Below are 72,089 nucleotides of genomic sequence, written 5' to 3'. Positions count from 1 at the left end.
AATTAGAGCATGACAAATGAACATGATTCTGGAAAACCTGAGTTTGATGATATTCATATTTAATTTTTAATAAATAAAAACTAAATCGACACTCAAATGTATTTCTTTTTCAACATGGCGTCTATCAACTTCCAGTTTTACAGACAGCATATGCATTGTCCATGTTCGAATTATTAAGCGCAATAATCTAACCGAATTTTACTTCTTCATCTTAATAAATTGCATTTTTCATTATGCCGTCCATCGACTTTCGGTTTTAAAATATCATATAAATTGACCATGTTCTAATTAACATAAGCAATCACCAAAGGAAAGAGGACTATTAAAGTAAATTTTTCCCTTAACGTCCGGTTTTTCCTAATCATGTTGATTTCCAATGCAGTAATATCCATAATATCATAAAACCGAATTTCACTCCTCTATCTTAAGAAGTAACGTATTTCAATATGGCGTCCACCAACTTCCGGTTTTCCGTAATCACGTTGATTTGCCATGCTCTATTTCCCATAAGCTACCCTCAAGCCAAATGTCACTTTTCTATCTTAAGAAGTAACATTTTTCAATATGGCGTCCATCAACTTCCGGTTTTCCACAATCATGTTGATTTGCCATGCTCTAATTGCCATAAGCTACCCTCAAGCCGAATTTCACTTCTCTATCTTAAGAAGTAACATTTTTCAATATGGCGTCCATCAACTTCCGGTTTTCCACAATCATGTTGATTTGCCATGCTCTAATTCCCATAAGCTACCTTCAAGCCGAATTTCACTTCTCTATCTTAAGAAGTAACATTTTTCAATATGGCGTCCATCAACATCCGGTTTTCCTGAATCACGTTGATTTTCCATGCTCTAATTCCCATAAGCTACCTTCAAGCCAAATTTCACTTCTCTATCTTAAGAAGTAACATTTTTCAATATGGCGTCCACCAACTTCCGGTTTTCCACAATCACGTTGATTTGCCATGCTCTAATTCCCATAAGCTACCCTCAAGCCGAATTTCACTTCTCTATCTTAAGAAGTAACATTTTTCAATATGGTGTCCACCAACTTCCGGTTTTCCGGAATCACGTTGATTTGCCATGCTCTAATTGCCATAAGCTACCTTCAAGCCGAATTTCTCCTCTCTATCTTAAGAAGTAACATTTTTGAATATGGCGTCCATCAACTTCCGGTTTTCCACAATCATGTTTATTTGCCATGCTTTAATTAGTATAAGCTATCGTTGAACCGAGTTTCACTTCTCTATCTTAAGAAGTAACATTTTTCAATATGGCGTCCATCAACTTCCGGTTTTCCACAATCATGTTGATGTAGCCGTGCTCGTGCTCTAATTAGCATAATCTACCTTCAAACTCAATTTCACTTCTGTACCTATTTTAAAAGTAATGGGGCCTACTGCACATGCCTCCTAGTAACAGGTTGCCTGAATGACGAATATCGACCTTCTGCGCAGGTCGTTGTAATTAGTATAATATACATGAGCTTGTTGAAACTAATTGTTTCTATTGTTAATAGTTTGCCAGAGTGACGGTCTTCAAATTTTTTGCATAGCTGATACCATTATTAACAAATTAATGAAAGATAAACTAGATAGCATTTATACATATTTTTCGGATAAATAAAATCCAGAAAGATCACGAATTACTTTTTTCTAAAGTTATTATAATTAGTTTTAAACAAAGAAGTGTATATTTATCGGTATTCCATTTGCTGCTGTGGAATGTTGATTGACAGTAAACTGTTATGATACGTACTGTAAGTTCCTGTTACAAATGTTACCCGCTTCATCCATTTCTATCCACGTACCGGTATTTTAATAACAAGCGCTGGTCATTGTGCTTCAGTACCGGTTACCAACTTGTGGTTCCATTTCGTACCCGGTAGCCACCGTTCAGGTACAGTATGTACGGGTACGATCGTACCCGTTCCATCCGAGACCCGTTCCACTCAGTACCTGAAGCGAATGGGTCGTTGAGTAACGGTACGCCTAATTTACCCAGGTTGTAGGTAGGTCCAATCTGTCCGGTACTGTGTGGAACGCCAATCCCATTGTAACTCATATCGATAGTTCCGTTCGTAACTTGACAGCGGTACAAGTTGGGTTACGTTACAGGTCCCTGGTAGTAACCCAAACAGATTCTCTTGTAGAACCGGTCCTGCACTTTGTAGACAATTGAGTGATCTGCCACTGGTTGTTTTGGCTGACGCATCAAATACTGCCCGCACTTGGGTCGTGGAGCTTCCACTGTTCACAACTGGGTGATGGGGGATGATATATCGGATGTCTATCGTTGCTGGCGCCTCTCGCACTTCCTGTACTGCTTGCATGTGGTGTAATCTCTCGTACTCGTTCATAAATTCCACATATTCTTCTTTCAATTCCAGTTCTCTCTGTAGTCGGTCTTCTAACTGTAAAAATCTGGAGTGTGCATGTATCAAAGATTCCCCTAATGCTGATCTTTCTTCGTTCAAAGGTAAGAGTACTGTGTAAGTGCCATCTTCACTCCTTTATGTAGTTTGGCGAAAATGTATCTCCATTTTCTTTTCTTTAGGCGACATAATTTCTTCCGACAAATTTTCAAACGACCAGAAACGATGTAAGAGGATTTCCAACGGCTCACCCTGTATGAAGATGGAGTTTTGCCCACTACAATCCAGCCAAACTGTGTATTTTGTAACGTAGGATAATGTCCATATTGCGACATCTTCTCTGGCAGTAGGATATCGAAAAATATACATGCAGAAATTAAAATGTCAATCTTTGCAGGAATATTGAAGTTTTCATCCGCAGGTCAATATCCGTAGGTATCTCCCATGTCGAAGTATCAATTTTTTCTGCAGGCAAACGTTCAGTAATATTTTTCAAGGCAGAACATTGTGCTTCTACAGTAAATTCATTGAATCTTGATTTTAATTCCACATTCACAGCATAAGGTGAATTTACAGTGTTGGAAGTTATTCCCTGTATCAACGTATTTTGTCTCTGTCTTCGTAACCCAAGACGTTGTACCGTATCCATACTAATGAAGTTCACTTGAGGCCCCGGGTCCAATAAGATGCGGCAAGGCAAGTATTTTCCATCTCTGTCCTTTGCCAGCACACAGGCAGTAGCCAGTAAAACATTTTGGTTCTTATTCTTTACTGAATACGATGAACTGGCTCCCTCTCCGACTTGAGGGTTCGAAACACTGCTTGCTTCGTTCGCAGCTGATATTCCTGGATGGAGGGGAGGTACACGGCGCTAGCCGCTCCTCTCTTCGCGCAAACTCGTGTGATGACGCAGCTTACAGTACCTGCAACAACCTGCTTTACAATTTAACTCTGAGCGATTAGCAAAACGTAAACAATTACTGCATATGTGGTTCTCATGCAGGAATTTATATTTCTGTTTATTTGTCAATTTTAAAAATGACCGGCATCTGAATAAAGGATGAGAAGGAGAGGCATCTCCGCAATAGATGCAGCTTTTGTTCGACGCAGTAAAATACGTGTTAGATGATTGTGGCTGTCTTGACCTGACGTTACTAACAGCTGGTGACCTTGAAAACGGCTTCGTCGATATCGAAGGTTCATTTACTTCGAATTTCTGTAGAGAGTTGCACTTAGCTTCTAAAAATATAAGCAATTCTTCTATGGTACTGAACTCTGTGTTGCTAGATTGTATCTCAAAATCTCTTCTCGTACTCTTATCCAATTTGGCTGAAAGATAATGAACGAGAAAAATATCAATTAAGTCCGCGTCTCCCTGAATGTTTCTTAATGCTTCTATAGAACTTCTAATCGTAGTCGTGAACTTTCTTAATTCTGTTACACTTTACTTAGTGACAGAAGATATATTCAAAATGTCATTTACGTAAACAGCGGTTATTAACTTAGGATTATTGTACTTGCGCTGAATCAAATCTCAGGCGACCTTGTAATTAGCACATGTGAGTTGCAAATTCTCGATCGTTTGTAATGCATCACCCTTTAACGAAAGCCGGAAATACTGCAATCTTTGCATGTCTGACAAGGGGTTACAAAACTATCTTGGGCCGTGTCCGAAAGGTGCAAGACCGTACTTCAAGCGAGCATCCTCCGAGTATGGTCTTAGAGTGCGGTCTTCAAGTCGTAGACTGTAAGTGGAAGTCTTTCGAATTGTACTTCTACTGCAGCGCCAAATACGATCAGTAGATACTGAGGACACGTTGTTTCCCTCTCGTTTTAAAGACTTGATTATAACTATAGAAATCAAATAGCATTTTCAAATGTTCATACACATACATTGCCACACATTACAAGTACTTTAACCAACAACGTGCTGACCCATACCGCATATTTAACCCGTGTTGCTGGTTTTCTATCTCCGCGATTCAAAACAAATGAACAACGAGTGTGGATATCACGTGACCTAGTCACCAAGCATCTGTGCTGAGAGCTGCGTACTTGCGTGCTTCTGTTCTTGGCGCTTTCGAACTATACTGGATGACGTCACTTCCGTCAAAACCATACTTCAAGTATGTACTTTGCACCTTTCGGACAGAGCCTTGAAACGATGAAAACTGAGTGTAGTTTCCGTCAAACGTTGGTAAAGTTACATCTGGGAGCTTGATTGGAGATTTAGTTTCAGGCTTACATATGTTATTCTTTCTCGTCGAGTCTTTGTCTATTATTGAAAGCATTTTAGCTTCTAACGTGAAGTAACTTTGCTCAAGTGACGCTCTTTTCTCGTCGTGAGATTGCTCATCTGATAATTCGAATATATTGTCCATTACATCCTCAAGTTTTGACCAAACACTGCCGAGTTGATTATTCCTGGCTACAATTTCGGGTAATCCTGTACAATTGGGTTGTATTAATACGCATGCGCGAGATCCATGCATTTCACGAGACGGAAGATGTACAACGTTGCCAGATCTCTTTGCAGCGTCTTCGCTGCCATTAGGGGTGTGTAGGGGGCAGCACGCACATTAATGAGCAATTGCACATTCCAATATCTACCGGTATCGTGGGTATTTCTTGTTGGCCGAGTCTGCTGCCACGCACGTGTCAGCATCAAATTTGCTGCTGCCACGTAATTCGTCTGCTAAGAGGATGTTACAAATCTTAAGAACATATTAAGACGAGAGAAATGCAAGTTTATGATTAGTGGGAATGAATTTACAGGTAATTTAGAACCTTTTTCTTTAGAGAGCATTTAGCGATATTATTTTAATGCTAATAGATCTTAACCTAACTACAAGAGCATTTAGGTTTATTATTAGAAGAATGCTGAGGGAGCTAATCTTAAAATATTTTTGTGAAAGTAATCGCTACAACTTTACAGTATGTGTTACAGACGTAATTGCATACATAGCATGATGAAATCACGATAAAACAAAGAACGAGTCTACTGCCACGCGCATCTTTTTTGAGGTTCCAGCAGAAAAAGAACGTGGCAGCAGACACTGCCTTTGCAGATTTTTGCGAGGTGGAAGATCTCCATCGTTGCCAGTTCTCTTCTTTTTGGCATCTTCGCTGTCATTAGGGGTGTGAGGGGAAGATTTTTTTGGGTCGGGACAGGGAATTTTTTAAATCCCGATATTCCCTGCATTCGGGATGTGAAAAATTAGCCATTTCCGGACTAAGTCGGGAAATTTTCCGGAAAGGAAGTGATAGAAATTTCCCGAACAATTTCCGATAATTTTCACACACTTCATTTTAAAACGACCATTTGGCATTTCTCGACTGCTTATAATAACGAAAAGTCGGGAAATATTTTCCCGAATTCGGGATCGGAACGGGAAATTTTTTCCCCGATATCCGGGTCCCAACTTTTCGGGATCCCGCACACAGCATTTACATCATTTGAGGGATGTGCGGGATTCCGAAAAGTCGGGACTGGGATCGCGAAAAAAAAATTCCTGTCCCGATCCAGAATTTTCTGGATCCCGAGCAGTCGAGAAATACCGAATGGTCATTTTAAATAGTCGTTCTTTGTGTACAAGAAATGAGAAAACAATCAACTAAGGTGAAAATGATGTGTACATTTCGAGATTTTCAGATATTCGGGAAATTTCAAACATTTCCCGTCCCCATCCCGTCCCGACCCAGAAAATTTGGTCCCGCACACCCCTAATTATTATATAAAGATTTTTTTCTTTTACCTGGAATCCTAAAATTTATTGTCTTCCAATTTTCAAATTATACATCTGCATTTAAACAGCATTACATTATTATATACACATTAAACAAATGTCACCTGGAATCGTAAAATATATTGTCTTCCAGTTTTCAGTTTCACGTTGCTTAATGTTTCTACGAATGCAGAAAGAGGAGAAAATAAGCTTGCATAAATAGAATTTTTGAATAAATATGTATTTATTTTAATTACTAAAAGAGATATAACAACTTTCTTATACTCGGATTTGGAGCTATTGTTCATGTAAGGAAATGTTTATTATATTTATTTTGTGATTACACGACAACATGTTACAGGTGGACCATTAGTTCCTCTAAGTAATATACGGAATTTTCCTTGCACTTGAATAGCCTACGTTATGAAATGTAAAATTTGTTTGCATTTTCCCGAATGGAAAGAAATATTGAAACAACAGTGGCGCTTGTCCTCTTGGATGTAAATTTTGCACAAAACAAATAATATTCGAAGTAAAATATGTGTCATTTATATATCGGGAGGAGAGAAAGCTTTACTAAGTAAATCAACGTGCTCGGTTCATAAAGCTTCGACATGTTCACAGACTCACGTAGTGTGCTGAAAAAAAAGATAATCAAAACAATAAGTTCATAAATTTATGTAAATATTGTGTACATAGACGGTCATAGTTTCATGTATTATTTTTTTCTCTTCTCTCTTGTTATTTATTCACAGTGTATTATGTTCAACATAATTGGGAAATGTATCCTGTGCTGAACAAATAAATAAATAAATAATAATAATAATATATACACTACAACAAAAGTTACATGATCTGTTCCATTCTGCGGATAACATTGAATTGCAATAACACTTGGCTGGATGCAGTAAAGCGAAATGGTAATATTTTTATACTCCCTCTTCATCCCAACGCAAGTTTTACAAAGATATCAACAAGAAAATGTAAGCGGGTCTATTTTCGGTTTGTATCAACACTCGATTGTTCTCAAGTTACTTTTCTCTGATCGTACAATTAAACAATGTTACAATATGCTATTGCAGTCATTTAAGGCAAATTTAAAGAAAAAAATACATGGTATTTTAAACAGTAAATAACAATGACACACGATATATGGAAACAAAGAAGAATGGAAGAAATATTTATCATTGTTCACCTCGTTGTGCATGCTTCTTCTTTATTATTATGGAAACAGGATTTTACGTATTGATTCTCCCGTCTTGCCGCATACGTTCACTTGCAACACATTTTACAAGCAAATATTCGTTAGTAGAGCCATGTTACAACAGCTGAACTACGGTCAATGTCTGCTGATCGGAGAAAAATCGCGGATCAACTTTGATCGCAGGGACTGAATCTCAGTTCAACTTTTATACAACACAAAATCAGAGTTCAGCGTGACTGCAGATCAATTTTACTGGCTAATCGAGTATCAACTGTTTTATACAATCGGGCGTTACACTCAAGGTAACTTAATATATAAGGTAGCGCCATCCGAAAATTGCCGATCATGCACGAGCGCGTGACGTCATGTGGGAGGATCGGTTATGCTCGGTGCTCCTTCGGTTATGTTCGTTCGGGGCTTGGCCGAAGCAAACGGCCGCTATCATTTCTATGCGAGTTTCAGAGAGGGAAAGTGTTTCATTACTTTGAGGGGTAAATATTAATTATCATACTTCGGGACGGTATTGAGGTATTCCTTTAATGATTAGTAACATAATTAAAACATGCTACTTTTAAAAGAGGGAAAATTGCACATGGAAACGTATTGTAAAAATTCATGTTTCCTGATCGATATATTACAAAGAAGGTTGTCCGTGTTCTCATTAGAATTTCAGATTTCATCATTTCATAAATCGTATTATGATTTTAATAAGAAACGTTGCATGCTAAAGAAGAATTGCATAGTGAAATAGTTACAAAGAAAGAATTGATTGACAGATTTGGTTTATTTTTGCTTTTCTGTCTTGTTTTAAATGTGAAAGGAAAACCCATAAGAGGTAGTCCCCCCCCCCTTCGATCTCTTTCTTTGTTTCCACAAGCAGGCCTCCTTGGCGTAGTAGTTAGCACATCGCACTTCAACGCCAGAGGTTTGAGTTCGAATCCTGACTTGGGCATGGATGTTTGTGAGTGTTCATTCATCATTTCATCACTCATCCCTATCTTCGCAAATTAGCCAAAAGTGGCACAAGAAGCGAAGTAAAATGAAGCAAATCAATCAATCAATATTTGTTTTCACATATACTATCACATTTACTAAATTCTCAATTTTCTCATTAAGGAAAAATCAATGTCTTACCCGATTGGATTCGAATCCGGGACCCCTGGCGTCGAAGCGCGATGTGCTAACCACTACGCCAAGGATATCGACAGAAGCCTCCGAGACACTACGGGCCTCACCGAACGTCACAGGAGTACTATCGGATTATAAATTATGGATATTAGAGTTTGGATAATAAATAAATAAATTATATAATCTATAAATAAAAAAACACCCGTTCTTTATTTATAGAATCTCAAAGAGAGCGATAGTTTGCTAAACTAAAAAATAATCATATTTTGTTCTCACGATGATAAAAATAGAAGGCACAATCAAAAATAAATTGGTAACTATAGATTGACACAGAATTGAATAAGCTTAATTTTGATGTAACTCTTTTTTATGTTGTTCTACTGATTAACTTTTAATTGGAGTCCAAACTTGAATATCCATAATTTTTAATCCGATAGTACTCTGGTATAATCTATTTACAACATTTAACACAACGCAGTAAAAAGCCTAATATATAGTTTTCTGACTGAATAATTCCTTCTTATTCATTCAGAACGTTGCAATCATTTCCAGGAACATTTCAAATTTTACATAACATCAGAAAGTATTAAAATTATACTGATATACTTAAAATCCAATCTTTACCATTCTCCATAATGTAACTTTATTTTTGAAATTATCAAGTGAAAGAAGCAATATACGAGCTAGATAAAATTTTACTCTGCATTTGAAACTTACTCTAAATTCGAAAGAATTCCCAACCTTGTTCATATATTTATTTACTGTACAATAATTTACGTACGGATCAAAGTTCCACATGCAAACATTTTTTGGGAAGTTTTATGTGGAGGAAGAATGATGAAATAGTTTGTAAGATAGTAGTTCCAGACTTTGAAAACGCAATTCCAGTTTGTTATTTGCAGATATTTTTAATTTCTCTGGTTCAAATTTGGCTGCAAGTTATCGTTGTCATAGTTCTAAAAAGTATTTTTTCGTATTAAGAACTTTACATACAAACGCGTGCAGAAGACGAGCCAAAGTGTACAAGTACTAATTTAACTAACTTAACCTACTCTAAATACTTGATGAGTGCTAAAAAATAAGGAACATCAAACTTAAATGTCTTAACCTATTAAATTCAAGCCTATAGAAATAGATTTCTGCTCACACGGTAAATGAAACGCTTTGAGAATATCTATGAAAATATCTTAGTTTAATTAAACAATAAAGGAGAAAAGTTACATGAACTCACAATGATTGACCGTGCAACTGTACGAATCATTATTCGTTAAAGGACTTTGTCCGCAGATTTTCCATTTCCATTTCCATGTCTGAGTTGTATAACCGGAAAATATGCTCCAAGGCTGATATGCGACACACATTTGTACATTAACGAAGTAACTTGCATTACACTAATCTTAGATCTTGCTCTTTTTGACAGAAATGTACTACAAAGAAATAATGTAACATCCATTGGTTTATATTGAGTACAAGAGTACAAAATTATTCACAATATATTTGTGAAATACCAAAATTGAACAAAGTTGCAAAAATTTCAATGATGGGTGTAATATTCACTCATGCAATATTTACCATCGTGCATACAACGCTATGTAACTCGAATTGAAGATGTACTAAGTGAATTTCATTTCGAGAAATGCCCATTTCCGACAACGTTTTTCACAATAATGTGAACATACAAATCACAATCAACATCGGTCTGTGTTAAATGAAATTGTTAATAATTATAAATCCGACTTACATAAAATGTACATAACAAATCAATTAGGCTCACTACGTACTTCGCACTAGTTGAACACATTTTCAAGATATTGATGACTTTTCTTGTGGTACTGTCGGTTAGGTTACGTTGTAGATCTTGAACTTCTTTATTCAGTTATAGCAGGTTGATAGAGGTTGTTTGTAATATTTAATTTATTTGCTTCATTATGCAGATGTGTGTTTCTCCTTTGTAAACGATTGAATATGTTTTCCAACAACGAACCATTGCTTGCAATTTGTGCATATACCTTTGTCTATATATTTTTCTCTTTTCTGGCAGCACAGTCTTTAGCTTGTTTAGGGCACGTCTCCTTATTGCATATCTTTCGTAGCGTACATCTCTGTAAACCTTATCAACACGTCCTACAAGCGAATCATATTGTGAAGATAAGTGTTTAGGAGAACTACACCATTTCCTCGATTATTTGGTACTAAAGTGATTGGGTGTAATTTTAGCGATGGCACTGCAGTTGGCTTCAGCACGTTCTTTGGTGGAAAATACAGAAATTCTGATTTTAGATCTCGCACATAGTCTTCTTCACAATAATTGGCACTGCACACTTGCATTTTTTTTACATTTCGTCTACAAGCATGAATCCACTGTTTACTTATGCAATTATCTACTGGAAATCTATGATATTTTATGTCAGTTCCTTTAGTTTTCTGGTTATAGTTTTCATAGCTTGCTACAGCACAATTAGACATGATTGCAGTCTACAAGTACAAAAATACAATAAAAATAAATTGAACGCTACATAATCAACAACCTGCTTGTTCCGATTTTTGCGACGTGTTAGTAGCTAAATGTACCCCACACCAAACTTACTGCACATAGCAACGAGCACCGTCAAACCATTACCTTCTCTCAAGATGGTCTTGGTCAAACCCGATCCTCCCAGATGACGTAATGCATACGTACTTCACATAGCAACGAGCACCCCCTGCGTTACACTGGGTACTGATTACTAACACATATTAAAAATTCACTGAAAATGGTAGTGTGGGGGAACTGGTTTCTCCAGATGAATTCATGCAAGTATGAGGGAAACAGGGCTTCAGATGTACCAAACTGGCGTCTAATTTTCCTTTTTGCTCTCATCCACATGTTCTCAACATTTTGTGTATGGACCTGTGCATCATTGGGGTCTACAAAGTTTTCTTGGTGGACCACAACCTGATGTTCGTAGACGCCGCCTCCAATTTCGTTTATACGGTTGTAGGCTCTCCAGGCATCTGACAAAATGATAGTGCCAGGTAGTATAAACCTGAAAGAGGTATAAAATGTTTTTAACACTAGAACGGCGAAGGATTTGATAGCCCGTAGAACAGCGGAAAGGGACCATTTTGACCCCTCATAAGGAATGCATTTAAAATTATAATTATTTTACAATGGGAACATATTTTTATTTTGTATTATTTTCTGCGCTTTAGGTATTATAATCACAGTGTTTAGGTGGGTTTATGATATATTTTGATATCAAATAAAAATGATAATCGTCAACAACTGAATACTCCAGAATACGCAACATTTCACTACGGGAAACTGCTACTTGATGCCAATGTCCATGAAGACTTTCTCCTACCCCCCTTGAAGAGGTCTGTTCTTAACAGCCTCTTTTTCGCGAGAGGCTTGGATTGTAAATTTGTGACGTCATCGCGGACGCAAGCTTTCCCTCTGCCTTGAAAAACTCATTTGAAAACAACGATGAGTTGTCAATATTTTCCAATAGTTACAACTAATTTTTGACTCATTATATCGTTTACTCACTATAAGGAATTGTATTATTGTATTATTATTACTATTGTCTTTTGTATTTCTAGTTACACTTTTTTTGTATGCAACTAATTCCTATGTATTTTTTCTTCATTTTTTTGTATGTTATTTTTTTATTACGTTTAGCTTACTGCTCCATAAGTTTATATCATCTCATATGTATTATCATATTGACAAGGGTTAGGTGGCAGAGCAGCCCTTGGATGAACCTCGCCCGCTGAATAAAGAAAATGTATTATTATTATTATTATTATTATTATTATTATTATTATTATTATTACTTTATTTCTGGGGCATGGCATAGATAGAAATATGTTTCGGGAAGAGTTCTTGGACGCTGCTCAATTATATCACATGTAATAATACTCGCAAAATTGTCTTGATATTACAATATCTGCCAATAATACTATAAGACCAAAAGCGTTAAATGGTCGACTTTCGATCTCGCCACCGAAGTTCCCGTGTCTTGGCCTGGACATGCTTGTTCTTCACCAATTTCATCCAATTATCACTCATCGTTGCGATTAACCAAAAGTGGTAGAAATAATTATGGATTAGCTATGTGAACAGAGGCCGGGAGGGCGTCTGACTGCTACGAGACAGAGTTCGATCCCTTATGTGTGTGATCTAAGGTCGGAAATTTTCCGGCTTTGTCCCTGCATGAAGCGACTTTGGGGTTCATCCAGCCTCAAATAATTGGGTTCTTGGGGACAACCCTTGGGGTGGGCTAAGTCAGCGGGAGCGTGATGGGATCGAATATGTGTGGTTAAGGGCACGGTGTAATGTGGAATGGGAACTTTACCTTACCTATATGAACAGTAAAGAGATGGTGAAAGAATACGTAACAAAACACATTCATTATCTACCTTCATTATTTTTATCAGAGATATGTGTTCTACTTAGAAAATTAATGTAAATAAATAAATAATGAAATGAGAAATTTATAAATTAACAAAAAGATTGATTGATTTGTTGTTTGAAGTCCAATTTGTGCACACATAGACTAATCGGGACTGGACCTACAGTTTAAAGTGGGATCCGAACCACTATGTGCCTACATCGGGTATCGAATTCGAGACCACATGATAACAAGGCGACGACGAGATAAACGAAAAGGTTGTTAGTTCCAGGTGATAAAAATATAACGTATTATTGTTATCATCATGCACTTATTTCCACAGACAATGTCCATACAAAACTAATTCATTCAATAGCCGGAACGCCAACCACAAATGAATGGACATGTGAACTACTTTGATTTTATTTGATTTAGTTAATTTTACTTAACTTTTCTGCCACTTTTGGCTAATTACGAAGATGGGATTAGTGATGATGATATGATTAAATTGATGAATCGACTCTCACAAACACCCATTCAGGGATTCGAACCCGGGAGGGGGCCCCTGGCGTCGTAGCGCGATGTGCTAACCACCACTCCGTCACGGTGGCCGGCTCATGGGAACTAATAATAATAATAATAATAATAATAATAGTAATAATAATAATAAAATCGTATTAAAAATGTAATGTTATTTATAATATTATTATTAATATTATCATCATTAGTGATTTTTTCTATTTTTATTATTATTATTTATGTTCATCATAAAAGCTACTCTAAATATTGTGGTATGATCACAAAGGATCGTGCGGGGTGTAATTAGTGACCCTTTCTCAATACACCTAAATGTCAACCTCACCATACTGCATTATCCAGGCTAACAAGGTTTTGGCGTCCGATTCCATGTTGTGCTGCCAGTATGTACTATCAATATGTACTTGTAATTGTCCCCATCAGCACTGATCGAATTTCTTTATTTTTATTTCTTTTTTCGGGTCACACACGGACAAAAGAAAAGTTTTGTTCAAGTAATATATCTCTTTCCTCTTTACCTATTATTAACAAGGTGTAATAAAGGATGGACTTTCGTGTATTATGTCGCAGCAGGAGCTGAGTGAGTTTCGACAACGAACAGAGTTAAGGAGCGTTCCGGCTCACTGATCATACCACAGACAATTGTCTGTGATCATATTGTAATCAAGTATTTTGCTTATTTAGTAGGTACTTGGCAACTTTTCCGGGGGAGCTTGACCTCCCGAACCCTCCCTCTAAATGCGACGTTGCATTGTTGCGACAACAATTGCGTACAAATACTAATCGAAAACATTCGTGCCTCCAATGCGCTTCCATGTAAAAAGACTGGCGAAGGAAGGAAGGTGCTACCACGATGACGTCACAGAATTCTCGCCCGCGGGGGTTGTCAGAAAGCCCAGTTATGGCGGGACCTTCTCAGGCAGGGGGGAAAACAGATTCCACGGACCTTGACTTGATGAGACATGTTCAGTTCAGGACGTCCTTCCTTGTCCAAGAACTCTACCTACATGACGACTTGTGAACTGCGACAAGTGGGAACATGCTATAAACGCAACCTACGTAACGCCGATATTTCAGTATGCATAAATTAAACTTTATAGGGGTCAAATTGACCCCCTCCCGCTGTTCTAGGGGTATAACGTGAAATTTCACTGAAATAAATTGTACTTTCTAGATACAAGAGCAAAAAATTACGAAAAGTCACAAAATTTCAAGAAAATTATCAGAAAAACGAGAGAGTTATTAAAGGAGAAAAGTGACTCCTCCCGTCGTAGTGTTAAATATTTGAAAATAATGAATAAAATAAAACTCAATTATGAATTTTACCCTTTTCTGTAATCATGTACAGTGGCTCTCAAAAGTTTTAGGACAACGACATTGTATAATAGACAACCCAACTTTCACAAGGTGTTGGTGGGTTGCCTGTAGAGCTGTAGAGCTAGGCTCAATTTCAGGGTTGCCACATGCACAATAGATATTTATGAAAAAACGTGAAAGGAATAAAACCAAGTATTATTGTATAAAACTATAAAATATATCAGCATTATATCGCAAATGACAAAAGTATTTCCGAAAGAAAGATTTTCTAGTACTGCTGGAAACTGCAGTCTCTTTGCTCCTTCCACGCAATCCCGATCTTCTCACGTGTTCATTGGTGGGGCCGTCTCGCGTCAGTACTTGCGCAGTCACTTGTTTTCAATTGCCTGCTACATAGATAACCGAGACGTAGTGTAATTCGCATACATGTATCAAATAAAGAAACTTATCTTGTACTGAAAATTCCATATAGAGTTTTAAATGTTTGCTACAGGAACACTTGACTGGAAACAGGATGACACAATTCCCTTGCCAAAAATCTAGTGGTTTGAAATTCATATGAAGACATGATAATGGCGATTTAATAAATTGCAAGTTTAAACGAAGTATTTCGTAGATATTCACGTAGGCCTAACCTCGCGTAGCACCGTTATAAAATTATAAATAAAATATCCACAGGCACATTAATACTATTACAAAGAAAGAAATTCACAGTTAACTTTCAAATACAATAAAGTAATTCTAGAAGTACAGAGTTATTTGAAAATTTTGATCTCTTATGTTCTTCTCTCCTTCTTCTCACCCCTGTTTCTATCTCATATCGTCTCCCCTCCTCTTCTCGTCTTTTTTCTCCATCCCACTCTTCTCCACTCCCCTATGCTCTCATTACTTCCCTCCTCTAATTTTCCTCTTCTCCTTTCGCTTCCTGTCTCCTCTTATTTCCATTCGTGTAGACTCATCGATTCTCGTTATTTCAGAAAGTATTTTGTCACTTGCAATATAATACTGATATTTTAAATATTTTTATGCACATAATACTTGGTTTTATTCCTTTTGCGTATTTCATACATATCTTTTCTTCATGTGGCAACCCTGAAATTAAGCCTAACTCTACACGCAACCCACCAACGCCTTTGTAAGTTGGGTTGCCTATTATAAAATGTCGTTGTCCTAAAACTTTTGAGAGCCACTGTACAATAGGGCCGTAAGAATGCACATGCGCAAGATACACGCGTGTTGCGAGGCGGAAGTTAGGTTAGGTTACATTAGGTCATGAGCCCTGCAAACGTATTTAGATAATAGACTCTAAAAAAGAGAACTGTCAACGTTGTAGGTCTTCCGCCTCGCGAAACGCGTGTATCTCGCACATGCGCATTCTTACGCCCCTATTGTACAATATTACTGGAATTTTGTAATAAAAAAATTGTGTCCTAAGCAAAAATATATGCTCCAATTAGATGCACATGCATAAGGAAAACACACCATGTAGGTTATTAGAAACTTCAGACAAAGGCATTATTTCAAAAGTTGAACCCTACTCACCTTTCAATTATGTTGGATAAGGTTTCTGCTGTCCTGTCCGGAACCTCAACCATAAAACATTTTCCGGTACCTCTTTCAACACCTCCGAAGACCCAGTGCCCCTCTCGCCTTTGACCTCTATGGCACTTTCTGTGAAAGAACTTGCTTTCGTCGATCTCCACCACTTTTGACTCACCATCTTCATTCAGCCCACCAATCACTGTGGGATTGTCTGTCAAATATTGTTCGCAAATATCTCGGCAAAAAGAACACCAGTCCACAATAGTGTGTTCGGAATGAACTCCAAGCCGAGCCTCATACGCAATGTCACGCTGGAGGTAGTCTCTGGACCATCCGTACATTATTTTAATGATCTGCTTTAGTGTCAGGTTACTTCGACTAAAAAAAGAGTCATTCCTGATACTAGCAGCACTGCGACACTGCTTACACATCCAGCGATAACCATCAGCTCGCTCAGCTCGCTGAATAAATGACATCTGTATTTGGCAGTTCTGGCACAAATACGAATTGTGCAACAGACGTCTTTTTGTCAGCCAGATGATGGTTTCCAAAGATGTTCGGAAAGCCAGATCATCCCAGGTAACCATTTCGTTCCTGATCACGTCATTCCCCAATATCTCTAAATGATTTACTATGGAAGTCGGTGCAGGAACGCCTCTTCTGCCAGCCATTTTAATACACACAAACTGAACTGAATGAAACTTATAAAATTTACTTAATTTACACTAAATATCGCGCCAAACGTACACTGCTCGAAATGTTAAGTAACGAACCGAAACGGCAACAACAATCAATGACTAGCAAACTAGCAAACTAGAAAGAACCGCTTAGTCCAGAACGTGAAACAGAACGTCGACGTGCGATTTCCAGCCCTGCAAACTTAAGAGTATAGAAGGAATAGAGAGAGCCTAAGCATGTTTTCTGCTCGAGGGGAAGGGGGTGAGGTAAATTTCGTCATCTTGGGATGTGTCACAGTTACACAGCTGAAGCATTGGTGGAAGTAGGGATTTGGACGGTATTGCGAATCTTGCACGCGCAACCTGAGCCCGAAAAAATTATGTTAAGAGTCGGGGTTCGCTCCATTCCATGACTTGTCGGTTTTTCCACGTCGCAACAAAGGGTTCAGCTCGTATCAGTGGCGCAGGAACGTTTTTCATTTGGGGGGGTACAAAATTCAGCCTCCCCTACTCCCCTATATATATATATATATATATATATATATATTACTTCACAGGTTTCCATTCCTGTATAATGTTAAGGCATGGGGAATATTCCATTTTAGAACAGCACGCACGAATTTCCTGTTATTTAATGCTAAATTTGAACAAATAATTTTTATTTCTTTTTTTTTCTTAGAATTTATGATAATTTAAGATCAGATAATAATTCCGAAACATATAAAGCTCTGAACCTTGTTCTGGGCTCATTTTGAATTTAATGGAACGGAAAATCAGGAGTTCGAAATGTGAAAATAAAGATACGTCTATTCATTTTAATGCAGGTTGCGATTTAAAGGGTGTGAGGAAGATTCCCGCCCCCACCCCTATCTTGAGCCATTCCAATCAGGAATAATCATCTCCCACTTACTGGATATAGAAACCATATTATTGAATATATCATACTTATAAAGTTCCACTTCAGTTCAGATCATTTTAATGTCCCATGTCTACATATAAAAATATCATTAAAAAATTCATGGCAAAGCATTTATTTGTAATATAATTAGCTGTACCTAATGAGGCTGTTCAAGCACTGAAAGTACTATTATTACACATACAAAACCGAAATCCTTCAGGTCTCAGAGCAAGCAAGGAAAACCATTCGCTCGAAAGTTTATTTCATTTCAATCTTTGGTGGACAATATGAAGAGCCAGCCAAGGTTTCTTTTCATATGTAGTGGTATTAAATGTAGAATGTACGTACATGCGTATGTTTTAGGGTGACATGCCAATTCTTCGTCCTCCGTGGCGGAGTGGTTAGCAGTGCGCGCTACAATGACAGAGGTTCCGGGTTTGAATCCCGGCCTGGACATGGGTGTTATTTGTGAGTGTCTCATCATCAATTTCATCATAATCATCACTCATCCTCATCTTCGTAATTAGCCAAAAGTAGCAGAAATGCGAAGTAAAATAAACCAAATCAATCAATCAAATATTCCCATCTCACTCAAAGACCTTGTGAATCGAATCCAAAATCAACTGAATGTGAAAGCGGGTTCAATGCAATAAACCTAACTTAACTGTGTCACGGTATCTAGTGACATGTGAAACGCAGTTCGATATAAATTATTTTTGTTTATTGATTCATTTTATGCACAAACATGAAAGTGTGAGGTTTGATTCTATTTTTGTGAATAAACTTGTATCCGAGCCAGACGTCGGGAGTTGGGGACGAGTTTTTCTTGAGTGACAGCCGCCGCTTAGAACATGACATATTTGCACCAACGCGGAGATAAGGAAAGATTATTTTCGCCGCTACCGGGCTCGAGTCGCAGCGGGCGTTCGAACCCATGTTCACGGATGACCAGAGAGATCAGCTGGAGCTCAACTCTGCAAGGATCCAGGACGCGTCGCCGACCGCGTTTCAAGACAATGGAGAGAGGTCATTTCCATCCCCTGAGAAAGCGAAGCCAAGCCACTAGAGCGTCCTGTTCAACGGAAGAATTCGAATCTCTTATATATAGGCGGTGCTACCATCCCAAACACAGTTTTGACCCGGATTTCACAGAGAGAGCATCTCCGCGCTACACTCTCGCGTGATCATTGTTTTGTGTCCGTGGACTTTGTTTCCTTACGTCCCGCGAGCGAGTTGCGGATAGGGAGTTACCAGTGTGCGCCTTATTTTGGTGAAGATTACGCGGTGATTTGTTTTTGCCAAGCGTGGACTACATAAGGATGGAGGGCTAAAGAAGATAGAGAAGGGGGGCGTCGCTTCCCTGACGCCTGCAACGACGCCGAAGCCAGTCAGACGACGCCAAAACCAAACACTGCCCAAAGCCCGAAGGACGCTTTCAGATCGACGTCCCAACCAAAGCCCGAAGGACGCTTTCAGATCGACGTCCCAACCAAAGCCCGAAGGACGTTTCCAGATCGACGTTCCAACCGAAGCTAGTTACCAGAGAAAGAGAGGGAAGGATGATACCAGAACGACGCCCAAACGAAGCCCGGCACCAGAGAGAGATGATTGCAGATCGACGTCCAATTGATGCCCGACACTTGAGATATTCCGAACCGGCGCGTGACCACGTACACCCGACGCTAGTGACAAGAGGAACGCCCGAGGTTCTGAGGAGGTGCAAGTACACCATATCGTCGCAATTATTCTTCGTCGCGATCGACCTTGGAGGACAATTTCGCCACAAAGGAACCGTGTGCAAGTCCCGCGTCCAGGAGAGATGAATAACCACGCCATGTAGCAGAGTCTGGTACAGTATACTTCAGAGGGTCTCATGTACATGTAAACGTGCGCCGTTATTATCAACACCGTACAGTTAACGCCGACGTCTCACTTATTTGCAAAGTTACTCAGGAAAACCCAAACCTAACTTCCGCGCCTAAAAATTGTTTTGGTATTGTTATAAAAAAGGGTAATTTCATGTTCAGATGTTCTAATTTAATTGTCTGCATTCAGGGTTAGAAGCTCCATTTCATTTCTTTAATATTTAGTATAAATTGTCAAAGTGTGCTCCATTTCTTGTGTAACCGACCGCCCCGTCGCGGCATTTAATTTGTCAATAGTTGACTGATGAGTCCTTTTTAATTGTGGAAAGCGTAGTTGTTTTTATTGCAAGGTCGTGTGCGTGAAATAGTATTATTTGTTGCATAGTGGTTTTTAAGGTAATTTTTGCTCGCGCCGACGATTGATTAGTGTATTCCGGCAGCTGGAGCCAATTAAGTTTTTGCATCCCTATGTAATTGTGTAGTTGTTCTCATTGGACGAGAGAGGCTTGTGTGTAACACCCCCGTCCGAGAAACTTTTATAATGTCGTGCTCACGACTGGATGCATACGTTCATTGGAACGAAAGATTTAACCACGCCGACCCAATTGTCTTAGTTAACCGCTTTCCGAGGGCTGGCGCTTAAGTTAATTTAAAAGAGCACAGGAGCTGGCAGACGAATGCCCTAAATTCACATAAAGGTTTAAAATTAAAAGGAATGGTATGTTAATGAGATCCATGATTTGTATCCATACTTCACATGTAAAAATACCTCATGTGTGTGAAAGAGAGGTAGAGTGAATGAGTGAGCGTTTGAGGAGGCTTTGTAAACAGTTGTTGATTGCAATATTTCTTTGTTGTTACAATATATATTCACTTTTTTACCGTTCGTCAGTGTTGTTATTTGACGTTTTTCAGGTACCAGATATTATGCTATTAGTGTTTTATGATTGTTCGAATCTACATATCAAAGGTAAACAAAACAGTGTAACTTTTCAAGGTATTAATCTCCGCCTCGCAATAGTATGACAATAAACGACCGTCTCAGTACCGAACTTGATAACTGGACCGTGAGTCACGACCGGTCTCCCGTACACATAACGACGTTTGGCCCCGTGCCGGGGTATGATTGACACGTCATTTCGGGGGCCGTGAGTGCACTCGTTACAACTGATTAGAGAAATCATTTAGAAGTTCCAAATCTACTTTTCCTTTCAATAAATAGACCCCCAGTGCATTGTTTTCATGCAGAAAAATTTGCAAGAAGTTGGATCAAGTCTAAGCATCACAGTGCCTTTGACAGTCCAACTGTCAAACCATAGAACCTGCAGTGATTCAATTTCTCTCGTACATTCATCTGATTTTCTTACAGTTTGACTTTAGGGTTTAACTTAAAATGGCGTTGTGTTTGTGTTTCATTGTATATCAAATTAGATTTTAAGCAATTAGTGTCTAATTCTCAGTATACCTAATACATAGGTAAAAATAAGTCCTCCTCCATCTGATAAAATCACAAATCGCACCGTTTTAATGTGTAGGAAGCATTTCAATGTACATGGGAATGATATCGCGATGAGACGAGTCGAGAATTGTCACAGCCTCATTTCGTCTCCTGTGTGGCGAGGTCGTTCTTGTTTGTGCTTATTCTTGTCTCGGTTTCAGATCAGAAGTTATTAAAACTTTTTCTAGATCCACTTCATGCTCAGATAGGCTAATCGGGACTGGATCTACAGTTTAAAGTGGAATCCAAAGCACTGTGTGTGTGCGTGTGGGACCTCTTAATTACAAGGCGAGGTGTCTCGTCCTGTCCCACGAAATGTTTAGTATAACCAACATGTACATTGTGTCACCACTCCCACAACGTACAATATCTCATTAAAGCAAAAACTTTAGTTCATAACGTTTTTCTGCTTTACATCTTGTTTCGACACTGCGAACCATCGAAAGATGGAATTTTATCCTGAATAGATTAAAACGGGCAGCACAGGCTTACAATTGTCACTACTGGATTTACTTTGCAATTACAATAAATAAAATACACAGCTAATTTCAAAAATATATTGATATACACTTGGTATGTCTGAAAAAGATATACCATTTTAAATTTATTTTAAGCAATTTCTTCAAACATGATAACCAGAGTTTCCAACGATATCGTCTCTTACATCAAGTACCGTATTGCTTTGATTTTGCAGAGATTTATTTCATTCTCGTCTTGAAAGTTGAGAAAAAAACAGATTTTTCTTGTCTTAGTAACATCTGTATTTTCAACAAATCTCTTAATACGAGGTATATAGGTTTAAGTATAGTTTTCCAAATACCCTCTTACAAAGTTATGAAAATTATGAGTGAGGTACAGGAGTAGATTGTACCCCCCCCCCCCCCAAGTTGGTCAGTCGTCTCTAGTCTCGTTTGTGTATTTCATTTCGGAAAATTCCATTTGAAAAATTCAAAAGAAAAGGAGGTCAGTCATATATTCTTCTGAGTTCTGACTAAGATTTATATCTTATCTTCGAATAGACGCGACCGTTTCTTGAGAAAAGTGTACTCCCCTTAAGCAAAAGAGCATTCGCCTGCAGAGTGATTTTCTGAGAGTAGGCTAAACTTTACCTGATTCCACTGTTCCACACACATTTTAAACAATTTTCATCTCCTTAAAGAAGTTTCCAAGCACACAGGTCAATAAACTAAATCATAGCAAGCACAATGTAGTAAAATAAGTTTACAGTGGTTTGAATTTCTGTGGTAAGGAAGATAATGGTTATAAGTTATAAACAATTTAAACTTCTTTTATTGAGCTAATTGAAAATAGGTTATTTTAACAGTAGCACCTTGCGTCTGTGAAATTATCTAAGGGGGTACAGTGGGTACAATTAGATTTACGGATTTAGGGGGTACAGTACCCCCCTTGAAAAATTTAGGGGGATACAATGTAACCCCCCCCCCCCATCGTTCCTGCGCCACTGAGCTCGTTTAAGTTGCAGCAAGTCTGGACGTGCATAGAACAGAGACGTGTAACACTCATTCCGTGACAGTCGAAGAGAGACACCCAAGAACAGTGGCGCGACCACAGGGGGCATTGCTCCTCCCCCAACCTTCGACGGAAGTCAATTCTAGGGGGCAAACATTGACGGTCAAAGACACCTGCAGGGGGCACAGGTGAGCAATTACCCCCCCCCCCCCTCGTTTTCAAATTTTATGCAAGTAAAGATAAATTTCGTAACATTTTTCTTGCTCGCATAGCTCCCAATGTCGTTTCTCAGTTTCGTCAAGTTCAGATCCGTAGCTAGAGGGCGGCGGCCATGAACTCCAAATGATCTAATGAAAAAAATGTTTTTAAAGAGACAATGCCTTGGCGCCCCGTGATATTATGTGCGCCCTTATAAGGGCAAATAGGAAGGGGGCAATTATTGATGGTCAAAGGCACCTACAGGGGGAGGCACAGAGGAACAATTGTCCCCTTCGATTTCAAATTTTATGCAAATAAGAATACATTTCGTAAAATTTTCTTGCTCGCTTCGATCGCAATACCTGCTTTTCTCAGTCTCGTCAAGTTCAGATACATAGCTAGGGGGCTGCGGGAGTCGGCCGAGGATGCCGAACATAGGCGTGCGCTGACCCCTGATTGGGGGGGGGGGGGAAACCTTGAACCTCCATATTTAGTTCTACGTTTGTATAATTGTGTCCCCCACCAACATATCTGTTTTCCTTTCCTTTTCAATGCGTAATGCATGTAAATGTACGCTGCAGCGACTTCCATGTTCGTACACACTCAACTGGTGAAACTCGAGAATGTTGCAGTTACGGACTACGGTGCGGATTGAAAAACATTCATGCCATAACATCGGCGCGTGCATTGCCTTGCCCCGTATCAACCTTGATGCGTTATGCGGTTACGGAACGGTATTCTGTTACGCCTATGTGGACGCGGCTTAATATCTGCACATTTCAATGATACTGAAAGTAAACAATAAATAAGAAGCTATGCCTCTCTGCGGAGCTTTCGGATGCAACAACAGACGTTGCAAGAACTTTTTTTTTTTTAAAGGAATTTAGAGGTCCAAGAAGATTACGTTTCCCAGATAAACATGCTTACAAAACATATTTACCTTTATTATACACGCATTTCTGTTGTGATGTTTTTAGTAATATTATTATTAACGGTATGTATAAAATTATAAATTAAAAAATTACCACATATTGGAATAGCAAAAATCGTTCGCAAGTTTCCTAAAGATAACTATTGCGAATGTTTATACATGTTCCGAACTATGTGGATTGTAAATTCGTAACCAACAAAGAGACTTCAGACATTAAAAAAGAGACACGTGTCGCTTGGAAACCAAATATCATAGATAAATGAGACCTTCCGGACTGAAGTGACACGCCAAACTGCACGTGTCGCTCGAACTGGGCCATTTTCTTAATAACAGTCCATCGGGTCGCCTTGGTCTGTTTGTGGCACATGCATGGTCATTTTTTTTATTCAGACCGAAGTGGCCTGTGACGCTTGTCGCCTCCAATAATGGTGTTTTAAGATCGAATGTAGACGCGACGTGGGGACGATCCTGGCAACGTTTACACCAGCCTGCCTCAGCGGCAAGATACGCCGCAGAAGCTTGCATTGGTGAAATCCTCAAAGCGGTACTTATCACTTGTTGTTTCGATATGAAATTGTATCTATTCATACCGAAGCGACAAACACATGCCGCTTGGAAGCAAACCCTCAGAAATCAATGCAACTTTTCGATCGGAAACGACACGGCAAGCTTCCATGTGTCACTCAGACTGTTCCGTTTTCCCAATAACATATATCGTCTCACCTGGGTCTGTTTGTAGCGCATGCGCGGTGAATACTTGCTTTTAGGGAGATTTTACACCGAAGCGACACGCGGCATGTGTAGCTTAAGGATTTCACCAATCGAAGGCAGGCTTTGTGCGACCTGTCACGCCTTTACAGTGTGAAACGTTGCTGTTGATTGGTTCGTACCCAAGCGACACGTGCCGCCTGTCGCTTCGGTGTAAATTCTTCCCAAAGCAAAATATTTACCGCAGTTGAGCAAACAACACAACGAAGCGACACTACGCATGATGTTGGAAAAGCGACTGTATCCAAGTGACACGCGAGCGACAAGCGACACGTGTAGTTTGTCGTGTCGCTTCGGTTTTTAAAAAAATGCATTTATTTCTGTAGTGTTGCCCACGAGACGGGACGGCTTTTTAAAATTCGAGACGGGACGAGACTCACCACCTGTCTCGTCTCGTTTTCGAGACGAGATACTAGACGGGACGAGACGTCTCCTGAAAAGTCTCGAAAAAATATAAACAAAACAACTAATCAATTGCAAATATTTATTTATTCGGAATAAAGCATTTTCCTTGGAAACCCAAAACAGCTTCTATTACAGGAATAGAGATCTGTAAAATTCCCCCTCGAAAAATCCTAATTCGTCGCACGTTGTCCGGAACGAATTTGCCCAGACTTTAGCCTCGTGTCTCTGTATCTTCCTACTGAAATTTCCTCAGAATACCTTAAATCTGGCAACTATCTGCTACCCCAAGAGCTCTCTTCCATTCATCCTTGCGCAAAACGATCCGGAGGTAGTCACTGCCATTGTTTCCTACGGCCCTGTTCCAGCCATACTGGCGACAATCGTCATAAAATTTCTCGCCCAAACAGACCCTTCTTTCATTTGTGACCCTCTTCTCAAAATCCACAGCAGCCTCGAGTGCTGGTTGCAAACTTCAAAGATTTCGCACTGAAAACCTAGGTAAAGGTAAAGTTCCAAGTGCATATAACACAGTGCCATGAAGGCATATTTACGGGATGTGGGGGAAAGGTCATTTTGGAGGCGAAGTGATCACCATCACACTCCGGCCGCTTTTGCCCTCCAGGATTGCCCACATGCACCCATTGATATAAGGCTGTTGAGCCCCGGAGCTACTTTATGCGGGGACAATGCGGAATAATTCCGACCTTTATTCACCCACTCCGGGGTTCGAACCCGGGTCTCCCGCCGGCAGTCAGACGCCCTAACAACTACACCACCGCGGCTCTAAAAATCTAGTGCAATTAGATACTCTGCTTTGACGTAACGAACATAAAATTTGCCTGAAGTCATAGGAGTAATAAGCGACATGCGACAGCAACAAGTGTCGCTTCGAAATGAACCCACAGTAATAAATGCAACCTTCCGAACGGAAGCGACTAGACCGGCAAGCGTTGCTTTGTCGCTTGCGTGGCGTTCGGACTGCGCAGTTTTTTAATAGCTTGCATTGTGTCGCCTCTGTCTGTTGGTAGTGAATTCACAGCGAAAGCTTGCTTATAGACTAAGGGAGATTTCACATCGAAGCGACACGCGACCCGTAACGCGTGTCGCTTCAGGATTTCACCAATCGAATGCAGATTTGTGCTGCCTGCCATGCTCCTACGCTGTGAAACGTTGCTGTTGATTGTCTCGTTCCAAAGCAACATGTGTCGCGTGTCGCTTATCGCTCCGGTCTGAAATCTCCCTAAAGGAGCTTGTCGCTTGTTGCTTTGGTGTGAAAACCCTGTGTCGCTTGTCGCCTGTCGCTTCAACCTGAAAGCTATCTTGTGGAAATTCACACCGAAGCGACAAGTGACACGTATAATTCACACCTAAGCGACAAGCGACACAATCTTCTTCAGTCGGAAGGAAAACATTCACCCCGCATCCGTGAACAACGGACCGAGGCTACAAGAGACACGTGCAGCTTTTCGTGTGTCTTCTGTTCGAAAGGTTTCATTGACTACTGAAAATTCGCTTCCAAACGACTCGTGTCGCTTGTCGCCTGTAACTTTGGTGTGCAGAAATCTTGCTCACAGCAAACTCTTCAAACCGAAGGTGCACGTCTCGCTTGTCGCTTGCTTGTTGTTCTCAGCGTTGCCAGGTCATATTTTCAAAAATCGGGAGATCGTCCCCTGAAAAATCAGGAGATCTGCTTAAAAATCAGAAGAACTAATAATAGCGTATTATCAACGTTCTGGTGGGGGGGGGGGGGTTGAGTGGGAAAAGCTTCCCACTATCATTATTGAACGTTAATTATTAATTTTAGATGTCAAAAAATAATACTGTTATGTTACTACAAATTTTATTATGAATTTGTACTTCAAGTGGTACGATAACCCCACCCCCTTAATTCACCTAAGGTAAAGGTAGTTTCCCCCAACCAGTGGCGATGATCGAGTGCCAAAACAGAGGGGGTGCAAGTGACAGTACTGGAAAAAATCCGACCTCTATTTTCTGTTCATCTCTCAGAAATATTCTAAAATAAATGGTTGTGACTGTGCATGGATTTATGTACTTGGCGTTTAAAAGTTTATGGAAACATTTCGTGATTTTTGTGTTAACTAAGACTAGAGCTTCAGCCATTACGCATTCGGGGATATATTTTTGAATTACTCTACCTGATAACACCTTAGCTTGCTTTTATTTAAAATTAGACAAAGTTAGAGGATGTAAGAACGCCCACAGTTTTTTTTTAACAACACATTCAAAGTATACTCGCATTGATGGTAATGGAGAAGGGCTATCATGCCTGAACCCCCGAAATATCCTTGAATTAAAATTTTACTTTCAATCAAGGAAGGTAACCAACCAGTATTACACAGATTGATTGATTGATTTGGTTTATTATACTTCGCATCTGCCACATTTGTCTAATCATAAAGATGTGAAATTGATGAAGGGACACTCACAAAGAGCACCCATGCCAGTCCGGGATTCGAATCCGGAAACCAGTATCAGACAAGTCGCAGGTTTTTTCTTCAACTTTTTCCCCAGTCACTCCAGACTATGTAAATGTTAATTAAATCGCCTTTTGCATTCGAGGATTATCTGGTATAAAATCGGGAAAGAGAATTTCTACCGCCACAGTATTGATTGAGTATAAAGGTACATAAGAACAATTGTAGTAGCAGTTACGCTCAGAAATGGCTTAAATAAAAACATGAACTATTATTTCTAAGTTAAGAGACTGCGACGTACAAGCATAGGTATAAGTCTACAACAGCAGTTTACTAAGCCGACCTCCGTGGCTGAGTAGTTAGCACAGATTGATTGATTGATTGATTTAGTTTATTTTACTTCGCGTTTTGTGCTTCTTGGCAAATTCGATGGGGATGAGTGATGAAATGATGAAATTGATGAATGGACATTCACAAACAACCAAGCCCGAGCGGGATTCGAACCCGGGACCCTTGGCGTCGCAGCGCGATGTGCTAAAAACTCGACCCCAGGGTCCGGCCGTCTCGGGATCGAATCTCGGCCTGGGCACGGTTATCTCTTTATCAATTTCATCATATCATCATTCATCCTCGTCTTCGCGATTAGCCAAAAGTGGCAGAAATGCGAAGTAAAATAAACCAAATCAATCAATCGACATTTTACTAAGAGCTTTTGTAACCATAACCTTTAGCTGCATTCGTTATGTGGACTCCCTTTTTATCCGAGTTGCAATAAACACTACCATAAAACGGAAAACTTGTTCCTATGTGTGGGTGGCAACATTGGTATTTAGTTGTAACCAGTTTTCAGTTACCTCCCCTTTGACAAAAACCGCACCAGATGGGACACCCATGTTGGAGTTCCCAATGCACAATGGGCTCAAGAAGCCGCGCGTCTTTCCCAATGTCATCAAGCCTGGTATAACCATTTTCTATGGTATAACCCTCCTCCACCACCTACCCCTCTCTCTCTCTCTCTCTGCAGAATATGCATAGGTCTTTGATGTAATTGGGCCTTGCCTAGCAGCCATGGGTCGAAAATAAAAAAAGTTAGACTTTTTACACTATGCCTAATGTTTTCTTTTTCTGGTTGCGAATACTAATTCAACAGCGGAAGTAGGAATCTGATATATACTTCTCAAAATTGAAACGAAAATGTATTAAGTGCGTAAGCGCATGATATTTTTTATTATTATACACTATGACACTGTACCCTATCCGATATTATAATATTAATTCTTTCCCCTCCTATTTTCGTCCTATATTTCTTTGGTTTCAACAATTTTAAAATTATAGTTCCTGTAAATAAGAAAGCGGTAGAGATTGCGAGACATGAAACAGAATATACAATATTCTTGGCAATAACTTTTCTCTATAAATGTGCATGTATAAAATAGAAAACCATATTTACTAGTCATGAGGGAAAAGTATGATATCACGTTAAAAAAAGTTAGTTACGAAATAACAACTATAAAAATAAGAATACAGTCGCGTGGAAGTATTATGTATTATTATTTACCAGATTCACAAGAATAAAGCACTTAAGGGGGTTCTAAAGCCATGTTAAAGCATAGGCCCAAATTTCAAAATATAATCGTACAACTAATATAGATTCGGTAAGGAAGAAATTTTCCGATATAAAAGATTGTTTTATTCACTAAAAAATGTGAGCCTTATATTTTTGTAAAAATTGAAGGTATATAAGAAAATAACAGAAAAGTCTCCGTCATGTTCAAACTTCTGCGTACAGATGGCGCTGAAGTGGTAGTTTTGTCAATACCGGTGCATTTTTTTATTGTATGACTAGTATGGAAGATTTCGTGGTGAAACAAAGATCACATTTTCTTCCCCCAAGCATCTGAAATTCTATGTGAAAAAATGCAAACATTTCGTACCTTCAGAGAGTAGTGCTTATCATCAAAATTTTTGAAGTGGCGTTTCGTCGCAATTTAGTCCGTGGTGCAGATTTTAGCCAACACTGTTGCCGAGATTTCACTCCGTGCTTTCTAACGATATGATCAATGCGAGTGCTTCGAAATTGTGAAAGTTAAACCAAGTTACTAGAGAATAACGAATCCCAGTAAATGTTGGAAGAAGGAAACATCGGATCCCACTTTAAACTGTAGGTCCAGTCCTGATTAGCCTATCTGTGCATAAAAAGAACTTAAATCATCAATTCAAGGTTTTCAAAAAAATAATTTGCTTAAAGTATAGTAATCTGAGCTTTAATTTCCATTGTAACACTGTTAAGCCTTGTTTCCATGTCATTAAAATGTTGAAGGAAAGCTTTTATAGTATAAAAAATATACATAAAAATGCAACGTTTCCACCCTTTAACAGGGTCTTCATCAGACGAATATTCAAAATTGACAATAAGCAAAGATTATTTGGTCTTATCATCATCCTGAGAAAATGGAACACTTTTTTGTATCAATTGGAATTCTGCAAGAATAATACATTAAGAAACTGAAATTTACGGCCTTGTGGAAAAATTAACATTAATACTTTTAAGCATTTTCCAACAATGTTTATAATTAAAAAAATTGAAAACTTCTTTTATCTTTAATTTCATTTTACTAATACAGGGTGCGGAATTGCAAATGGCATTTTAACAATGAAAGCACGGTGCGTTGCGTTGCGTTCTACCCAAGAATATTTTGAACGGTCGCAACATACACAAGAAAAGAACTTCGCTGGAGCAAGCGAACGAAAGCAAGTCTCTTCACGAAGCTGTTACACAATCCACTTGACGATGTGAGATTCAAACTGTGGGCTGCGAACTGGACGCACACAGTTCTCGAATAGTTCTCCCTGATTCGAGCCTGAACACCACTAATGTGTCTTGTCTTCCCATGTATGCAGCTCTTATAACAGCTGAAACCCACCAAATTGTTCATATTCAGGCCTAAGCACTTGCAAGTGTTCAAAATTGTCCGTCACACAGCTTCCACAGTCTTGTCATAATATATCGGCACGAAACAAAGGAAGTCTTCTCGAACACAGCTGCATCGAGAAACAATTAGGCTAATGCACAGTGAAAACCCTTCCGTTCCCAACACATCTAATGTTTCGACTTCAATATGATAAAATGCTCACTCATTTATCTCCAGTGGCGTGACGGGGGTCATAACCCTCCTTTGGCCCAGTATTTCTAAAAAAAAATGAACGTCAAAGGCAGACAAATATGGCAAAATGAGGACTGACTACCGAAAAAAGTATACGTACCCCCCCCCCTTTTCGAAAATCCTAGGTATGTCAGTAGAGCGCAACGGCACGACATGCCAGAGACCATAGGCGTAGCTAGAACTTTATATTTGGGTGTGCACAGAGAAAAAAAAATGAGTTCTTGTACCTTTCTAATAACATATTTTGCAACACAATCATTTGCTCTTTAACTGCACTGATGTTTGTAAAGGAATATAAATTCACTAAATGACAGTGTTGAAAATTTCTGAATATATGTAATAGAAAAATCAAATTGCATAGAAATTACACACACACAAAATGTTCATAAATGTTACAAACAAATACATTAAAATACACGTCATCTATAACAAGAGACGTCTGTCAAAAGGTACAATGTTCTCAAACTCCTCAATAACATCATTTACATCAATATAAAAGACAGCTTTTTCCTGTTCCACAAATAGCAAGAGCAGGGCTTCCAATCTATCCTGCTTCTGAGTTGCTCTTAATTTAGTTTTAACTTGGGTAAGCTTGGAGAAAGCTCTCTCTCACACGTGCAGCTTGTGACAGGTATAGAATAATGGCGCTGCAGTACAGAGTAGAATGCAGTAAATATCTTCTTTCTCCAATGACATAAAAAAATCGAAAATCTATAGACACTAGTTTCATCAGCGATAATGCACACGTTTGTACCAAGTAATGACATTTTCAACTTCTTACAAACTGCCGCTTATTTTCTCTCTTATTGAAATATCTGTCTTTAATTCTCTTTGATAAAGCAGCCCTTTAGGGTGTGCCTAAGCACACCCGGCACACCTCGTAGCTACGCCAATGCCAGAGACCCTGGTTCGGGTCCTGACAGAGCCTGAAAATTCCGCTAAAATATCTACATATGCAACATCTTCCTGCTTTCTCTTCTCGACATTCATATAATTTTCGGCTGTCCCTTTGTAGTGGTTAAGTGTTTGAGTGTGTGTCGAACCCAGTTGGCTTAAATAAAAGTCCTTTTGGGGCACAAATAAAATTACAGTTGATCTGTGCAACTTATTTATGTCTTAATAAACCGCCCCAATATCCGGTACTCCTGAAATATTCACTTTAGACCTTCGATCTCTTCGGCTCATGGTCCCGGGTTCGATACCCAGTGGAAGCACGTAGTGGTTCGGATCCCACTTTAAATTGTAGGTCCAGTCCCAATTAGCCTTACTGTGCATAAAGTGGACTTAAAACATCAATTCAATTCAATTCTTCGGCTCATGCCCCGAACTAGCACTACACTGAGTCTCCTAGAGTTCCACAGACGTAGTGTTGCCCACGAGACGAGACTTTGGCCTGTCTCGTCTCGTGGAAATGCTGTGAAATGCTGTCTCGTTTCGAAAATATTCGTTTGTTCTCGGGACACATGATCCATCTCGTCTCGTCTCGAATTTTTAAAAGCCTGTCCCGTCTCGTCCCGTGGGGGACACTACACAGACGTCCATATCTTCAACTTTGGACACGAACTAGAAGTAGACTTCGGTAGTTTACGGGAAATTGTGTCACTAGTTCTCTTCATTTTCGAATTACTAACAGATTCTGTTGTACTGATCAACCGAGAAATTGAAGCCAGGTATTTATGTCTTCATTATATTCTAGAATGTTCCGCAGATAAAACGTTTCATTAATATTACCAGTAGTTCGACTCCACCTCTTACTTAAGAACGTTTCCTTTCCCGCTTTCCAAAGAATAAGTAATACAAAGAATAGTCCTACTCGTGGCACGCTTTGTTGTGCAGCTTCCAAATGATGACAAATCTTTACACAATGATCGCTCTCGCTGCGACGGCAACAATGAAAGCGCAAGAAACGTTTGCGTGCAATATTGTCAATGAAAGGGTTATAGAACATTCTCCGTCTTGCCTCGATAATTACTCTCCTTAAATTATCGTCACATTATTCAAGAAGCCAAAAAAACTAATTTATCCAGTGTAAACTGATAGATTTCCTGCGGGGGCTCGACCTCCAGATCTCCACCTTGGATACGTGCTATTATCAATAAAATGGCTATGGAACATTCTCTATCTTGCCCCGATAATTATTTCTCTCCTTAAATTGTCGCATTTTAAAGAAACCAAAAACCTAATTTTATCTAGTGTAAACTGAAACATTTCTTGGGGAGGGGGTCGACCCACCTTATCCCCACCTTGGACACGTGCTATTATCAATTACAGGGTTGTAGAAAAATTTACCTTGCCTCGATAATTATTTCTCTCCTTAAATTTTCGTCACACACACAAGAAACCAAAAAGCCTCATTTTATCTAGTGTAAACCGAAAACTTTCGGGGGGGGGCTCTAGCCGCCTGAACGCCCCCTTGGATACGTGCCTGAGTCAACGCAGCATTCTCTTCAAACGCGTTCACAAAATGTTTTCAGTTATTTCAATTACTGTCCTTACTTGGTCCGTTTCGTGTTTGAATTAACTACACTTATTATTGTATTTTCTTCTCTGCGTTCTGAATATTAAAATAAATACTGAACATAAAACAACGGATTTTATATTAATATTTAACTACACTTATTATTGCATTTTCTTCTCTTCGTTCTAAATATTAAAACAAATACTTAATATAAAACAACGGATTTTATTTTAATATTTCGACTATTACTACCTTCCACTAATGATATTGCATATTTCTGTAAGAAGAACATATAACTAAAATATCATGATTATCAATTTCCCTGATTTACTACTATTTTTTAATCCACTAACTCACCTCTAACCAATATGGCGTCATCTCACATCGAGTACCCTAATCGACCAACCTGTATGTATCTACCTTGGTTATATTTACGCGGAGATCTGGCAACATGGCTCTCGATAGCCATGGCAAACGGTGCTGCCATCTGTTAGCGAAAAATTACCACAAAATTGCCTTTAGTACGGCCTTAAATTGTGAAAAATTTAAGGCTTTTTTTGAGTTCCGATGTCTGTTCTGTTGACAATTGTCTCATTAAAATTCTTAGTGTCACAGCACTGATTAATCGTCTATCATGATCTGACATAATTTCTAAAGTTAAGATGAATGTAATAGAATCACGCTCTGCATCAAATTCCCTATGTATTTAAATGGGAGAACAATTGGCCATCAAAAGCGTAGGGATTGAACAGGGTGCTGCCAGCATATTTTCGTTTCGCATTCACCAAGCTAATGCGTCATTAATTAGCAATTGCACATTCTAATATCTACCCGTTAGCATGCATGGTTGATTGATTAAAGTCCACATTATGCATGGGTGACCGCAGGGGGGGGGAGGGCACTTGCCTCCCCTGAGATATCTGGAAAGAATTAACGTAATTCGAATAGTGACATTGTAGAGATATTTTATTCGCGATCCCAGTCCCGACTTTTCGGAATCCCGCACATTCCTCAAATGATGTAAATGCTGTGTGCGGGATCCTGAAAAGTTGGGACCCGGATATCGGGGAAAAAATTTCCCGTTCCGATCCCGAATTCGGGAAAATATTTCCCGACTTTTCGTTATTATAAGCAGTCGAGAAATGCCAAATGGTCGTTTTAAAATGAAGTGTGTGAAAATTATCGGAAATTGTTCGGGAAATTTCTATCACTTCCCGACTAGTCCGGAAATGGCTAATTTTTCACATCCCGAATGCAGGGAATATCGGGATTTAAAAAATTCCCGTCCCGACCCAAAAAAATCTTCCCCTCACACCCCTAATGACAGCGAAGATGCCAAAAAGAAGAGAACTGGCAACATTGGAGATCTTCCACCTCGCAAAAATCTGCAACAAGAAATACCCACGATACCGGTAGATATTGGAATGTGCAATTGCTCATTAATATGCATGCTGCCCCCTACACACCCCTAATGGCAGCGAAGACGCTGCAAAGAGATCTGGCAACGTTGTACATCTTCCGCCTCGCGAAATGCATGGATCTCGGGCATGCGTATTAATACAACCCAATTGTGCAGGATTACCCAATTTCGTTTACATGACCACTTGCTTCGTCATAATTCGACACGTAGTTCTGAAGCCGAGTTAATTGTCCTTGAATTACACTGCGTTGCCACACTAGCTTCTCAAGCATTTCACTTGCTTCCTGCATTTTCTCAGGCAAGGTTAGGAATGTGAACAAACAAGTATGGAAAAGGAAAATAAAATGATTTACTCACGTACACGGAATCTGCAGCCGTCGATCATTCCTCTGCTCTTGGCAACCCTGTTACTGGATCGTGCTGTCCGTTGATTCTCCTAGCTCGCTATAATTTACAGTCACGCGGCGTGGCTGAATTGACGGGAAAATGGCTTTGTTCTGTAACTTCACTGTACTTTCACTGTCTGTAACGCTTCACTTCACCAAACTGCACTTCACCAGTCCCGTCATTTACCGATAAACGTAATTCATCCGGTTTTGCGGAGGAACAAATGTTGCGGTAATGACCGACTTGTGATTCGTTGAGACTCTGGTAATTTAAGATAACTGTTTTACCTTAGGCGTAGTTCTACCTGATGAATAACACGGTACATCGATTTAGAATATAGTATATTTATAATACTAAATAATACATAATGGTATATAAAGCCGTAATTAAAACTGTCTAATACGTCGTAGATAGTAGGAGACGCGCGCGTAGTATGTTGCACGGCCGAGCTCACTCGAGCAAGTCCAGCGTTGTCAGGTCAGATTTTTAAAAATCGGGAGATCGTGCCCTGAAAAATCAGGAGATCTGCTTAAAAAATCAGAAGAACTAATAATAGCGGATTATCAACGTTCTGGGGGGGGGGGTGAGTGGGAAAAGCTTTCCACTATCATTATTGAACATTAATTATTAATTTTAGATGTCAAAAGATAAATTTATTACTGTTATGTTAATACAAATTTTATTATGAATTTGCACTTCAAGGGGCACGATAACCCCACCCTCTTAATTCACATAAGGTAAATGTACAGTTTCCCCAACCAGTGGCGACGATCGGGGTGCCAAAACTGAGGGGGTGCAAGGATTGCCCCCCCCCCCCCAATGGCCGGCACTGCCCCTACACATTGTAAAAAGCAGTGACATTACTGGAAAAAATCCGACCTCGATTTTCTGTTCATCTCACAAATATTCTAAAATAAATGGTTGTGACTGTGCGTTGATTTATGTACTTGGGGTTTAAAAGTTTATGAAAATATTTCGTGATTTTTGTGTTAACTAAGACTAGAGCTTCAGCCACTACGCATTCGGAGATATATTTTTTAAATACTCTACCTGATAAAACCTTAGATTGCTTTTATTTAAAAATAGCCAAAGTTACAGCATAGAATAGTTACAGGGTGTAAGAACACCTTTTTCTTTAACAACACGTTCAAAGCATACTCGCATTAATGGTAATGGAGAAGGACTATCATGCCTAAACCCCCGAAATATCCTTGAATTAAAACTTTTCTTGCATTCACGGAAGGTAACCAACCAGTATTAAACAGACAGATTGATTGATTGATTGATTTGGTTTATTTTACTTCGCATCTGCCATCAATTTCATCATATCATCACTCATCCACGTCTTCGCGATTAGCCAAAAGTGGCAGAAATGGGCCAGTTTTTCAATGTCCTGTTAATCTTTCTGTTAACTAACTGTCAGTTGGAGATAACAGCCAGTCTTAACCAGCACCGGGTTTTTCAATGTGAAAGTAACTGCCAGTTAACTAAGCCATGGTTCATTCTCAGAAACAGTGTGTTGGTTATTCTGAAGCACGGAAATTACAGGAAATCGATCTCCGCGCCATCTGTTAGTATAGTTTCAAACCGCGTCGACTGGCACACAGCCTGGCGTTTAAATATAGAACTACAAGCACGCCGCGCTCGAAAGCACGTTATTGCATTGTGAAATGATAGGAACAATGGCTGCGTATCCATTTTGTATGCTTACGAAATAAATTAACGAAAGACAGCACTACAAATTTGGTTTTCTTCTAATAAAGGCCAATTCCACGTCGGGGAAATGATGTTATGAGGCGCAAGCGCAGATACTTTCTTGTAGAAGAAGCATGAAGAACTCGAAAGTCGAAACATTAATAATAGCCACCTGTTTGTTGATATAAACACTATTATTATTATTAGTATGTAAATATTGTACATTTGACTGCATACTTTGTACCTCTCTATGCATGTTGTTGAGCGAAAAAACAACATGTCAATAGTAGCATGCTTTCTAAACTTTTAAAAATATGAAGGTACGATTAAAAATAATTTTAAAATTTACTGTAATATTTATCCGAGAAGATCATTCAACAATAAAGCGTGAATTGAATGCAACACACGTAATAAATAATTGACAAGAAAAAAAATACACTTGACCAGGACTCGTATTAGAAAATACAACACGCTCCGAAAGGTGGTGCCGCTAACCATTATACCAAATTATTGTTTGTAGATTGTCCCGCCTGGTAGACCAGATATCCTGGCCACAAATTCTCTAACACAACCTTGCCAAGCAAATTCTAGCTACTGCGCTGCTTAATTTGCATATTTGCATGGACATTGGTAAGCTCTGCCAAACAAAATAAGTCTTTTTCTGTACGAATTTAAAAGTTTTGTGAATCATATCTTGTTTATTCTGACAATGAAGTTGCGAGTGTGGAACTTGGATAGCTGCACGAGGCATCCATGTTGCTTCGTAACTTCCAGTTAGGCTGGTAAAGAAGAAGTACCAGTAAAGATAATCGCCACCAGAGTTCCAGTTACGAGCTAACTGTACATTGAAAAACCGAAATTTTCACTAACTTCCAGTTACGTGCTAACATGAACCTTAACTGAACATTGAAAAACCGGCCCTAAGAGCTTTTGTAACCATAACCTTTGGCTGTATTCGTAATGTGGACTCCCTTTTTTATCAAAGTTAAAAACCTGAACCTGTATCTAGCATTTGCAATAAACATTACCATAAAACTGAATACTTGTTCGCATATGTGTGGGTGGCAACATTTGTATAACCAGTTTCCAGTTGCTTCCCCTTTGACAGAAACCTCACCCAGATGGGAAAAATTAGGACACCCGCCTTGGAGTTCCCAATGCACAATGGAATGGGCTCAAGAAGCCACGCGTCTTTCCTAGTGCCATCAAGCCTGGTATGACCCTCCTCTCCCCCCCCCCTCTCTCTCTCTGCGGAATATCCATGGGTCTTTGCATTCCATCAGCTGAATATGTAAATTTTAAATCAACTTCGATTTTTTTCAAATAATTGTTCATTATAAATATTTTAGGAAGCAAAAAATCAGGAGATTTCCACATTTTCCTGAAACTTGTCAGGAGATCAGTAGATCGTGCTGAAAATCAGGAAATCTCCTGCGAAATCAGTAGACCTGGCAACACTGAGCAAGTCCGTCAGACTATTCTCTGCGCGCGCATGCGCCGCAGACGGCCCGCATCAGAATGTTTTCATTCCCGAACAACAAGATTCTACTCGATATTCGCAATTTGTAATGAAAACAGTTCATGAAGTAAACACGTACCCTTCTGTGTTGTAAGGATTCCATTGAGGGACTCCCCGATGGCGCAGTGGTAGCGTCGTCGCTTTGTAATTAAGGGGTCCCGGGTTCGATAACCGGTGGAGGCACAAAGTGGTTCGGATTTCATTCTAAATTGTAGGTCCAGATCCGATTAACCTATCTGTGCATAATGTGGACTTAAAGTAACAGTTTACAGTCAATAGTGGGCAAAGTGTTCATCGTCATGTTCATTCATTCCGTATGAGGTCGAAAGTTAAAACATAAACGAGAATATGCAGAAGCAGACCTCTGTTTTAATATCAGTGCAATTCAATTCCCTAAAGAAGCATAGAACGTATTTTTCTATTTTTATTATTTGAGGTCGATTTCTTATCTCTTGGGCTAATTGCAACGATACTCACATAGAACTAAATTCTTCAAATCTATTTTATGGATGTATTTTATGTACATACACAGATTGATGTAATAAAGTGTGTTTTTCTCGTTTGCCCATAACGAGGTTTACAGTTTGATGGATTTTTTAATATTGTTTGTAAAGATAGCGAAAAATTGTATCATATGATGCAAGCGAGTATTACCTTTATGTCGAGATGTACTTAAATGCATCAAATTATGCGTTTCTTGATGCACGTTTCTTCATCTTTCTCAATGATGCACTTAAACTTTTGTTCTAAGCTACCGGTGCATTTACTTTTATCCGAGTAGGCAGCAATGTTTATTGAGAGACGCAATCAAGGAGAAAGTCTTAACCACTCCTGCTTTCCCATTAAGTATAGAGGGGTGCAGAAGTAGCAAAGGCAGTAATATTGCAATCGAGGTGTCACGGGTTCGATTCCCAGTGGATGCAAAGAGAGCAGTGGTTTGTATTTGTATTTCTGAGCATAAATTGAACTTAAAAAATACATCCGTTGCATTGGGTGGGCTGAACTTGGAGATTTATTTTATCATGTTATGTAATAGCATGTAGGGTAGTCCGGGGCTATTTCGACCAAGGGACAATTCCGATCAAGAGAAGTATAATGCTCTGCTGCACATGCCTCTTGCGCTGCTTGGCGACCATTGCACAATTAGCTGAGTGGAACGTGTTGTGGAATGAAGTTGTTTGTATTGGCACGGCGATTTTACCGTTGATTCAACTCTAGCATTGGATTTTGTCTGTGAAGGTTTGCAACAGAACTCTGTACTTTTAAATAGTTAAATATTTACGCCACCAAACTTAAGCTGTAGCTCTTGAATGAATCGGTATTTCTGTATGACTTGCTTTGCTGCGTTAACTAGGGAGACAGATATCTCCCCGTCCGCCATATTTGCGACGTATTTCTAATGCCTGCCGGGTAGCCAACCCTGAGAAAGATATCTGCCGTTTGGGGTATTTCGATCAGTATTTATGGGGAATCTATATTTAGTAATGTAAAACTGAAAAGTATAGGGTACGATATGTCACATACTTGTTCGTAGACTAAAATTTATAACAAAGAAAAGTTTTAAAATATGGAAAACTAACTTCTATTTTTGGTATTTTTAAATATTAACATGTGAAATATCAATAAGTTCTACCATTTAGATTAATACATATGTACGAACAGGAGTGTGGTATGAAAACGGTGCCTATTATTATTATTATTACTTAATGTATTACATTGAACTGTAAATGTTTAAAATTACTTATATAATTAATAATAATAAATTATTGATTTTTCTTAACATACTCTGAATGATTCTGTTCCTGATGAAGCCAGCCCATCTACCTCAGAAACAATGCCTGTCCCTTCCATTCTAGGTGCTTCAACTCCACATAAATACCCTGATCCATGCAATACAGCTCCCTTCTCAGAAATCGTTCCTACTCCTACTACGCGTAAAACAGTGTCCCGGAAATGCAGGAAGAAACTAGGACCACGCCATTTGACATCTGATCAAGTTTTCCAGGAGGTAGTCGAAAAAAGACCACATTGGCTCAAGAGAAAACTGCATTTAATGTGAGGCTTCGTAAGAAGAATCAAGACAGAAGATAAATAATCTCCTCCAGTGATGAAGAATCTACGAGTAACATCACACAAGTTGACGAGAACGTCCCCTGTGGTTTCTGTGGTATGAAATATTACTCGGAAGAAAGTGTAGCAAAAGGAGACTGGATACAATGCCAGAAGTGCAAGTTGTGGTTCCAATTTACATGTGAAAAGTGAATCTGAATATCACGACTGTGTTAGTGATCACAATCGCCCCAAAACGTGATCGTAATTACCCCACATGTTCCCAATAATCCCCACTGTGCAACTACTTGGTTGTTTTATTATTATGTGTATGTACTTCATTTCAAAGGCCCGTTGGTTGATCACCAAGATGGGGATCGAAATTGTAGAAATGTCATTCACAAGCAACATAGATTGGCATAACACAAGCATCACAGAGGATTGTACTGGCTGAATCCAGACGCCAGAGCCTTGTTATACTGCAAAACACCAGGGTGTATTACGTGGAAGGGAAGTTGAAATTTGGGTGCTTCTGGGAAAGTTACCACTGTAACTAAGTTATAAGATCGGGAAGCTTTGATTCTGTGAATCCGGCCTCCCCGATGGCGTAGTCGTAGCGTCGTCGCTTTGTAATAAAGGGGTCCCAGGTTCGATACCCGGTGGAGGCACATGGCACAGTGGTTCGGATCCAACTTTGAATTGTAGGTCCAGTCCCGATAAGCATTCTTGTGCATAAAGTGGATTAAAACAACAAATCAAAAAATTCTGTGAATCCAGACCCCAGAGCAACGTTAATAATAATAATAAAATCGTCTTTATTAGAGCGGGCTTCTCTCGGCCTTGAGGGTCGCTCTTACAACAAACCCTTGTCTGGGTAAAAGTAAAGAAAAATGGAATATTTGAATATAATGAACACTGAATATTAAATATAAATTGAATAAATATAAGAAGAAGGAAAAATGATTATATGTATAAAGGACATAGATCTTTAATGTTTGCCACTTTCATGTTTAGTACATGTACATGTGTGAAATCAACTAGAACAATCAGTGAAATAACAGTAGCAATTAATAATATTAAAAATTGAAAAGAAAAGAAAATTATGAAATTTAGAATGTTAATTAATAGTTGTAAGAAGTGATATGAACAGAGTTGCCAATTATTACAATGGATATATATTTACAACAGAAAATTGCAAGAATGCAGTCAAGGAAATACTCCGTGGAAGACGGTTCACATTTGGGTGCTTAAGGGAAAGTTAAACCTACAGCAAAATAAGTGATACTTAGATTGTTTGATTGAGATAATTTGTTGTGTGAGGACTCAGATTCTGATTTAGAAGACGTTTCAATTGACTTTGTTTAGCTCTAGAGATGAATGTATAATTTCTGATGAAGAAGATTAACCACTTGTCTTATTATCCCAAGTAAACTCTGGCAGATACTAGGTGCAATTTCTGTATTATCATGAGTATAATCAGGCCAAACGATTTCTCTCAATCCAAGGGAAATGAAAGAAATGGAAAATAGAAGGAGGAAGGGAATCTTATCGCAGTTTGTTCAGGATGGGCTCTTACGTTAAAATCGTCACCCCCAAAATAACAGAGTTTTTTTCACAAGGAAAAGTCGTTAACACTTAAAGAAAAAATAATAAATGTGCACTAGGGAATGTTGTATTATCAATTTTTACCCTTTCTCCTACAATGTAGATCATTTTACAAAGGCGTTTCTTCTGTTTTCCACGATTGAGGGTTAGGGGGACAAAACGAACAGCCCGCTGGCTGTTGCAATTCGCTGCATATCTAGACATTTCAGAGCTTATACGACAAGTATTTTTAAAGCAATTTCTTTGAATGTTATATTATAGCCAAATGTCTGGAATGCCGAAAAGTATATTCCTTACGATTTGGTTTACGTCCGGAGTGGCGGATTTTCCAATATGGCCGCCACCAAATTTTCCTACATGTACCTAGAGCTAATAATTTGGTTTATATCTTCCTTCGTATTTCAAATACGAAAGATTGTATTCTCGGATTTATTACCAATAAAATTGCCTTTCTGGTGAGATCAGAATCATTATTCTAGGGTGAATATTGTACCTCACATGCTAATTTTCGTCACAGAAGTTGCGAATTTTTCAATCGTGTCATTATTTAGTTTACTTACAATGGATTGCTTTTCAACTTGGGTGAATATCTTCGAGTCTAAGGTTTTACCTTAAAGAATTAGCAAGAAATGAGATACGTTTCACGATTTTACACAAAGGCGTCGCCAATAGAGAGCCGATAATGGGCACTAGCCCCTCTTCCTGCTCAACAGAATAGCTTCAAGATGCATCAAGGACGATAACTACATTCTGCAATTCTGTCTTCTTGTCAGCTTCTCTCTCGAGTTGTGGTATATTTTCTGAAATGTGTTGTTCCTTGCCAATACCGACTTGTACTATAAATGGTACAGGGAGGGAGGTGGGGGTCTTTCTTCTTTCCTCATTTCCATCTTGTTGTTCGTCCTTCTTCTTGTCTACATCGTTGTTCTTCTCTTGGCTTGGTGGGACATCTGTAGGTTGGGGTGGTAGGTGAATCTTGGTGTCAGCGTCGTATGTCCCTAATTTTTGATCTGCGAAGTGGTGGTTGGAGGGAAGGTCGTCTACCTATTCTCTTAGGGTTGTACTCGTGTTCTGGTGTCTTCTCGGTGCTTGAAGCCCTGTAGGTTGGGATAACACAGGGGTCGTTTCAGATGTCAAATAACCTCCCCCATGGCGCAGTGGTAGCGTCATTGCCTTTGCAATCAAGGGGTCCCGGGTTCGATACCCGGTGGAGGCACAAGTGGTTCGGATCCCACTTTAAACTGTAGGTCCAGTCCCGATTAGCCATACTGTGTATAAAGTGAACTTAAAACACCAAATCAAACGAAACCAAATTAGATTTCAAATGAACAGGGCCACTTTTCACTCGATTCACTTGAGGCCTCCGCAAAGAGCATACCCCAAAATGATGGCCCTCAAGGTCACATCCATTGCACGTATGCACCTGGAAAAGTAGGTTACCCAATATCTATATCCCTGTATTGTTATGAGAAAAGGGATTCCTTTCTGCAGGACCATTTTGATAATAATAAAAAAGTTCTGTGTTTATGTTCTCAATACTTTTCTTCTTTTACACCTAGAACTTTACCTTATTCACTAATTACACTACGAATCGCATCGTGGCTCAATTCTTCTGACACTACATTCACACGTACTAATCCATTCCATTGGTCCACCCATTCCACTTCTATTTCATGCTGGCGGTCTGCACGAACGAAACCTGACGATGGGCAGGCACTTTGCCCACTATTACCTCTGCTGTCTGCTGTACGTACAGTCACGCACACGTCTGGATTGTGACAATCCCATTAACTTTAGCATAAAGTTCTAATTCATTGCCCTCTTGCATTATATCTTTGTATGAGCCTCCCCGATGGCGTAGTTGTAAATGCTGTCACCTTGTAATCAAGTGGTCACAGGTCCGATCCCCGGTAGATCGGATGCCACTTTAAACTCTGGGTCCAGTCCCGATTAGCCTATCTGAAAATAAACTGAACTTATAACAAACTTTCCTGTATGATAGATAACTGCAATAGGGAATTAGAAAGGTATTCTTTCACTTCAACTTGGAGGCTGCAGCCAGCATTTCGTCTTGGAGAGGAGAGAGGTATCATATGGCCAAATATTTAGTCCATGATCTTTGAATTTCTTGATTGATACAATTTTTAACAAAATAGTGAAAAATACACACACACTCCACAGCCTACTTAACGATCAACTTCCCAGTTGGTCGAGTCTCCCCGATGGCGCAGTGGTAATGTCCATACCTTTTAATCAAGGGGTCCCGTGTTGGATACCCGGTAGAGGCACATAGTTTTTCGGATCTCACTTTAAACTGTAGATCCAATCCCGATTACCCTTACTGTGCATAAAGTGGACATTCAAACATCAACTCAATCAATCAACTTCACAGGCGGAAAACAACTTGTGTTATGTTACTCACAAATGACCATCTTACAAACCGTCTTCGAACCAAAACTTTAAAAAATATCCATCCATAATCATTTTATGTTATGTTAGCTTTCAATAAAGTGATTAAATAACGCCGACAATAGTAGAATGGTTAAATTGTGAAAGCAATACAGTCAAGCACACTGGGTTGTAACACTCTCATTAACCTCCAAATGGAATCATTACAACCCAGAAGTGTCCAAAATATTGAATTGAATTTCTATTATGATCTCCATCTACTTCTGATGTTTCTACACCGATAATCACCATCATTACAACATTTTGTATTCAGTGGTGTAGTCGTGCTAGGACTCACCAGGCTGCCGTCCTGGTTGTTGACAATAACAATAATAATTGTAATAATAATTATAAGAAAAAATACCATTTTATCAACGACCAATCCACCGCTTGAAGAAAAGCAACAGGCTGCAGAACGAGATGCGCGATGCACTTCCTCCCGAGACGTCGTAACTCTCGGCGCCAGCGCTGTTGTCTGGTTGGTCTGCTGCGTATTCCCCCTCTCCACTTCCCTTGCCATCATGTTAGGTCGCCACCGTAACACTAGAGAAGAGCTATAGTGTTTTTTGTCATTGCGATGCAGATTTTAAATTGCCCCGGTACTATCTATTTTACAACTACGCCACTGATTATATTCATTATTATTATTTGTTGATTTGCTTTATTTTACTTCGCATTTTGTGCCACTTTTTGGCTAATTTGTGACAATAGGGATGAGTGATGATATGATGAAATTAATGAATGGACACTCACAAACATCCATGCCCAGGCCAGGTTTGGAACCCGGTACCCCTGGCATCGTAGCAGGATGTGCTAACCACTACGCCACGTGGGGCGGCCATTATTATTATTAGTTATAGTGATTAACGTGAAGGAACCATTTGGTCCCTTCTCCAGAAAGTTCATTGCACCATTATCATGTACCTAGAACGAAAAGAAAAAAGGTATTAGTTACCCATGCCGTAATATTTCTTGGGGCTCGTTTCTATAAGACAGTCTCAATATTATTACAGCGAGAACCTTAAGGTAATTGGACATTCGACCTGTTCTGAAAAACTAAGAAGATAGCTATCTTTATAAATGTTTACGCTTTTTCATTCGAAAATAAGTCTTTGAAAGTGTTTTGAATTTAACGGCCATACATGTAAAACATTGTTCTAATTAAATAATTCTGTAGAGCGCCATCTCTTGTCGTAAGATCGTATATAATGCATTCACACCAACGTTCTCTGTTCATCACATTTCTATACTCATATATAATGTGTGTGTGAAATGTCCGTCATTCTAATATATTGTAATATAATTAAGCCTTGTTTCCATATTGAAACCAATAAGTTGCTGACCAAGGCAGTTTATTAAGGTAAAAACACTTAGCACGTAACGTTTCGACCCTGTATCAGGGTCTTCCTCAGACGAAGAACTAAACTAAAATGATGAAATAAACTACACACAGAAAGATTACATACACATAGCAGCAGTTGAAAGGATGAAGAAAAGGAATGAAGAAAAAAGAAGTATGAAGAAGGAAGAAAGAAGAGAAAAGAAGAAGACCAGAGGAGGAGGTATTCACCCATAACCAGAAAGGCAGGAGGGGTGGGGGAGTGGTGAGCAGGTGGTTTCTTAGACTCTTGCTGATCTTGACCTGCCAATCACCTGTCAGTGTAGTAGACCCATTAGTCAACAACTGTCAGGAGGTGATATGTTTAATTCCTTTGTAGAAATCTTCTTAGATAAGGACTGTCAACTTGATTTGTTGTTGTGTGGCTTGTGACCCTGCTATGTGTATGTAATCTTTCTGTGTGTAGTTTATTTCATCATTTTAGTTTAGTTCTTCGTCTGAGGAAGACCCTGATACAGGGTCGAAACGTTACGTGCTAAGTGTTTTTACCTTAATAAACTGCCTTGGTCAGCAACTTATTGGTTCTAATATATTGTTAAAATTTCTATTTTTCTCTCCTATTTCTCTTCAAGGTTAATCGCGTCTATGAGGATGAATTGATAAAATCTATTAATCACAATGATGTATCTTCTTAGCACGCTTCCTTAACTCCATCAGAGTAGACACTCGTGAAACCAGGGTTCGATCCTCGGTGTGGATAATCGCAGGTAGGAATTTTTGTCGATTCCTACATAATAGGTTCTGGGCCCTTGGAGGCCCTGGGTGGTTACGGCGGAGAGAGCGTGATGCTAATCACATCACCTGGTGAGATCATTCCTTCCCCTGATCTCTGTTTCTGATGATGATCAGTTGTGCAATCACAGGGGGGCAGGGTAGCATTGCTCCTCCCAACCTTGGACGGAAATAAGTTCTATGGGGGAGGGGGCAAGGGGACAAACATTGAAAGCCGAGGGCACCTGCAGGGGGCACAGAAGGACGGATTTGAGAATCTCAAAGGGGACGAATTTAGGACTCCAGTTATAACAACAATGGCGACTGCTCCTGACTAAACGACTACAGGTACATGGCTGTGGCAACTGGAACGCAATATTCAAATACTAATTTATAATTATCAATCACTAAATGATGAAAAACTTACCGCGAGGCGTCAATATAACTGTTTCAAATTGATTTCACACTGTAGTAAGCCTTCACACAAAATATATTTGAAAAATTAAAGCGTGAATAAACAGAAAAAAAGCAACTACGTCACTGCCAGTAGGCAACCGAATTGTTCTAAAGATTTTCCTGTTGCTCTCGCAAAATGGCAGCACTTTCCATGGAAATTAAAGAGCCGGATGAATTTAGGGCAGGGGACGGATTTCGGGCACTTTACCCTATATCACGCCACATCGCATTTTTACCTTTCCATCAATTAATCAAATGAACGTAACACTATGCCTAACAGATATGTGGTGCACACTCCTTATCCTGGTCTCCAATGTCCTTTCCAAAGTAATGTTTGTGGAGGTTCTTGATTTATTTATTTTATTTATTTATTAAACACTACAGGCAAATGCCCAGTTACAGTGTTTTGAGGTTAACTGAGTTCAGTTTACATACATATTGACATTAAGTAATTAAGAATTGGAAAGAGAAAACAACAAAGCCAAGGAGAAGAGAACTACGTATAAGACGGAACAGAATAATCATTACATAACAACAATATATAATACATGGGTGGTATATCATAAAGTATACAACATATTTGGTTACATGCTATTATATACAGGGTTCACATAATAAGTTTGCTTTTAGGTCTAAATAGATCAATGTCAGGGGTATTATTGTACAACGCGCACATCCTCCTCATGGGATCCGTTTCAGCCATCCTGATTCTACCGCGTGAAATTTGGAAGAGGTCATTTCTGGGTCTTAATTTTGAGTATGGAACATAAAAGTTTATTTTTGCGAGAAGTGCAAAAGAGTCTATTTTTCCATTGACAAGTTTCGAACGGAAGGTTAACTGGTGTATCTGTCTTCTTTTTTCAAGGGACGGGACACTCAGCATGTTGCGTAAGATGTCACCCGAAGTGAATTTTGGATAAATGCCATCTAATTTATATACTAAATACCTTAAGAATTTATTTTGGAGTTTCTCTATTTTTTCAATTTCCTTTTTAAATAACGGGTCGCAAACGACTGAGGCATATTCAAGTTTTGATCTGACAAACGTATAGTAAAGTAGAAAGAAGGTTTCTTTTTTCTTAAACTGGCTACCCATTCTCATCACAAATCCTAGGTTCCTGTGCGCTTCACTGATGATGCGCGCAGTGTGTGTCTGGAAATTTAAAACTTTGTCAAATGTGACTCAAAGATCAGTTACAGTATTCTCTCTTAGGATTTCTACGTCGGAAATGTTATATGAGTATTGGATGGGATGTTTGTTACTTGTGAATGACACTACTTTGCATTTCTTGAGATTGAGATTAACCTTGTTGTTCTTGCACCAATCAAGTACTTCGTTAAGCTCGTCTTGTAATTTCGTGCAGTCGTGATCACTTTTAATTTGTTTGAAAATTTTGACATCGTCAGCAAAGATTAATTTTTCGGAGTTTTTTTTAGTGAGTCTGGTAAATCGTTAATGAAAATCAAGTTGTAAAAGAGAGAGGCAGGGGCCTAGGTTCGAACCTTGGGGGACCCCGGAGCTGGCTATGTAATAGGAGGATCTTAGTCCTTGGTGCATGACATATTGTCGTCTAATCTGTAAATATGAAGCAAGTAGTTTTATAAGTTGCGGGGAGAGGCAGATGTAAGCTAGTTTCTGAATTAAAGTATCGTGGTGTACCGTGTCGAAGGCCTTTGAAAAGTCCGTGTATATTACATCGACTTGTCCTTTATCGTCAATAATTGACGCAACGTAGTTTGTTAATTCGACGAGATTAGTCACAGTTGAACGGTTTTGTACAAATCCATGCTGGTGTGGAGAAAGGCAGGTTTGACATGCGAATAAGTATGATTATAAATTATTTGCTCAAAGAGTTTAGCTGGAGCTGACAGTTTCGCGATTGGTCTGTAGTTACTTATGTCTGTCTTATCTGCTGCTTTGGGGATTGGACAAATCTCCGTCGATTTCCAACTTGCGGGGAATTTTTCTGTTTTCGAGATTAAATTAAAGATGGTGTGGAGAGGGAACTTGAGCGCCTCTGAGCAACCTTTAATAACGTAGGGGGGGATTAGGTCCGGTCCAGCTGCTCTTTTTGGTTTGAGTTTCTTGATGGCTTTTTCGATTTCTTTTAGGAAGATTTCTGGGATGCTTAAGATACTAAGTTGGGATTTCGGGAGCGCGTTCGTACGTGTGGTTTCGTAAGGGGATTGTTCCTCGGAAAAGACAGATTCGAAATATGTAGCATAAACATTCTGGATGTTATTGTTATCAATAGGTTCACCATTGAGTTTGGTTGGTTGGACTGGTGGATTCTTCCTTTGATTCTTAACTAAAGACCAAAAGAGATTTGGGTCGCGAGTCAGATTAGCTTCGCAGCTGTAAAGGTAGTTTTGGTAAGCTTTGTTTATTTCCGCTTTTAATTTCGTTCTTAGGGCTTTAAAGGTAGCTTCATGATACCCTACATTCCCTGGTTTTTGATTCCATTTTTTATGATGGTGTGACTTGATCTTTATACCTTTTATAATATCTAGCGTGAACCAACATGGGTACTGATTAGAATAAGTTGATCGGTAGAATGGGACGCATTCATCAAATATACACTTAATTATTTCATAAAATTTGTCCACTGCAAGATCGACATCGTTGTATTTATGTAATTCTTCCCAGTTAGCTGATTTAAATTTGTGAGACATACTGACGAAATCAGCTTTCTTAAAATTTTATCGCTTAATACTCGACTTTGAATTTTTTGAAGTTTTACGCTTAGGTTTGGGGCGTGGTATATTTATTCCTAGGGGTGGGTGGTGAGTATCTTCCGGCACCAGTGCATCCTGCCGGAGAATCGTTACATTATCTATATTTCTTAGGACTAAATCTAGGGTTTTACCGTTGGCATTTTGTATAGTATTTAAGTTTTTGAGATCATTAAAATCAATAAAGTACTTCAATTCACGACAGTGGGAACCTAACATGAGGAGTTCGTTAGTAGGATGAGTTATGTCAGGGATGTTAAAGTCACCAGCGATGAGCAATGGGGACCCTAGAGGACAATGTGCGGCTATGTGGGAGCACAAATTTTCATATACCGGTAGGGGTGATGACGGCTGGATGTATATTACAGAAATATAGATGGTATGTGCATTTTCCGGTTTTAATTTTATAATTACACAGTCTATGGTTTGTTCAGTTAACGGTAAATCCACCAGTTCAGGGCAATGTTCTTTCTTTACACCAATAAGAACACCACCGCCTAGGGTTTTCCCATTTTCTCGTGGGTTGCGGTCCAATCTAAAAACACTGTATTATTCTGAAAATATTTCCGAGTTGGATATGGATGTGTTGAGCCAAGTTTCAGCGCACAAGATCACATCATAGTTATTCGCCAAAATGCTGAGAAGAAACTGATTCCTTTTCGTGCGTATACCTCTTAGGTTTTGATAAATAATGCTCATGGGGACTCGATTTGTTTGATTCTTATGAACGGTTTTGACTGAATGTACATTCTCTGGCGAGTTGTCAGGAACGGAGTGTGCACTAGTTACATTTATACTCGTTCCGCTAGGTTCGAGATTGTCTGCTGTTTTCACTAATACACCAGTGGGTCCTGAGGGGATGTCCTTCTTACCTGTCAGGTTGCGATGGGCGTGGCTACGTCGACATCTTCAGAGAGGCCGGAAGCCATTTCCGCGGGACCACTTGCTTCGCCGATCGTACTGCATTCCTGAACTTCCAGGGTGGATAAGGGCTGGGGGATGTTGAACTGCACTTTCACTTGGAGACGGGTTGGCGCCAGCAGTTTGGAGCTCAGATAAGGTGGCTGGGTCAGGTTGGAGATCACTCAAGGCGGTAACAAACATAGGCTCTACGACCAGCATTCCGGGCACTGTGCATATGTTCCAGGAGTCCCTGGCGCTCCTTCCGAGTGGAATAGCAAAAGTCGTGTTCGACATTCATTTTTGAACCTTTTAGTTTGTTGCGGCACCTGAAAATTTCTTCCTTTTTTTGTACCGTAAAAAGCGGCAAACGATTGGGCGTGGGCCTCGCGTGCTGTTCGTGTTTATCCTATGAGCTCGCTGAATATCATCCTCTTGCAGAATTATGCTCAGCTTGTCTTGTACAATTTGACGTACTTTGGACTCGGATTCCGCCCAGTCGTCTCCCGGGAATCCTCAGCGACACCGTAAAACACTAGGTTATTCCGACGACTTCTATCTTCCTGATCATCCAGTCTTCGTTGAAGCCATCTATTGTTCTCCGACAGTTCTTCAAAGCGTTTTGTAAGCGAACCTACGTCACTTTGGAGGACATCCACTCTACCGACCAGAGTTCTAAGTGAGTCGTTGAATTGTCGAACTTCGGAAACCAGTGATTCATGAGACCCTTTGAGATCACGGAACATTTCTTTGATTTCTTTCATTTCTTCACTTGGGCCAGGGTTTAGTTCCACGCCTCCAATCACTAATAACACAAGCACAACTAGTCCATAGGCAAAAAAAAGAAAACACTGTTTGAATCCAACACTGCCCCCACGGTCGCTTGACATTCCGAAGGCACTTTTCCCACATACATTCCTATACGGCAGCGCCAGGTCTCGGTCGACACCCCCATCTCTTCACTAGGCACGCGGTTCCACGGAGCAGATTTAAACACGTCCGTCCACTTTCACTTCTGGGAATGTATTTCGTGATAGATTGAATTATCTTCTTGTGCCTTGGAAGGGTGAACTCTCCATAGATGTAGCAGAATACGTCCAGTTGATTTCGATAGGCAAAGTATGTCAATTAAATTCAAGCTGAAAATACAATGCTTAGTATTTTGACTATAACGTGCAGGTTCATCAAGTAGCTTAGTAACAGAACTGCCAACATGTGAAACAGAAGCTCAGAACCAGATGTTGCCAACTGCTCGACTGATAATTCCATGCATTTAATACGAACTGTGAATCTGAGTAAAATCAGGCTTTATGTCCTTGAAACTAAAAGACTGTGACTAACTGCAAAATTCTAATTACAGATTTGAAATTCCCAGGTGAAAGTACCTCAGAAAAACATATTTTACATAAGAAAGAAAAATGGTGTAGAACAGTATTATTAGTACTGTAAGTACCGTCCGTAACGCAATGTTAAAACTGCGTTGGGATCGAACCAAGAACCTTGAATCTTCGATTGGGTGATGTAGTTATTGATCATTCTTACCTTGGGTACGATACGGTACAAGTGGTTATTTTAATACAAGATAACAGTTAAAGTAACAAATTCTATCTAGATGGCAGACAACAAAACATAGCAAACATTTCAAATGAATATGATTTTCTTCGCATATTTTTTAAAGTATTGAGGCAAAATTAACAATTTATGGAATTTCTGGGATTTCTGAAGTATTGCATTTTTAATTTTAGATTTTGGAATTAATTCTAAAGTTTTGATAACGTTGAAATTTTAAATTATTAGTGCTGTTAGAACAAGTGGGTATTATTCAACAAGATAACAGTTAAAGTAACAAATTCTCACTAGATGACAGACAACAAAACAAAGCAAACTTTTCAAAGGAATATGATTTTCTTTTTACAGTTTTTAAAGTATGGAGAAAAAATTATCAATTTAGGGAATTTACAAGATTTGCAATGCAGTGTATCCTTCATTTTAGTATATTGAATGGTTTCTGAGCATCTGGTAAGTTTAAATTTTTAAAATATTAGTACTGTAAGTACAAATGAGTGTTATAAAACAAGACAACAGTTAAAGTAAAAAATTCTCACTTAAAAGCTTACCACATATATATTTCACTATACGCCATCTTAGACGTTTCATCAGCGAAGAATCCAAATGTATTCTTTCTACACAAATTTATTTGTTATACAGAGTATTGTTCTCTACAAAGTAGATACTCTCTTCTCCAAGAGGTAAATAAACTGTCAAAGGCATCTATTAATTACAAATATAATCAGTTGTTCTTATCCTGTCGCCATCGCAACAGCCATCAACAGTTGGTACTCATGCTTCAGGATGAAAAGCATTATACTATAGATTCCACTTTAAACTTTATGTCCAGTCCCGATTAGCCACACTGTGCATGAAGAGGAGTTAAAACAAAGCACAACCAACCAGCCTTATGCTATTCGACTTGTATGTTAGAATTGATTTGGTTCATTTTACTTAGCATATCTCCAACTTTGACCATTCGCGATGATGAGGATGAGTGATGATATGATGAAACTGATGAAGAGGCACTAAAAGAACAACAATGTCTAGGCCGGGCTTCCAACCAGGGATCCCTGGCGTCATAATGCGCTGTACTAACCACTCCGCCTGGAAGATTGACTTCTGTGTTAGAGACTATTATTCTGATCCAAGGAAATATTTGCAAGAAAACACAGGCAACCTCTGATACTCAGTTGTGGCTGCTAACTTTCGCCACAAACATACGTAGATGCATCTTACATTTATCCGATTCCATCCTTTGTCTTAGATACTGAAATGATGATGAAATCCTTTCTGTTGTTAATATTCCATGACACCTAAAATATGCAATGTTATACCATTGAAGCTATTTGCACATGTATTTATAATCTTACATAATTCGATTATTATTGATTTGAATCCTTGTAAGAGGAACATATTGCATGAAATATTCTTCAGTCTGTCTCCTATGTTCGTGAGGTTGAATGCCAACTTTCCAAACCCTAAGTTAATACCATCCTTTCGTTGTCCTCACAAGTCAGTGACCCGACTTCTGAACAATTTGACCAAAGCCTTAGGAACCAACCATTGTGGATGGGGAAAGGTGACTCTCTATTCAGCATAGTTGTGAGCTAGAGAATTTAACCTGTGTAACGAAATGGACCTTTGATTTGACTCAAATTTGATACCTTTCAGATTATATTCCATTTTTAAAGATTGGCCAAATTTTGCTAAAATGTGTATTTCTTTCTCTTGAAGATGACACTGCTACAAGACAGGACTATCTCTGGCAGCAAATTTGACCAATCTTTTCAATTCTATGCCAACGCAGGGGCAGAATTCTCTATGGAGTGATTTGTTAGCAGTTCCTGTCCCTCAGTACAAAAGGAGTCTCGTACTTCATGCTTCCCACTACATAGGAATGTTATCACGGAACTTTTGATGGTTACACTGGTCTGAAAAACTGGAGATAATGATGCTCAAATAATTAAGTTAATAAGAAAAAAGGCGAAATATTGACAAAAATAATGGAATTCCCCATTTGCTTGATTGATTTAATTAAAATGTCAAAATGGGTTAACCGTGACGAATAAGTGAGAAGACGTAATGTGGAAGGAGAATGGTAAGGAGTTGAAAGGAAGCGTTCGTGGTCTTCATTATAGGTACCATTCCAGCACTGACCTGCACACAGAAAATTAAATACATCATATCGATTAATGCACCAGAACGCATCGATTGATGCACTAAAGTATGCTTTATGGCCTGTGCAAAGAATCAGGTTCCCAGTGTGATGCATTTTTATGTATTTTTGTATATCGTAAAAGAAACACAAAAGCGCATCCTTCATATTATGCAACGGAGTATATTTTTCAGTAGAGATGCACTTTAATTCATCAGTTGATGCGTTTTGATGCACCTTCCCGCATCTTTTTCGAAGATGCACTTAAACGTTTGGTTTCAGCTACAGAGTTATTTCATTGCGGTAGTACACATTCAACGCAGTTCCCATTTTAAAAATGAAAACTGCCTCCCCGATGGCGCAGTGGTAGCGTCGTTGCCTTGTAATCAAGGGGTCCCGGGTTCGATACCCGGTGGAGGTACAAGTTGTTCGGATCCCACTTTAAACTGTAGGTCCAGTCCCGATTAGCCTTACTGTGCATAAAGTGGACTTAAAACACTAAAGTGGACTCAATCCAATCCAAAAATGAAAACTTATTAATTTGCTCTCTAGATGGCAGGGCATATAAGAATTCAAGTAGAATTTTCTTACTCAGTAAATACGTAGGAAACTTGATTGAAATTTCTAATATAATTTACACATGTCCTTTCCGAATCGTCACGGTTTCTTAGAAGGCTCTAACACGTGACAGGTAGATTATATGTTGGTATTTGGTGTCCCACGAACGGCGCAACTGGGAATTAAGAGTGGCGTTTTTTTGTAACCGAAACCTGTACATACATAAGTCATACACCAAATGTTAGCCCGGTCCAAGTAGATATTTTTAAACATAGAAACAACAAAGGGGTGCAGTGTTGTTCATGCAGTGTTGCCAAATGTAAGTGAAAGTGTAAATTTATTTTTCCACAAAGCATGGAAAATTGCATGTCAAACATTCGTACGGAAATTTGGACGTCAATTTCTACCTTGGGTAGGTGGACTATTTCGCCATCTATAGTTTAGAGAAGAAAACCGATCGTTTTCGCGTATAGCCAATCCTGAAATGCCTCGTAAAGGCGTACCGGTCCAAATGGGTGTTTTAAAAAAATTATGAGGTACAGTGGCAACACTGTTGATGTTTGAAGGCAACAAAAGGTGTGTTTAGTGATGGTCTATGACATGGAAATACTGGAAACAGGACAAAAAGAAAATGAAAATTATGGTAAAAAAAAGTGTTACTTACCTACTCCGAGGCCCACCCAGCCTCGTAAATGGGTACCTGGGGGCAACACTGGGAATATACGCGGCCGGGCGTGATGCTGATCAGATCACATCATCCTAACTATGGTCGAGATCATGAGTTCAGAATCAATTCCAAAAACTGAAATGAAGAAATGTAAGTACTACATCGAATTTTTCTAAGTTCCATAAATTGCTAACTTTACCTTAGTTTAATTGCCTGCCATCTAGTGAGAAGATTAATAAACTTGTAGGATTAAGTTGTCGATTATCGAACAAAATTGTCCATGGTAGGGGAAGAATAGCTACTCCATAGGTGTAACTTGGCGGGGGTAAGGGGGGGCCACTTGCCCCGCCAAAATTTCAAGTTTGTTAAAATTTAAAAGTTTAGGAAATTTTTGTTAACATCCTAAGACCCGAGGAGCTAAGTAATAATTAATATTATTAGTGATTTCGCAATTGTAACAGTTATTTAGCAAATAATCCTGAACACTATTTTTATGGGATGAAAAACTTTTCTACTCTGGCTCCTAAAGTTAAATCCCAAGTTACGCTCATGGCTTACTCAGTGACGTAAGGGTACATTATACTTCCTTAAATTTTTTGAGGTAGGTACAGCAACCTCCTTAATCGGTAGATCCATGTTGTACTCCTTGCATCCCCCAAATAATTAACCTACGCAAGGTGTTGCTGTAAAAAAGAACGTATACTAATGGTTTCTGACGAATATGTTGTCAGTCGTATGACGATTAATATTTAACTTTTAAGTACCAACATAAGATTCTGCAACAGCTTGTTGTAGATTTTTCCTACCATATTAGTGTATTATTAGCAGAGATATTTAATATTGCACCACCGAGAGAGCGAATTACTGGATCAATCTTCTCTGGGTGTGACACTGATGCTACGTTGCTCCCTACAACATTGCGAGTCTTTTATTATAGTTTGGATATCTTAAAACTATTACGTTTATATTCATCGTAGGGACGATTAATAGCTTCTGTAGAATGGCAGAGGAACATAACACCAACAAGAAAAATGAGGAACAGCGTCAGTACGCATGTAAAGCAGTTCCCATTTCCAGAACAAAAAATTACTGATTTGCTCTCTAGATGGCATTGCTTATCAGAATTCAAGTGGAATTTTCTTACGAAGTAAATACATAGGTAAGTTCACTGAAATTTCTGAGATAATATAGAGATGTTTCTCCCGAATCATGACTCTTTCTTAGAGGACTCTAACACTTGACAATTAGATTATATATTGGTATTTCGAAAATGTAGAGAGAGCTCTAAAAATGACTAAACTGATTATACTGATTCTGAGGGTGGAAAAATGGTTGCAACCTGGCTGTTTAAACTCAATGCGATTATTTGGAAATTATTTCTCCTAGATGTGAGGGCCTCCCCGATGGCGCAGTGGTAGCGTCGTCGCCTTGTAATCAAGGGATCCCAGGTTGGATACCCGGTGGAGGAACATAGTGGTTCGGGTCCCACTTTAAGCTGTAGGTCCAGTCCCGATTATCCATACTACTGTACGTAAAGTGGACTTAAAACACCAACTCATTCAATCCTAAATGTGAAAGTGTCGATGCTGGTACGTGAACGTTGCCTTCGTTTAATGTCCAATAATAAATTCGAAATGCTGCTTGTATTGCTCATAAAAGGAAGTAGAGTAAGATTTTGAATATCACAAGGTACAACCACAGATAAACGCTTTATAATACGCTCATCTGTGATAATACTAACTGTGCGCGTCTCTTACAGTATTTCCTTTGGATTCAACATAGCCACGTGACACATTCCGTTGGTGCAAACAAAGTTCCACCAAATAAAGGGCGGGGAGAAATTTAAATGGGAAGGCTATCCAGAAATTTCCCATAAAGTTTTATAATAGGGACCTAAGAGTATATTTAAGGCACAAATGACAATAAAATTGACTTTTCTGGACATTTTTGGGATCTTTGGAATAATCCCGTCTCAGAAGTCAGAAAACAACGGCGATGGGACACGATGGCTGATTACGCTTCACCGTGCAAAAAACCTCTTGTCAGGTGTTGGCGCTGAACAGTCTACTTATTGTCCATTTCGTGGACACACCGGGGATCGAACCCTGGTCTCCCGAGTAGTTATTATGGCGGTTTGCGTGTAGGGATACAAAGCCAGGAGTTCTATAACCCTGTCCCAACTAACTGTGGAGCAAGAGTAGGGAGAAAAAGAGACTTCTGCAACAGAAAGTGATGTGTTCTTGCAACCTTAACGGAAAACATCGTAAGGCAAACGCGAAAGTGATGCGCTCGCAGTGTTGCCAGCCCACCCCAAGAAAATTTCACCATGTGATCTTTTACATGCGAAGCTAACCTACAAATAGGAGTTGCCAACACTGACTACTAGGGATAAAGAGAGAGTTCTGCAACAGAAAGTGATGCGTTTTTTGCAACCTTAACGGAAAACATCATAAGGCAAACGCGAAAGTGAAGCGCTCGTGTACTTTTCTTAGTCTAACTTAACCTAAAGCAAAAAGCTGGCAACCTTGCTTTAGGATTGCCTTATGTAGTTCCAGTGCATAAAGCAATGTTGCCAACCTACTGGGCTCTTGCCATAGCCTTTTACGATGGGGGTTTCTAGAAAAAATGGGAGTTGGCCCACCCACTTAGGACCACCAAAATTGTGGTATATCGACAAGGGTGGCATCTGGCAATATCTTTTACTATTTTTTACTTATCTCTAACCGTTCTCGCGATATGGTCCACTGACGAAATTTCGGGGGTGGGCCATATTAATCGTAGCGCGCTCAAACTTGGTATGGGTATTCTCTGCTATAATAAAATGCTTCGTCGAAGTCAAAATAGCGGTCTGTTTTGCTCTATCTCTTACCGTTTTCGAGATATGGAGAACCTACTGAAATTTTGGTGGTGGGCCAACATGGTTCCCAGACAACAACATACACAGGTAGCTTATAGCATGTGCTTTTATTTAACCTTTTTGATTTTTTAATCGTTTTTGCTCTTTCTCTAACCGTTCTCGAGATATGGCCCACCTCCCGAAATTTCGGGGGTGGGTCATATTAATCGTAGCGCGCTCAAACTTGGTATGCATATTCTCTACTATCATAAAATGGTTCTTAGAAGTCAAAATCGCGGTCTGTTTTGCTCTATCTCTTACCGTTTTCGAGATATTCAAGTTTTTTATTGAGGAAACCTAAAGGGGGGAGGGTAAATTTGGTTCTATGGCGACCTATACCAATTTTGGTAGAGGAAGACAGAGGACACCGAGACGATGTTAACGCAAGAAACCCCACGTCCATCTGTTCGAAAGTTGCGAAGTCTAGAAATTTTTGGAAGTTGGCCCACCCCTTGACTTAGGACCACCGAACTTGGTATACGTAATCTACATTACCTAAATCGACAAGGGGGCATCTAGCAATACCCTAGAGGGTATTTTTGCTCTATCTCTCACCGTTTTCGAGATATTTAAGTTTTTTTATTGAAAATTTTCGGAGGAGGACAGTGGGCGCCACCTGTTAGCAAACAAAGGAACTATCTCGAGCTGGGTGGCGCTGTCAGCACCATCTATGAGGAAACAAAAAAAAACTAGGTGTTTTGGTGGGTATAAAAGGACAAATAGGATCTTACCTGGGATGTTGATTGTGTGTTAGGGAATATTGTAAGTGGTATTGTCTTATAATAGAGCGCTCTTTTGATAATTAACTTATAACTGCACACAGGCTGCCGTAATTAACATAAAATATCCCGCCCCTTGTTTCTTCTAGCTTGTGCAATGTCAGTTTGGGTAGGATCATAGGGCGAAATGTGATTCTCCTATGATAATATCTGGCTGACTAGCATATGCGATTACGAAGGACATGGCTGTGCATGTGACTTCTAGGATCAAGCCTATGAAATTGGGATCCTAGTAAGTTGAAACAAATGGCAGGGATATTTTGCAAAAATTTTCCTTAACATTTTTTTATTTCTGATTTTTACAAATAAAAAAAATAGATGGAGCTAATAGCCAAGTATATGGTAACTGTGTTATTAGTCCTATAGTTTTGCGAAGTTACTGCCACGAGCGATGTTTTTATATATATAGCTGATGACCCTATGTCGGACCCCATCGTGTGTCCAATATATCACCCCTCAAAATAATAACAGAATCTGTGTACTTGTATATATTGGTCATTACATATTAATCTGAGGGGTTGCAAGTTGTAAATATATAAGCAGTAATTAGCCTGCGCTAGAGGCGAATGCTTTTGATATTTTGTTTTCTGATTAGTTAAAAAATACGTAATGTGATGACTCATATCTTCTGATTGCGCAACACTGCGGCAAGTTATTACGTAATGTGATGACTTATATCTTCTGATTGCGCAACAAATTATGACGTAATATGATGACTCATATCTTACGTGGTCTCTTCTGATTGGTGGAAAAATACGTCATACTTAACGTGGCCTCTTCTGATTGGAGGAAAAATACGTCATAAATAAACCGAGGTTATATAAGGGGGCCAGAGCAGTCAGTCACAGTCTGCGAGAGCAGCTTGAAGAGTACGGACGTCCTGTCGCAGTGTTCCTCGTTGATTTGCCTTACATGGTGATATTTTCTATTTGATTTTTAAAAATTGTATACACAGTGCAGTGTAGTTGAGTTTTTGTGAGACTGATTGAAGAGTAGTTATTTTTTCTTGTAGTGCTTTTTTTGGGGTATCTGTTTGTGCAACACTCAGTACCTAATTGTACAATACTCTGTACCTAATTGTACTGCACTTTATACCTAATTGTACAACATTTTGTACCTAATTGTACAACAGTACGTGCGGATTCAACATCTAAAAAAATCATACATCAGCATATCTACATATATAAATAAACACCCCCCAAAAAAATGCGTCCTACGAAGATTTGTATTACATGTAAAAAATATTTCCAGTGCTAATTATGCACGACATAGTCGTACCTGTGTACCTAGCAAGCATTTAACAGCAACCGAATTGTGTCCTAAGTGTAACAAACACTTTACAATTGCACATGTCAAAAAGCATATGCCTAATTGCAAGGGTACTGGAGACCCTGTGCTGCAACCATCGACCTCGGTCAAAAGGAAGGCTGAAGCAGATTTTTTAACATATTACCATCTGCCAAACGCGTCAAGTCGGCAACAAAAGCAAGCCGGTTTGCTTTTGATCATATATTAGAGGATTTTGATTTTACCTCAGATAGCTTATGCGATGTACTTAGCTTCCTAGAGAGTGTGCGCCCCAAGATAATTTCTATCTTAAGTGATGTACTGGATTTAAACTCTATTAATTTTATGCATCGCTGGGATGTCAATACAAAAAACCATCTGATGAGAAATACAGCTTTCACCATAATACCAAGGCAAAAATATTGTACTTGGCAGATGTTGCCAACCTCGAGAGTATCTACGACAAATTCTTGGAGGAGCTGGTTGCCAAACAGGAAGAACATCAGGCTGAAGGCTCGGGTGGTTCGTTGTGTGGTACTCCGCATAAACTTAAATTGAGCCTTAACAAGTTTGTTCCACTGTCTGGGTCTAGTTATGTTCCACTGCCGGCAATAATTGCAGTCAAGAAGGCTGTTCTAAACATCCAGAATAGCGATTCGAAATGTTTTCTTTGGTCGGTACTGGCAGCGCTGCATCGTATCCACCGGAAAGATCAGCCGCATCGTGTTACCCACTACACACCCTACGAATCAAAATTAGAAAATGGGATGGCTGGGATTACCTACCCAGTTCAGTTGTCGGACATAAACAAATTCGAGACCCGTGTACACAATTTACTAAACCTGCAACTAGCTCTCAATGTTTACGGCCTTACTAAGAACACGAATATTGTATACCCTATTCGAGTGAGCAACATGGAAGGTGAAGCTGTACAAGAAATGAATTTGTTACTTATCAAGAACGAGACTTGCCATCATTACACGCTTATTCGCTCTCTCTCCCGGTTAGTTTCAGATCAAAAAAACAAGCATAATGGTTGCATAGAAGTCTATCGCAGGTGCTTGTCCACGTTCGATAATCAAAAACCACAAGATTACCAACACATTCAAGGTCCCGACATTGCTGCCCAGAAGCTTGCACACCACATGCGCTATTGTAACGACAACAGGCCTGGGGTTGCAGTCATACCCGAGCCAGGTACTGTGGAGCAATTTCGGGCGCATAGTGCTATGGGAGAGCACCCTGCTATTATTATTGCAGATTTAGAGGCCTTCCTTGAACCGCTGTCCACCTGTAAACCCAACCCAGAAGTTTCTTCTACCATGCCTTGTCAAATTCACAAGGTCTCTAGTTTTGCCTATATTGTGGTGCGACGAAATCAAATAATTGCCCCTGAGCCATATGTATATCGCGGCCCCGATGCAACCAAATATTTTCTGGAGAGGATGATTGTAGAAGTGAACGAGATACGAGAAGTATTGTTAGATCCTATAGCTATGCGAGACTTAACTCCCGAAGGAAAGCGTAAAGACGAAGAGGCTACACACTGTCCAGTTTGTAACGAAAAATTAGTTGATAGTAGGAAAAAAAAAGAAGGTTCGACACCACGATCACTTCACCGGAAGCTATATTGATTCTTGGTGTAACGGATGCAACCTGAAAGCTAAGGACCCCCGCTTCTTCCCCGTATTCTTCCATAACGGCTCCGGGTACGATTTTCACCACCTTATCGTTCATCTCGGATACGACGATGCACGCATTAATATTATTGCACAAAATGAGGAGACTATATTGCCATCTCTAAATGGGTGCAAGGCATAGAACTTCGGTTTCTCGATTCCCTGAGGTTTCTCCAGGCAGGCCTCGATGCTCTTGCTCGGATGCTCAACAACAATCAACTAATTATTGCCTCAGCCAATTTCCCGAACTTGGAAGCTAGTCTCTTCAGGTGTAAGGGGGTCTTTCCCTACGAGTATGTCAGCGACCCTTCCAAGTTCGAGGAGGAGTTGTTGCCTCCACAGGCTAAGTTTCACAGCCGGCTGCGAGGTTCGGGCATCAGCGATGAAGAATATCAGCATGCTCAGTCCATGTGGCTCAAGCTGGGTTGTCGAAATTTTGGAGAATACCACGATGCCTACTTAAAACTTGATGTAACACTCCTCGCAGACGTCTTTCAAGCGTTTCGTGCAAATGCAATGCAAATCTACAAGCTGGACCCTGCATACTTCTACGGTCTCCCCGGGCTGGCATGGTCGGCCATGCTTCTTCTAATAAAAGTCAAGCTCGAGCTTATTTCCAATGTGGACATAATGCTTTTTGTGGAAAAGCTTGTTCGGGTGGCATGGTCCAGGTGTCACAACGGTACGCTCGCGTAAACAACCAACACATGTCGACCGGGTACGACCCTTCTCAACCATCCAGCTACATCATGTACACGGATGCTAATAATCTTTACGGGCACTCCATGGTGCAAAAACTTCCATTTGGAGGATTTGAGTGGGCTGATCCTTCCAAATTCGACGTAGAAGGTTTCGACGACCCGAAACGAGGCTTCTTTGTCGAGGTGGACCTCGAGTTTTCCGAGAAGCTACAGGATGTGTTCTGCGACCTCCCACCAACATCGGAATTCAAGTGTCCACCTGCGTCGAAGCAGAAAAAACTCATCATGGATTTCGAACCCAAAAAGCGTTACGGGTTGCACTACCGAAATCTTCGGTGGTTGATGCAACGAGGGGTCACGATTACAGCAATTCACCGAGTCCTCACTTTCAACCATTCAAATTGGTTGAAGCCATACATCGACCTCAATACCAAACATCGTACTGCTGCTACCTCGGAACTTGATCGCAAATTTTTTAAGGACACGAATAATATAATATTTGGCAAAACAATGGAAAACACGCGAAATCGTGAAGACATAAGGTTGCTTACTAGCGTCGACCGTTGTCGCAAACTTGTTGCAAGCCCACTGTTTAAATCTCGAACAATCTACAACGAACAGCTTGCTTTGGTACACATGAATCGTGGTGAGGTAAAGCTCAACAAACCAGTCTGTGTTGGTGCCACAGTGTTAGAGTTAAGCAAGCTGCAAATGTTCGAGATATATTATGATATACTACGCTTGCACTATGGTAACAACATCAACCTTCTCTACACAGATACGGACAGTCTGGTATATCACGCCCACAGTGCTAACGCATATAAAGATATAGCCACGATTCCAGCCCTCGTTAACTTGTTCGACACGTCGAGCTACCCCCAACCAAATCGATATGAAATCCTGGCTCGAAACAAAAAAGTACCTGGCAAACTAAAGGATGAAAAAGATGGAGATATTATATTGGAGTTGGCTGGTCTTCGTGCCAAAGCATATGCAATTCGAGCTGAGAGTTCTGTGACCAAAAAAGCTAAAGGCATAGGCAAGCAGGTGGTTCAGAGAAAACTCAAGTTTGAAGACTACGTCGACTGCCTCGAAACCAAAAAGCCGATTCTGCGAAAAGAGTATCGCATCCAGAGTGTTAAACATATACTTACAACCAACACCGTCAGGAAAATTGCTCTGGATGCACGAGACGACAAGAGATTCGTTCTCGAATGTGCGATTCATAGCTTACCGTGGGGTCACTATCGCCTGAAAACAGGTAAAACTTGTTCTGTGTGCCCAAAATAAAAAAAGAGAAATGTGATTTACTAGTGTTTTTTTTGCCCTCGAATGCGAAACGAGGGGGTGGAGGTGGGATATTTTTTTCAAAATATTAATTTCACAGTTTTTTTGTAATACATACTATATATTCAATCAACAGAATTTTTTGTTGACCTACACAAAAGAATACAAAAAATTAACAATGTCTGCAAATATATAGTATGTATATTTTTTTAACTCCCACCGTGTCGTACGGGGCGAAAATTTGGGGCATGTGCAGGGCCAAAGAGGAAGTTTCTTTGCGCGCTCAAGCGTGGCTTTTTTTATTTCTTGTTATTTCCTATGCATATTTAAAACTGCTCTGTCACTCACTCGTTCCTGACATCATACACGAAAGTTTTCTCTGCAATAAGAATGACGCTGCACAGTGTGTCCGCAGGCAGAGCATTGTGGAACTCGCACACAATCTTGATGTTGGTGCGTTCGTTAACAACTACCTGCTTTCTTTTAGATGTGTTGATGACGAACATGGGTCTGCGGGCTATAAACTCGTTTGGATTGTAGTACACATCCACGTTACCCGAAGTCACTCGTTTGTAAGCTGTGTACGCCTCGTACAGTTTCAGGTAGTCCTCTTCTGCGATGTTTAGGTTGTAGTTCTCACGTGGGAAAACTTCGTTCCTACCATTTTTGAGGTAAATGTTCTTAATCTTACAGTTGTCGAACTGGCTGGAATCTTTTTCTTGGTTATTGTCCCTTCCTGTCTGGAAGAGTACGGCTGCAAACTCGGGCATGTCGTACCGAATGTTGTTGAATTGCTTGGTTACGTCAAATTCGAAATGATTGCCGGAAGCAGGTTTTTGCACACACTGGTAGCCGTAAAACTGAATGGACACTTGAGGATTCTTCAGGATGTCGGCTTTGTACTTGAGAGCATAGTTTGATTCGTATTCTACCACTGGCACGCGCAGCTCCATGGACCTTACAAGACACTTGGCAGCGTCGGGTAGTGTGTTGGGAAGCGAGGTAGTCCCGTCCGGGCCCAAAGTGCTGTAGCGCATCAGTGCGTCGTTGTCGTTGGCAGCTCTGCGAAAAGTGACGCGCAAACCACCCTTCCACATAATCTCCGTGTAGTCGGAGAAGGAGCCAGGAAGCAGGCGCATGGGAAACAGTATTGTGTGACTTTGAGTTTTAATTTTTGTACCTGCTTCGAATCCCCCTGCCTGGTAGTATGCTGCATCGGTCTTGGAGAGTTTCAGTGTTCCCACTGAATCCCGGGGTAGTCAACCCTATCGATGACGGTGCCGTGCTTTCTAACTTCCACCTGCGAGAATAGGTACGGCACAAAATTTACCTACAACTCTTAAATTTGCATTGGCAAGAAATGCTTAGCTGTTGTCTCTCTTCACTACATCAAACTTGACGTACAAATCAGCTCTGTGAGGGTGAATGAACCCATCCCCGACGTCCACATCAAACGCAATCTCTCTGTTCGGTTCGTTGAGGTTGGCAAACGTGCGACGGTTGGGAGGGAAGGACTGTAATTCGTAACTTTCGATTTGTTCCATGATGGTTATTTATATGTTAATCTCCACGACAGCAGTGGTCGCGGCTCCGGCAAAATTTACCACCTCACCCTTCTCGTTTGTCACTGCTAATTCTATGTTGTCTATGCGATTACGAGATACAGGAAAATATATCTGTGAGGAGGGTGTGTAGATGATTGGCTCCATGAACTCCAAACTTGGTTTGAACGTGGCAATGATCCCAGTCTGCTTGTGGCTACCCGGGATGCCGTCCGAAGATTTGGTGATCATGCCTTCCGCTACGTTGCAGTGGACGTTCAGAGTCTCGATGGCTAGAAATTTAGGAATGTTGGTACCGATGTGCTTGATGCCAGGTTCGAGCTTGGCATCGTTTTCGAATCCCAGGAGCTCTCCGGCGGTACCCAGGTCCACGGTTTCCGTTGCAGACACAATTTCAACTCTGTGAGTGACTGAATTTTGAGAAAGTAGCACACCTCTCGGCAAGTGAGCCTGCAAGGTAGACAGGTTGTACTGACCAGGGGTGATGCTGATTTTATCGCTGCCGACTTTGATTGTGTTGTTATGCACCGTCACATTGGGTATCAGGTACATGCTGTAGAATGCACGAAGAGCAATTGATTTAGGATAGATGATGTCGTCGTGCAACACGAGTTTTAAGACCGAAGTCTCGCTGGTGAGATGGAATACTCCCATAGTGCTTCAGGCGCCACAATGCTTTTTGAAAATCCTCGATCGTAGGGTTATTTATTTGAGACAGAAACACAAGCATTGATATGCAGAGATGTCCGCAGTTCACTTCGTCGAAACCTTGCATGCGTTCGTCGTTGTAGTAGAGACTCGAAGCACCGAGGTACTTTACCAACCCAGCAGGTGGCACACCGCCGAATGAATCGAAAACAAATGCTTTGTTGTTGCTGGTTTTCAAGTAGCAAATCCAATGTGTACCTGGATTTTCGTAACTGTCCAGGTTAACCACACCACACTCTTTTTTCTTCACAACAGAGGGTAGAGAATCGGACATGAAAACACACCTGAAGTGATTGATTCCCAACGGCTCGATCAGAGCATCAATGTCGAGGTTGGACAGCGGCTCTTCTTTTTTTTAAATTTGTTCAAAGCTTTGAGCTTCCTGCCCATGCCTTTCCCCTTCTTCTCCATTGCCAGGTTGTGGCGTTTTTGCTCTTCCAACTCGGCCTTGTTCTTCTTTGCATCGATGACGGTTTTGGCGATAGCGGCACTTCCGCCGGCCAAGCTACCCACAGCACCCAGAGCAGCCAGGATTGTCGGGATGGTGAATATGAAACCTCCGGTCTTTTTCTCTTGCTTTCGCGAATGTTGCAACCTCTTCAACTGAGGGATGCTGAGCAGCAATTTCATTCCGTGTCCTTTGACCAAGCAAGAATGTTTCTTCTCGCGCTGTTTCTTGGTGAGTAACCCATCGAGGGCACCCAGAGTTTTCAGATTCGAATAAGGTATTTGGTATACTACACCCTTGGGCTTCATTTTGACGATATGTTATTTATATATTGTGTGAGCTTGAATATTTTTACAGAGCAGTTCGGGTAGGTTGTTATTTATAGACCCCACACAAATTTTTGTTTTGTGTTCATGGCGATGGTCGTACCTAATACAGCGACCCGTTCACCCAGCGAGGCGTCTCTGCTGACGAGTCTCCCGAAAGCTGCGTGCTCTAACTTTCTGTCAGCATCATGACGTACATCGATATCGGTATTAGTATTGTAGGCAATATCGTGATCCTTGCATGCAGCATCCAGGGGATTCACACCCTTGTCGCCTTTCACCAGTCGCTGATTAAGTTTGGTTCCGGGGCCGCAGTACTGGTAACCTGGTAGGTGCATTTCGAAGGGCAGCTTGTTGATGATGTCGTTCACGAGACCTCGACCCTCGGCCACGTTCCAAAATTTCGGAGGTAAGGTATTGATGATCTTGATGAGGTACCCTATGCCTTTGTTGTCGTTCACGATGAAGGTGGCAAGCTTGGAGCTAATCATGTCCACGATGCCCACCTTCTCGTTGTAAAAATTACGGTTGCAGGCATTCTCTTCGCATGGCATCGATGATAGGTTGGTCCTGTTGCTTTTTCTGTTCGTAAATTCCACGATTCTCGGATTTCCACCCTTTGAAACGTTTCGTCAGGAAGTCGCGCAGCTTCAAGTTGTCGTCAGCAAGTTTACGTTTCATTTTTTATGTATGTAGTTATTTATAATACGTCAAGACGTTTCTTGTAACGTTGCAACGTTTAGAAAATTATTAATTTTGTTTCTGTATTTTTCATCATTGGGTTTCCTCGTCATGTCAATTGTGACGAAACCAAAATCATCTTGATTCCAGCATGAAGAGCAAGATTTCGAAAAATCGTTGTAGCTCAAATCTCCACCCACATAGTCGTCGTGAACGTGCTTGAGGTTGGTGGCATCCTGACGAAACAAACAAATAAAATTAGCATTGTCCCGAAGGAGCTGCTCGGGGATCTTGGAGAAAGTCTGTGCGAGGTAGAAGCAGTCCGTGCCCCTGTGGCGGCCCCGACTAAAAAAAATTGCTAATTTCGTTTTGGTTTTCCAGGATTACATAGTCGAAGACGACCACCGAGTTATCGCGACAGCGATCCAGCGATATAACTTCAGAAGCAAAAGTAGCAATGCGCAGCCCGTCGTACAGTTTCGTCAGCTGACGGTATTTTGGTTGCTCCAAACTTTTGGAGAAAACATACAGATGCCTGTTCTTCCAGTCCACCCAGTCGGGTGCAAGCAAGAAATTGTCCACAACCAACGTTGTCTTCCCGCAACCCGAGTGTCCGACGACGAGGCAGCGAACATTGTCAGGCAGAAGCTCGCCGTTTTTCTTAGAGAGTTCCACGGATGTATCTGGCAGTCGTCTCACCACATCCCACACACCTGTCACACAATCACTTCGTCCGCGTCGATCCAGCTTGTTTCCTTGAGTCCCAGCCATTTAACCAAGAGTTTTTACCTTTCCTGCGCAGGATGTTCTCGATGAGGTCGGTGTCCCGGTGTCTTGTTTTAGAAAGTTCCTCTTCGTAGAATCGTCCTTTCAAAATTACGTCGCGTGCATCCTTTATTAGATACGTGTACCTTGCCCCCGGCATGACTAGAACCACAGTGAAAAATTCCGTGCTCCAATTCTTGGTGAAGCCCTTCTCGAACGTACGCTTGAATTTGCTGATCCTCACCTGGTCTCCTACTTTGTATTTCGGTTTCTTGCTCGTAAATTTATACTTTGGACAATAAACTGTAGAAATTAAACGCTGCTCGTCAGATTTGTTAACGTCAACTGGTTTCATGCGTATCGTGCGATGCAAACTGTCATTATAATCCCTGACAAGTTCCGGTAGAATGTTGACCCACTTGTAGTTTCCCTGAAGCGTGAATTGCTTCCACGTGCGTGTTTTGAGAGTTCGGTTGAAACGTTCCACTATGCTGGCTTTGATGTGACTATAGGTTGAGTAATGTTGAATATTTCGTTTTTGAATGAATTGCTGAAAGACAGAGTTGTAGAATTCTTTCCCGTTATCTGTTTGAAGGAACCGAGGTTGCCTGCTACTTTCATTGATAATAGATTTGAATGCTTCCACTACACAGGTTCCTGTTTTTGTTTTGAGGGGTAAAGCCAACGCAAATTTTGAAAATGTGTCTATGACGGTTAGAAGATACTTGTTACCCTTGTTGATTTTATGTAAATGTTTCAAGTTGCCACTGCTCATTTCCACGAGGTCAGCCTGCCACAGGTCGTCTGTGCCTTTGGTGACCACCGGTAAGCGTTCGTAGTTTCGTCGTGCAGGTTTGTGCAGCTCGTTCACAATAGCTTGTTTAGACATGATGCGAAAATAAGAATATAGCTTGGATGGGATTTCTGGCCGCAGACAATGCAGGGTTTTCTATGTACAGCTTGTCCACTATTTCTATGTCGATAATTTGAGTGGCATCTTCGGCATAGGCTGTCTCGCGACTTTAGGGATGGATAAAATCAACCAACTCCATATCTCTTATTTTAGGCTCGTCCCCAATGTTCGTCACGGTCATGGTAGGGTAGTGACCAATAAGAAACCTTGACGAACTGGAGTGTAACAGCAATAAAAAAACTGGTGATAGGCTTTGGCAGGGGTCAGCATGTAAAGTTTGGCCCTTGGATTGAAGGGGGAGGTAAACTCTCTGTTCGGAATGCTGTACAGTTCTAAAACAATAGTGGACTTAAGATTGTCGATGCTGGCATTCAGGGTAGTTACGTTGGTTCGAACCTCGCTCTCCACATCCTCCAATCTACCGTTTACCGATTCCAGGTGTTCCTCGATAGCACCAACAACAGTGTCGTAGTCGGGCTTGATTTTCACGTCGACAACAAGTCTCTTGAATTTCTCGTTTAACTCGCGTAGCTGGGTACTGAAATTAGCTATGGCAGATTCCTGGCCTGCTTCTATGCTACCAATTTGCTCTTTTACCTTTGCGATAATTTGCTGCAGGCTCTCCACAAGTGTCAACTTGGAGTTTTGAGCTGCAAGGTCGTGGACCTGGGTTCTAATTTCTGCAAACAAGGCATGTAGCTCGCCGACGTTCTGGTTGGTAGGCAAGGTGCCAACAGCATCCCGAAGCGTTGCAATTTCGGTTTGGATGTTTTTAATGTCATCCGATTTGAGTATTCGGTTCAGGGTCCTCTTCACGCTTTTCAGTTCCTGCGAAGTAGGCAGGGTGGCCACAGTGTTCTGAAGCAATTCCAGAGCTTTCTTCACAGCATCCAACTCCGATGCATTCGCAGCCGCGCTTATACCTTCCTGCAGTTGTGTTATGTCGTCCTGGGTGGGAGTGGATTTTTGAAGTGTTTCCAGCTTAGTCTGTATGTCGTCAATCAAGTGATGAAAATGCGACAACTCTGATTCGGTGTTTAGATTTTCCAGCTTGGTAATTTGTTGTTGAACACTGGCCAAAGTGTCCCTGATACCTGGCAGTTTAGATTCAAGTGCCTCGTGAACATTCGCTAGATCATTTTTGATGACGGCAAGTGCATCCTCGATGTGAGCTATGGTACCTTGCAGTTTCCCAAAGTCCTCGTAGGTCTCGAGCTTGAGCTTGATGTTGGCAACACTGCATGCAATAGCATTGAGTTCGCTGGACGAAGGTAGATTGTTGATGAAGTCTTCCAGCGTTTGTTGTTTAGTTTGAGCGTCGGTGATGGCTGCGTGCAAAGCATCCGTTTGAAGCTCTGCCATGATACTTTCCAACGTAGGGATTTTGAAAGATTGAAACTGTTCGCGCAATTTAGCAATGCTGGCGTTGACGCGATCGTAGTCATCTTGTGTTTTGATGCTCTGGATGATGGTTTGCAGCTCGGTTTGGATGGTGGAAGTTTTTTCCTGCAAGTGTTGCTTCAGCTGTTCCACGTCGGCGGTCTGCGTTTGCTTCAGCTTCAGAAGTTCGTTTTGGAGCTTGCCTACGCTCAGCGCCAGGTTCTCGAGGTTGTCTTTCGACGCCAAGTCGGTGTATTTTTGCAACAGCGATTTGAGTTCTTGATCGATCTTGAGTACAGGGTCCAGGCACTGAGACTGCAGGCTGGCTATCTCGGACTGGAGGCTGGAGTTGAGCGTGGACTGCAGGGCCTGCAGGTCGCTTCTTAGTTTCTTGACCCTGACGTCGAGCATGAGAAGCTCGTCGCCGTGGTCGTCGCGTTTCGTGTGACCACAAATGTCGTTAGGCATTGCTGCTACTATGGTTATTTATTTATTATAGGATAGGTTATTTGAAGCTCCACTAAAAGAGGGATGAGTTTGTCGTAATCACCCAGCAACTCCACGTACAAGCAATCGTCGGCAGATACATCGTACATGGTGACATTGTTCATCCTATGGAGATTGAGGCGATAAATATTCTTGCCGAAAGAAACCTTGACTTCACCTACATTCTCTGGATTGACAGTTAGCTTAAGTTTACCGCTGATTGGGAACTTGTAGAAATTTAAATTATTGTTGAAGACGTAAAATGTTTTGCCAACGTCCTCGTCGTATTTCGTCCAAATGCTGTTCAGGTGAATAATCAACAAGCCACTCAGTTTGGATAGCATCGACGGCAAAAGGTCGAAGCTTGTCGTTGCAGCCTGACTCGGTACTTCCATGACAGTCTGCTTTTTGAATCCAAACAAGTTCATAGGCATGGTTATTTTATTTTATACTCGACAACAAGTTGAACCAAAAACTGTTATTAATATATTTGTAAAAAATCCATCTAATGTCTGAAATAAAAAATGTTAAGGAATTTTTTTTGCAAAATATCCCTGCCATTTGTTTCAACTTACTAGGATCCCAATTTCATAGGCTTGATCCTAGAAGTCACATGCACAGCCATGTTCTTCGTAATCGCATATGCTAGTCAGCCAGATATTATCATAGGAGAATCACATTTCGCCCTATGATTCTACCCAAACTGACATTGCACAAGCTAGAAGAAACAAGGGGCGGGATATTTTATGTTAATTACGGCAGCCTGTGTGCAGTTATAAGTTAATTATCAAAAGAGCGCTCTAATATAAGACAATACCACTTACAATATTCCCTAACACACAATCAACATACCAGGTAAGATCCTATTTGTCCTTTTATACCCACCAAAGCACCTAGTTTTTTGTTTCCTCATAGATGGTGTTGACAGCGCCACCCAGCTCGAGATAGTTCCTTTGTTTGCTAACAGATGGC

This window comes from Lepisma saccharinum, chromosome 2 (genome assembly GCF_977018435.1).
Source record: "Lepisma saccharinum chromosome 2, izLepSacc3.1, whole genome shotgun sequence".
NCBI classification, from domain to species: Eukaryota; Metazoa; Arthropoda; class Insecta; order Zygentoma; family Lepismatidae; genus Lepisma; species Lepisma saccharinum.
The sequence above is the reverse complement of the archived record's forward strand: the minus strand, read 5'-3'. Positions refer to the sequence as shown.